The following is a 72,089-nucleotide window of genomic DNA, read 5'->3' on the forward strand; positions in this document are numbered from 1 at the left end:
GGATCTAACAAGTTACCCCTCAACACCGGGAGAAAAGGTGGTTCTGCAATATGTGGATGATCTTATACTAGCTGCAAAGGATTTTGATACCTGTAAAGAAGGGACAGAGGAACTGCTCCACTTGCTCTGGGAAGCTGGCTACCGAGTTTCCCAGAAAAAGGCACAGTTATGTTTAGAAAAGGTCAAATATTTGGGCTTTGACATCTCACACCAACAACGAGCATTGAGACCAGAGAGGAAAGAAGCTATTTGCCTTATCAAGGAACCTACCACAAGAAAACAACTTAGGGGATTCCTGGGAACAGCAGGGTTTTGTAGACTATGGATACCTGATTTCAGTAGTCTGGCCAAGCCCTTACATGAAAGCACTCGAGGTGCAGAAAAGGACCCATTCGTATGGGGACCTGAGCAGAAACAAGCCTTTTTAGTTATCAAACAACGACTTATGGAGGCACCAGCCCTTGGATTGCCTAATTCGGAAAAACCCTTTCAGCTGTATGTACATGAACAGAATGGGATTGCAGCGGCAGTCCTGACCCAGAGATTAGGAAGTTGGAACCGTCCAGTAGCTTATTTGTCTAAACAATTGGACTCAGTAGCAAAAGGATGGCCTCCATGCCTAAGGGCAGTAGCGGCCACTGCGAGCCTTGTCAAAGAAGCTGATAAATTTACCTTCGGCCAGACGATGTATGTGAATGTACCTCATGCTGTTCTGACACTCATGGAATATAAGGGTAGTTATTGGCTAACGAACCCAAGGATGGCTAGATACCAAGGCCTGTTGTGTGAAAATCCCAGGATTCATCTACGAGTAGTGAATATGCTCAATCCAGCGACTTTGCTGCCCCTACCAGAGGTAGATGATGAAGAATCACATGATTGTCTCCAAGTAATGGATGAAGTTTATTCCAGTAGACCTGATCTGAAAGATGAGCCATTGAAAAATCCAGATGTTGTATATTATACGGATGGTAGCAGTTACCTGCATGAAGGTGCCAGACGAGCAGGATATGCTGTGGTCACCAATGAGGAAGTTGTGGAAGCTGAGGCTTTGCCTGCTGGCACCTCAGCACAAAAGGCTGAACTTATAGGTTTAACTAGAGCTCTGCAATTGGCAGCCGGATGTAAGGCAAACATCTATACTGATTCAAAATATGCCTTCTTAACCCTGCATGCACATGGAGCTCTATGGAAAGAAAGAGGTCTAATCGGAGCCCATGGGAAGGCTTTGAAATATGGACCTGAAGTAGAAATCCTGTTAGAAGCAGTATGGGCTCCAGAACAGATTGCTGTAATGCACTGCAAAGGTCATGGACGAGGAAGGGATCCAATAACCAGAGGAAATCATGCTGCTGACAAAGCAGCCCGAGAGGCAGCCCAAAAGCCTGTGGGAGGATTTATAGCAGCCCTCATACCAGAGGTAGTTCCAGAAGATGTTAAACCTCACTATACCCCAGAAGAGAGGAAGTGGGCTGAACAGGAAGGAGCAGTTGTGAAGGACGGTTGGATGATCCTGCCGGACAATAGGATTTATGTACCTCATCATCTAGCAGGCACAATTGTAAGAAATTATCATGAATCTACTCACCTTGGCGGTACTGCAACTAGAGAGAGTCTCAGTCGGAAGTTGTATATTATTAATCTATCACAATTAGCAACTTGCATTTCACAGAAATGTGTTCTTTGTGCTAAAAACAATCCCAGGCAGGGACCGGTACAACCTCCTGGAATTCAGCATGTGGGATACGTCCCCATGGAAAGCCTAATTGTGGACTTCACAGAGCTGGTCCCTTCTAAGGGATTCAAGTATCTCCTTGTGTTTGTAGATACTCTTACCGGATGGGTTGAAGCTTTTCCCACCTGAACTGAAAAGGCACGAGAGGTAACTAAAAGACTCCTCACTGAATTGATCCCAAGGTTTGGATTACCTAGATGCATTGGAAGTGATAATGGGCCAGCGTTCATTGATCAAGTAGTACAAGAAGTATGTCGAGTCCTACAAGTAAAATGGAGACTGCATACAGCATATAGGCCTCAGAGTTCAGGGAAAACTGAAAGAATGAATCGGACTCTGAAAACCCAATTGGCAAAATTAACCCAGGAAACGGGATTGGGATGGGTAGATGTGTTACCCATAACACTGTTTCGTGTTCGGTGTGCACCCACAAAAAGACTTAAGTTGTCACCTTTTGAGCTCCTGTATGGGAGACCGCCCTCCTTTGTTCAGGATATTCCAGCTGACCTTAAACAAATAGGAGATCATGTGACACAGGGACAAGTGCAATCTCTCTCCCGTGTTTTTGTTTCTCTTAACAGGTGGGCCCTCGAGCGCACGCCGTGCAGCATTGCCGAGCCGATTCATCAGTTCCAGGCTGGCGATAGCGTATGGGTGAAAGAGTGGAAACGTGATCCACTTGCATCTAAGTGGCGTGGACCTTACACCGTCTTGCTCTCTACTCCAACAGCGGTGAAGGTAGCTGAGGTGACCCCCTGGATTCATCACTCTCGTTTGAAGAAGTCTGAAGGCAGTTGGACGTGCAAAGGTGACCCCTCTAATCCTTTAAAACTAACTCTCTCCAAAAACCCCTGTATCTAGCCCTACCGGGAACGGGCTAGGTCACGGGCAACATTTGACGACCGGCCTGCTGCAGCCACAACCTGGAAGCTGGCTGACCTGCGCACTCCTGAAGCTTGAGGAGCGTCTGAACCAGCGACTGTGAATGGAAAGATTCTCTAATACAATTGATTGACTGCCCCCCCTTGTGGAACAATTATCAGAGATATTACTCATTGGGGATCCTCGGGATATATGTTTTGGTCTTGGTGGTTCCCCATTTCTGTCACTGGGGGAATTATATTGGGGCTAATAATTATTTGCTATCACAATAAGGTAATCTTTTGTGGAAGGAATGCATATACTAGACATCAACATGATTTTATTATTAATCCTGATCCCTTGGGAAGGGGAAGGGTCCTTGGATCTGACCAAATTGGCTAAATATGGATTCAGCCATGACCACAATATGTGGGTAGGTTTAGCTGAAATGGTAGCTAATGTTGCAAATAGGACCAATTGCCTTGTTTGCTCTCTTGGGCCAGATGATTCAGAGGGAGGTATGCCCTTATTACCGATACCATTAGATGCTATTGGTATGGTAAGCGAAATGCCACACCAAACTGAAATACAGAATTTCCCCGGATGGAACTCAACTAAACCATTACGAGTTATACCTGTACAAGGGGAATTCTGTGTACATAAATCATCAGATGCAGCTGATTCTCCCATGATAGGCTCTTCTCATTGTCACTATACTTGGGATTATAAGAAGAATAGTCATACCTGGGCACACGGTACTACCTATCGAACTCGGAATACCTTGCCCTGTGCACCTCCTTTTATTCATGCATGGAAAGTGGTGTGGAACATAACTGTGACAGAGAAAGGCAATCTAACATACTGCACTGTAAACTCTCTACCCCTTTTGGTATTTCGCCTTCTGTATTCCCCGTACCAAAAACCTCAGACCCGATGGTTGTGGTGGATATGTGGAGAATGGGCGTACAAGAAACTCCCTTCCAAATGGAGTGGGACTTGTTTCTTGGGTTGGGTATTACCACCAATGTGGATTATGCCCACTAGTTCGGCCAGGCGAACACGAAGGAATGCTGATATTTCTCATATAGCAGGAGGAAGTACCCAAAGTTGGAGCGGTACTGATGATTGGCCACCAGAGCGCATTATAGCCTATTATGATCCTGCCTCCTGGAATCCTGGTGAGCTCATACAAGGGGCACGGGATCCTATTTATAATCTAAACAGAATAATTCGATTGCAAGCAGTAGTGGAACTTGTAACCAATGCAACGGCCCAGAGTTTGAGACTTATTGCACAACAGTTGGATGAAAGTAGAGCCGCCATTTTGCAGCTGAAAATGGGAATGGATTATGTACTTGCCAGGCAGGGAGGCCTATGTGGAGTCTTGAACTTGACAGGGAATGCCTGTTGCTTTAACATTTCTGATAATGGTGAGGCAATCCGTGTGTTGGCCACAAAGATGGAGAATATAGCACATGTCCCAGTACAAACATGGGAAGGATGGGATATGGGATGGCTCACCAATTGGTTACCTAATGTCACAGGACTCAAAGGGATACTATTGTCTTGCTTGTTTTTCTTGACAGTAGTAGTATTGGTTTTATGTATGATGCCATGTATCATTTCATGTTTTAGAAGTACAATTAGCAAGATGGTTTCAAATGAAACTCTACCTCATATCATGGCCCTATACAGAGCTTTACCTCAGGAATATGATGAAGGTCAAGCTATCAAGGACACTTGGGATGAAGGTCCTTGAGCTTGAAAGGGGGGAATGAGGCACCTAACCATAAGCCTGCATTTTTATCAAAGCTTCTATATATTTCAATCAAGGCTTGTATTTAAAAATGAGCTTAAAAAAGGATTTTCAAATGTTTCATGCCAGGCAGAGAAAACCTTGGCCATTCTCCTAAGACAAGAGGGCCCCATTGATTTATAGTAGAAAAACAATTCTCAAAGTCATAAAAAGGGAGAATTACATATGCTGCCCCAAGGCTGAAAAAACACCATTAGGAATGGGGAAAGATAATACTAATGTGCCTCCCAGTAAAATGAGCCAGATCTTCTTTCTAAGGTTGAAAGGCCAGGAGCAAATGGAAAAAAAAACATTTAGCTAGAAGAAAGAGAGCATTTTTGGGGAAGTCTTTTTCTAAAGCCATTCTTTCTTAAACTGAAGAGGCTTCTTTTAAAAGCTGTTTTACTGAGTTTCTTCCTTTTTACTTTGAAAAGCTTTATTCTTTTAAGAGGCTACCTATGATAAATGTATGAAATATATTAGCTTAAATATATTGGCTTAAATGTAATTATGCAAAGGATTTAAGGAATGCTAGATTCTTATTTCATAGAGTCATATTGCAATAGGAGACCAGAGGGGCAAATGAGCCTAGCCCCCCCCCTGCCAGACAGAAGACGCTATCCAAGCAGTCTTGATATATAGTTGTCAGGCATTTGTTTAGAAACATTAAATGAAGGAAATCTTTCAATGTTGATGTGAAACTCAAGATCCTTGACATCTGTTGAACATAAAAATGTAAGATTAAACATTTGTTTTAGAAGGCAATAGGGCAAGGAGGGCAAGAGGTGAGCTGGTAATTAAGATTCCATGTAAGATATATTATTACTTATATGTCATATATATAGCTCTTTGTCTCCCTTATAAGGGCAAGGAAGTGGGTGTATCTTTTGTGGGTGTATCTTTTGTGATTGGTTCTACCAAACAGCCAATAGGAATTTCAACCAGGCTGATTGGACAGAGGCAGCCACAGGAGGAGCAAAGGGGGCTGGATTAAGGGAATATAAGTGCTGGCCAGAATGGCAGGAGGCCAGGCCAGAGCTTGGTAACCACGTACCACTGAGCCTCTTATTTATTTGTCTGACAAATAAATTACTATTTTAATTTCTCTATTGCTGCGTTGAATATTTCATTCCAGCTAAGCGTTAACCACAAGCAGGGTGCTACACCTTTACCTTTTTAGAGCACTTTAGGGTGACAAATTTACTTTTGCATTTAGGGAAATGCACTAAAAATGTAGATTTTTTAAAATAAAAAAACCCTCTTACATTTTTCATATATAACAAAAACATGTAAGAAATTACAATATTTAGAAGTCATAGTTGGTTTGGTTTGTCTGATATACAATACTACCTTTTGGAAGGAGGTTAAGCTTGGGGTCTGGTTTCAGAAAAATATAGACAACTACAAAACTTAAAATCAAACACCTATCAGAGTTTAAAACTAAGCCCCACATCGATCCTTCCCTAACACTGGCATGGTTAAGTATATTTGTTGAGCAAAATTCAGTTGTGAAATATAAAGAGATGTTACCAATACTATTGGCTGCAGTGAGACAGGTAATAGCAAGAAATTGGAAAGCAGAAGATGGAGGAACATTTCAAGAATGGAACGTTTTCCTGGCACAATATGCTGCAATAGAAAGGTTGACAAAGCAAGTACAAACAGCAAGACAAACGTGGAAGTTGATTCTGTAGGACGGTAGGACAGGTTCACCCTATGGTCAAGAACTAGTGAAACTGGGACCTCAACACCACCTTCCCAAGAGCTTTCCTCTAGAGCAGTGGTTTTCAACCAGTGTGCCGTGGCACCTTGGGGTGCCTTGAATGATGGTCAGGGGTGCCTCAGGCAACACTGGCCTCTGTCCCTCTTTCCTTCCCTCCCTCCTCTGATGCCCTCTTCCGCCTCTGCCTCCCAAAGGCTTTCATGGCTGTTTGTTGCAATAGCCCTGACTACAAGCTCCCCTGGAGAATGGTGCCTTTGGGGCTGGCTATGAGAGAGGAGAAAGGGAGACTGAGGGAACACTCCACAAGGGAGGGTGTTCGAAAAGGGGCTGCCGGCTCTGCAGGCAAGGGGTGACATAACTGGGCTCCTGAGCCCCACAGGGGTGCAACAGAAAGAATGTAGTTGGTCAAGGGAGCTGTGGACTCAAAAAGGTTGAAAAACTCTGCTTGATGTATTGAACTAAAACAATGCGTTGCTCTTCACATTCTCCTTATGTATTATGAAAATAGGATAAAGCAAAGATTGATGTATATAACCTCTGAGCAGGCAAATCAGGATGGTTACTCAATGTCGTATAGCCTCCCTGCAAACAAATCAGAACAAATTGCAGTTCCACCACTTCCCACACCTGATGTGGCAGCTCTGTTGTCTGTTCCAAAATTTGCAATGCACTCAGCTTATCAATCAATCAATTACCTGCCCTTCACTCTGAGGTCCCAGAACGGGTCACAACATTAAAACACAATATTCAAAACAGTTTAAAACAATTTGCAATAACTACTTGTGATCCCTGATTTCATGAAGCAAACATGTATGTTCACTTATACCTTAGTAACTATGAAGCCAGACACCTTCAATTCTTGTAATCAAACCAGGTACAGAATACCAGTTTATGAAACACTAAAAATAAATAATTAGTAATATTAATATTTATAATTACTATTGTTGCTACTGTTACACCTAAAACTGCTAGTGGTTCATCATGACGCAATGCAAGTGAAACATTCATACATGAAAACAGGTATGTGAAAACTTTTCCAAAAGCTATGAATTGATAATATTGAGTAATTAATGTGCAACCCAAATGTTTGAACATTCAAACTGGAAGTGACTTTTGTGGGAATAAAATAAAAAAAAATCCTTCCAGTAGCACCTTGGAGACCAACTAAGTTTGTTATTGGCATGAGCTTTCGTGTGCATGCACACTTCTTCAGATACACTGAAACAGAAGTCACCAGACCCTTATATATAGTGAGAGGGTGGGGAGGGGTATTACTCAGAAGGGTGGTGGGAATGGGGGATTGGCTGATAGGTGTGGTAAAGCAGTTGACGACTGTTAATGACTGCAATTGGTCTTACAGGAAAAAGCAAGGGATGAGATGGCCAAAAATAGCTTTATCTTGTATAATGAGATAAGAATCCAGTGTCTCTATTCAGACCAGGTCTCTCCATGGTTTTAAGTTTGGTAATAAGTTGTAATTCAGCAACTTCTCTTTCCAGTCTATTTCTGAAATTATTTTGTGGGAATGTTCAGGGTGGCAGGAGGTGATATCTTGTTTATTAATATCCTTCCTAACTTGCACTACCAAGTGCCTTTACTTAGCAGAGTTTACATTCCCCTTCTCACACATGGCAGAAAACTAGTTGCAAACTCGTGTACACAATTCAATCTGGCTTGTCCAGATTGAAATGTGTTTTAATATTTTTTCTGGTAAAGACCCCTTGAATCCCTACTAAAAGAATAAAGACACCACAGTCTTATTCATAAGCAATAAAAAGAAATTTTACTCACGATCAGGCAGAGCACAGTGTGATCCCTGAAGGCAGGCTTAAGGCTTAAAATTACACGCATATACAAACAGGTTTACCCAATATGTGGGTTGACCTAATGACTGCAGTTAGCAGTCTGGGAAGTTCGCAGGATGAAAGGAAGATGGAAGAGAGAGTGGCAGCATGCCTTGTCCTTTTACCAGGTCTGGAAAAGTCACACCCACCCACTAGTCACATGCAAGGAAAGATGCGCCAGGCCAGGAGGAACAGGAAGTTTCGACTGGCTGGACCAAACATTCCCTTGCATGTCCACTCTAGGAAAACAAGGAATGTTGTATTTGACTGCTCCCAGTGGATTACATCCCACAACTTTGCCGCAGAAGACCAGTGATTGAGATAAGGAAACAGTATTGTAAAACAAATTTTTGCTCTAATGGGAATTGTGCTCGCCCCAAACCAAGCTCCCACACCACGAATGAATCTGCCCACTGCAACATGAATTTCAATGTACATTCTTTCTGTAGAAGCTTCCTCTAACCACTATAGTGCACATTTGTACACACTACGCTGCGTTCAACTTACAATCCCTGTGAGCAAAGCTACCTTTACCTGTTAGTGTCACTTAGTAATAGCTGAACACTTGGTCACGAAGTTTCTTTGTTGGAAGTGGTAAATTTTCAACCACTGATTTCCTGGGTTCACCACTAGCGTAGATGAAAGAGATAATGCTGATTTCTCAGAATCCTATTTCAGTAGCCATTTGTCTGATACTTGGAAGTAACTTAATTTTCAGGTAAGAGCTCCCCCCATCTTCTTCACCAAGTGCTTTAAAAACTGAAGGAGAAAGAAACAGGATTGAAATAAACCACTCAGTGGCATAGCGTGGGCGGCGGCGGCACAGAGGCAGTTGCCCCGGGTGCAAAATTGTTAAGGGGGTGTAAAATTTCAACGCCCAGTGTTGGGGGTGTAAAATTTCAACGCCCAGTGTTGCCTCAATACAGCTGTGAACTTCTGTTCCTGGGCTCTATTGAAAAGAGCTTCTCTGTGTGAATCAGGAAGTGACCTCTAAGGACAATGGAACAACTCTTCTTATTTCTGTGGCTGCCATCTCCTGAGTGACATGGATGCTGTTAGGCATTTCAAGGTGCATAAGTATTCCATCTGTTTCCCTCTGGCCCTCCCACCCCCTCCATGCAGCCCCGGGCACTGGCAACCCACGCTACATCACTGTATAAGCCACAGGGATGGCACTGGAATTCAACAACATCTGGATGGCTGAAGCTTCCTCATCCCTCCTCATCCCTTCCTCATCCCTCCATCAATGCAAATGTGTGCATTTCAGAAATATAATGGAAAGTTTGGGGGGAAGCACTGAATTCAGATAAGCTCAAGGATTCCCCTTTGGCTTTTCCAGACAAGCATGTTGTTGTGCAACAAATGTGATGTTCCAACTCATTTGTCATTGATGAGATGCCCCTTTCCACAACAAAGCATTTCTCACTGAGACCATACTTCTGTTGTAGAAAATCCACATTTCCACCACTACCCCTTCCAGCGCCGACGTATTGTAACATTTAGTTGCTGGGAAATTGTAGTAGTTTCCCCACCTCTCTCCCCCACCGCCAGGAGACATAGCTCTTGCCATAGGCAGCCTCCTGTAGATTTTCACAAGTGCCATGTGATTTCCACATCCATGAGTTGGCATTACTGGATGTATGCACGCAGATTGTCTCATACAGATGGCGAGCATCACGTCTGCATCTAGTCTGGATTTTTCAAGGTTGCTTAAGATGAATAAGAGAAATGACAGGAAAAACATGAAACGATGTTAAGATAGCCTTAGGGGGTTGAGTAACAGGTATAACGAAGCAATTAAGGATAAGAGTAAAAGCATCAGCACAGGAGAAGTGGGAAGTCAAAAAGGAAAATATAAGTGAATGATATATTGTATGTGAAGTAAATTTGTTAATTTTTTAAAGGAAAAAAATCCTAATAAAATTAATTTTAAAAAGACGAGTAAGCAAAACAGGGTGTTTTAAACAGGGTTTTTTGTATTGTTTAAAATATGTCAATATTCTGCAAGTGGCTGTGACAGCCTTTGTAAAATAAACACTGCAGTGTATATATATATATATATATATATACACACACACACACACACACACACACACACACATACACACACAATCTTCTCTGAATCGTTTTTATGCTACCTTATGTTCAATGAAGATTAAGGCAGTTCACCACCATATTAAAATGCACTTATAACAAAGACATAACACATTAAAAAGAGAAATAAATAATATGCAAAAATAGAACACGATGCCACAGTGTTCATTACGCAGGTTATGTCCCATGTATTTGAGGGTGTCTGTGAAATGACATTTGCCCCTTAGTGACCTTTGTCTTTCTCATACTTTCCTACCTTCTGTTGCAGGGGTGAAAGACCTTTTTCAGTCCATGGGCCACATTCCTTCATGGGTAACTTTCCAGGGGCCACATTCTAGCAGCAGGTGGGACCAGGTGAAAAATGCAAGTGGGGCAACTCTTACCTTTGTACAGTATGTTATCTTCATGTCATGAAAACGCCAGAGATTTCTACACCACCCACCCACCCAGGAAAGCAAGAAGAGTTACCACAGCTCAGGGACAAATGATTTGAGGTTGTCAAGCATGGCTGGTGAGGGGTGTGGCTTCTGGAAGGGGTGTGGCCTGCAGAGATCCTCCTAAGGACCAGATGGGAAGACCTAGAGGGCTATAGTCATCTCATAGGCCTGAAGTTACCCACAGTTTTTTTTAAGGAGTGTTGTTGTTGTTGTTTGAATTTAGAGTCCACCTTTTTGTTTTAGGAGCTCAAGGTGGGGTACCTGGTTGTCCCCTTCCTCATTTAATACAAACAACAACCCTGTGAGGTAGATTAGGCAGTGACTGGCCCAAGATCACCCAGGGAGCTTCATGGCTGAGTGGGGATTTGAAGCCCATTCTGCCAGGCCCTAGTACAGTACTCCAACCACTACACCACATGGGCTCTCACATGGGCAACAGTCAAAAAGTAGAATGTGCACTCCTAGAGGTGGGGACCTGTCTATCTCATATAGCAAAGTGCCTCTGGTGGGGGACACATGGTGCTCCTTCTGGGGTAGTTTGTCCACCATTGGTCCTCATCCTACACTCATATTTCACCTGTTGCTGCTAGCAGCTCTCAGCATGTGACAGCAGCCACACCCCAGGAACGGCTTCAACTGGCCAGCTAAACCAGGTGAGGGTAGCAGATGGGTGAGTTAGGGGCTTGTCTTGCATGAGAAGACAGACTCTGGCGGACTGAGCGAATGAGACCATTAGTGGGTCCAATGGTCAAGAAGGCGGTTTCTGCTTGTGCTGTAGAGGGATGTGAGGGGCAGATGGGGCTCATCAACCTGGGTAGGTAACACATCTAGGAAAGGGAAAGATCTGATCCTAAACCTCCAGTGCCTTGTGGGACATCTTCAGGAGAAGAATAGGCTAAGGAATATACCCTACACAAATTCAGAGTGGAGTCCGTAAGACGGTTGGACGGCGCATTATGTGCCTCTTTCCAGCAACTCCTGCAGCCAAGCTGGTGCCAAATATATTGCTCTGCTTTCCTTTGGACCACATCAGCGAGGCTGGGGGGGGTCTTGTCGTTTGAGCAGCCTAGGACCCCATACACACTGCCCAGGCTTGCGCCCCAAGGGAGGTCATTCAATGCTGCTAATGCACCAGTTTGACTTCACCCCCAGAGGCACACTCCATTGTCTCTCGAGGCAGACAGATGCCAACAACAATATATGCATATATAGCATCACTAGGTGGCCAAATAAAGAAACGAAGAGTCCAAATCATTATAGGGCTGTCTTTCCTAAGAACACAAATGGCTGCTAGTCTTTTACTGTGTGAAAGATGAAACCGGTAGGATTTCAGATAGGCAGCAACTGTGTCAGGGTACAACATATTTTGACTCACACTGTCCTCTAGTGGTATTTGCTCAGTCACATGCTAAATTGTGGACAGATGGGATGAACTTGAATAGATGAAGTGCCTGAGGGTCTGGAGAACAAGAACCATGTTTTTCCTTCAAATTTCTGCTTGGTGAGGCAGCAACAGACGACACACGTGTTTAGGCATGTGCACGCACATGTCCACATTGCCATGTGATCCTCTGTTTCTCCAAAGCGGTCCAGATTGTGGGGTTTGTTTGGATTCTGATTACCACTCTGGAAAAGGAGAGGGTTGCATTTTTCATCTGGTCAACTGGCATTCAGGGTGATCTTTTGCATGTCTGGCCACACAAAACTGCACCATACACACATCCCCACACTGGTCTGCAATGCAGAGAGCAGTGGGGGTATTGTGACACAATTGAGAGCTGACAGGAGCAGCTGTGGCAGGGAGGGACAGTGGACAAGGGACTTTTTGCAAGGGACCTTTATCGAGGTGGAGTAACAAAGGCCATTCAACTTATTTCTTGACCAGCAGAGGCAGGAAGTTTCAGAGTCAGAGGTGCCTCTGTCCCCTCTTGCATTGTAAATACTACAATAATAAATTAAGTAACTAACCATTTGTTGCCCATTCGTGACTTGCAAAATCAGCTGCCGTGTGAGGCAAGCTGATTCATCTTGCGTAACTGTAGAGATACACTCTGTTTAACTGAAATCGCTTTGCGTGTCGAGGTCCCCAAGACACCCCCCCCCAAAGAAAAACACAATTGACACTTAATTTTTGTTTAAGGTTTTTGGCATAATTTTGGCCACAACTTTATTCAAATTACAGCAATGTGAGCGGTTGCTTAGGCACTGGTAGCACTAACTGACCCCGCGAAGTCAGCAAGGGTAAGTCACCTGGGGAGAGAGATGGGACTGGGAACCATGCCTCACCTCTCCCCAGAATGCTCCCAGGGGCTTGTGTGGCCCTAGCCCCTTGCCAGGGGGTTTCGAACAAAAGCATGGGGAGCCCCTGGGTTCCTTTAACAGAAAACCCTTGAAGCAGCAGCAGCAGCATTTTGGAGGGGCAGGCACAGCCGAATCCATACTCCTCCACCAACCAATTCCAAGACCAATGCCTAACCACAAAGTTGTGACGATTTTCTACGCAGTAGGCAAAAACCAAGTGGCACACACTAATCAGCCAAATGGACAAAATTCCTACCAGGCCCCTGCCCCAAAGCAGACGACCCCATGACAGGCATAGCAAGGTCAAGCAAACAGCCTAAAATTAGGGAAGGGAGGGCAGGTGATCCGAACTAAGCAGCGAAAAGAGGAAGTTCCTCGCTGCGAGCATTGTATTTAACAAATAGGGCTGTCAATCAACAAATGGCAACATCTAGATTTCCCCAGTAACAGCCCGCCCCTGCTTAAAGGATGGCCAAACCATTTGCCTAGTAACAGTGAGGTGTCTTGTCAGCCCCGCCCGCAACCTGTGCTCTCCATGAGGGAGAACACACTTTGTCGGCCTGCCAGTTCTCCTGCTTCAGATGATGCAGTAGTACATAGGCAGTAGTGAAGAGGCTTGATTTAGATGCTTATTATATTGTGAATGTTTCCATGCCATTTCATGCTAGCTCTGTCTCTAGCTCCATCTCTGATGTCTCAGTGGCCAAAACACTTCCATTTCCTCTCCATACTGCTTAACTGTGAATATATATGTGGCGTCTTCTCTCTCATTCTGCAAAGAAGCCACTTCATCTTTTCTCCCAGAAGTCTGTCCAAATATTATAACTGCGTTTTCTCACATTCATCGTTCCATATTCCTTCCTCTTGCTCTCCTTCCTTATCTTCTCCTACACAGGTAGATGGGCAAACTGGCAGTTCCGCAGATAGTGTTGGTCTCGATCAGCCCCGGCTAGCATGCCCAATGGTCATGGATGATGGGATATGACATCCCAACAATCTCTGGGGGAGGCACAGGTTCACCACCCCCTACCCAAGTGTCTCCTTCAATAGCAACATTTTAATCAGAAGCTCCTTGCTTATGAAATTCTGTGAATCGCCCTGAGACCTACAGGTATAGGGTGGTATACGAACTTATTAAAACATCATCATCATCATCAAGGTATGTGTGTATATATGTGTACACACACACACACACACACACACACACACACACCATCAAAATTCTGTTTACTTTCTTAGCCTACACTGTAGGGCTAGAAGGCACACCACTTTCTTTCACTGTTTTCGTCTGAAAACCAATGGCTTCCAATGCTGGGGCGATTCTTCTGAAATGATCTAACATCTTGAATGGATAGTTCCTGCAGGTTTAGCACTCTTAAAAGTGTCATGTCTCTAGCAACAATTCTGTGTTAATTGCAAAGAACATTTGTCCCTTGAGAATTATGAATCAAAATTCATCCCTCCCCCCCTTTTTAATTTACAGATATTGAACTTTCATCTAACTTGACATCATTCGGACCACATGTCCTGTTTTATTCCACAGATGTGGGTTTTTATTAGTGTGAGTCAGAGAAACAGAATTACATTCTTCTCTCCCTCCCCCCATAAACTTATGGTAATCTATCTTCCTATATAGGATATTGCCATGGTAACCTTGGTGTTACTAGAATGACCTAATACAATTAACTGGGCCCTGTTCAGGCAAAATTTCCTTCTCACAGACCTTTGGTTTCCCCAGCACCCTTATTTCCTCTTCTCTTAACAGTAGCCAGAATACTTTGTGTTTAACCACTCAGGAATGATTCATACACCAACTACTTTGATGTGATTCTGCAGGCACAAATGAACTTACTTTAGTATAAATGGTCTGTCAGCTGCTCCTATAAATTCAAGATCTTCTAGAGACACAGCACCAACTGACAGGAAGTTAAGTATTACCAGGTTGGATGTACCAAAAATGAACTCAACGGGGCTTACTTCTATTGCATGCATGTATAGGATGCACTGTTAAGAGTCCAATCCTGCATCATGAGGGCTTCAGTGGGATTTTAGCAACCTAACTGGACTCAGGATTGGATCCTTAGAGCTGGTTCACAATATAGTCATCGTCATGTCTCATCATTGCTTACTCAGCCATGATGACTCAGCTGAATGTGAGAACCACCTATCTCCACAGAGGGGGGAAATGTCATGTTTCAGATGATAGGAATATGAAAAGTCTGTGGTGGCTGATACAGCCATGTAAATAGTAATAGTAGTAGTAATAATAATAATAATAATAATTTATACCCTGCCCATCTAACTGGGTTTCCCCAGCCATTCCTGGTGGCTCCCCACAGAATATTAAAACATGATAAAACATGAAACATTAAAAACTTCCCTAAACAGGGTTGCCTTCAGATGTCTTCTAAAAGTCAGATAGTTGTTCATCTGCTTGACAACTGATGGGAGGGCGTTCCACAGGGTGGGCGCCACTACCGAGAAGGCCTTCTGCCTGGTTCCCTGTTAACTTCACATCTTACAGTCAGGGAACCGCCAGAAGGCCCTCGGAGCTGGACCTCAATGTCTGGGCTGAACAATGGGGATGGAGACCCTCCTTCAGCTGTACTAGGCGAAGGTCAGTACAGTGGTACCTCAGGTTACGAACAGTCCTGCTTACAAACGCTTTGGGTTACGAACTCCACAAACCTAGAAGTAGGTGTTCCAGGTTGCAAACTTTGCCCTGGGATACGAACGCAATCCGCTTCCGGGGCCGTGGGAGACTTATGTAGGGAATGCACACCTTGGGTTAAGAACGCTTCAGGTAAAGAACAGACTTCTGGAACGAATTAAGTTTGTAACCTGAGGTACCGCTGTATGATGTTACGCTGAGCAAGCAAGTAGTTTTCATTCCCCAGGTCTACTGGTGTGTCAGCACAGTCTCATATTCCTTGAGAAGGACCCAGGAGATGAGGAGACTTAGGCAGCTGTGGGAAAGGCCTTCAGTCTCCACAACTGCCTCAGAGGGGCAAGACCTACCGAGAAGAGTTGTCTTGCTCATTAGGCCTGGCACTCCTGAGTAGACCTTGTTTATTCTAATCAGTAGTCAACTTCACTTACCCCATGTGATCTATTGTTGGCTTGCTCCTAACAGTGTTCTTCATGGATGTTGGCTGTTCTGTGCTTGTATGAATGAATAGGAGGTTTAAAATGTGATCAAGGCAAATATAGGGGGGGCATGAATGTGAACTGATGGATATTAATGAATAGATGAAATCGGTGGAAGCTGGCAGGCTAAAGTTAGTGGACGAAGTCACCAGGCTGAAGGCAGTCGAGGTGCTGGGTGATGCTGTCAAATGGTAGCCATTTACAGGCGTTTCTTGCTCCAGACGAACCTTTTAAAGATTGCAGGTGGCCCTCACAATGAGTGAGCGCCACTAGAAAGGGCCTTCCCAGGCTTCTTAAGCCTTCAGATATCTCTGGTCCTGTGCTAAGACAACATTTTCCAAAACTCAGCCAGCATGGCGTCGAGTTTCCCGCATTTGGGGGAAATCGCAAGGGTCAGCACACCTGGAGTGGTGTTTGAGACTCACCCTGAAAAAACCTCTCTCATGCTCAAGATATCTCCCCTGTCCTGGGTTTGATACTGGCCTTGTCTTGCCTGAAGAAGCTTTGGTATTGCTTATGATTTCTCCAGAGCGCCCCAATCCCCAGCAGAGCAGAACAAATTGTAAATGGATGCTAGGATTCTACAGACTTTGTATGTACAAACCCAGGGTAGTTGGGCAGATGGCTTGTTTGGTTCAGGTATAAGGAACACCTTGCAGCAATATGGCAGGTGAAAGCAACAGCAGATCAGGAAAGGGACAATTGCAGTAATTCAGAGGGAACTGATGGCATGATATTGGCATTTGCAATGGCATGGGGTTGAGGGTCATGCAGTGAATATGGAGACCAGGCAGCCTACTGTAGTTAGGACACATTTAAGAACACTACCTGGGGAGGTGTTTTTTTGGGGGGTGGGGGGTTGAGTGAGCATCAGTCCTTCAAATAAGGTGAAGTAAGTCACACAGGAACAAAAAACACACATGTATTAGTCTTTTTTTATTAAAGTATCAAAACATAAAACTTAATAGAAAACAAATTGCTTCTACTGCATTATTAAATGTTCAGAATAAAACAGATACATAAATCCATGCAGTTCTTTCATTCAACAATTCTCCCACTTGGCTTGGAAGCCAGCATCCAACCTGGCCTGGAAGGAGTTTGCCTGTGCCCTGAAGAACAGGAAGGAGCTCAGCTACTGCTGCTGGCTGCCACTGCAGACAGGCAACGTTTAGGCAGCTGAACTCCTTCCTGCCACAGTGCTGTCAGAGTGCCAGAGTCCCCCAGAAGTCCAGCAATGCAACTCTCAAGCAATGCAAACAGATATATAGGATGTATACTATTGATATAATATTGAGGTATGTGCACTGCACACTTACCCACATACGCAACCACACACACACAACAACACACGAGGAAGCAGCCACAGCTGAACCAAGATTATCTTTGAAAAAGTAGCAGTGCTGTTGTAAACATTTGGCATGCTCACTAAAGTCATTTGTGTTTCAACCGAAGCAGCAGCAGCAGCAGCAGCAGCAAGACGCCTGCGTCATTTTAAATAGGCTGTAGAACCGCAATATTAAAACACCTCTCAAAAGGGAAAACATTACAGGTAATTCTGCGTTGAGAGTTAACAAAGACTCTATGTATGAGAACATCATACATGCAACAGAGTCCATTCTTTTATTATCATTTTCTGAATTGCTTTTGGAAACACGTTAAATACATGCAGGGACCGTCCCTGGCTAATGTTGGCAGCTCCTCATACTAGCCTAGGGTGTAGATCCCAAGAAGCCCTTCCATGTACGAAAAGTGCATTTGTTCATGGAAGGTCTAGTTGCTACAGAAGCGTAGGGAACCTGTGTCTCCCTAGAGATTAATTCACAGCATCCCTGACCATTGGCTGAACTGGCCAGGGAGCTGGTAGGAATTGTGACAACATCTGGAGGGCCACAGGTTCCCCATCCCAGCACTAGAGCATACCATGAGAAAAGCAAAACCAGATCCAAATATGCTCTTTTGCTTGCAGAGCGGGAAAACAGCCTTACTGTTAGAGGGTGCATTCACATTCCTACCTAAGACTGCAGTGATGTCCCCACGACCACCCTACCCCCAGCTGTTCACATCAGCACGGCTTCATTGTTTCTGTTTGTGTAAATGCCAGAGGTTGATTGTGGTGGGGGTGCCTTTACCCCATGCAAAGGTGTTTCCCCTTTGGCCAGAGACAAATTCGGAAAGCCTTAAGGACTCCACTTGGTGTGAAGCTGGTTTGAGCAACAATGCATAAGACGGCAGCATTTCACAAAGAAGTGCAGGGGACATGTGCATTTGGGATAATACTGTGTGAACATGGATTAAAAACCCAGCACTAAGCACACACAGGAAATGGGAGTGTGAACGCAGCCATAGTTTTCTTCGTTCTTTGGCTCTGGCCTGCAACATCCCACAATCAACAGCACCGTATCACTTTTAGGGAGCGACAACATTAGATATTGAAGACGACCGAGTACTGTCTAGAATATATATTCAAAATTACAGGAACCCAATCAATTTCCCCCCCAATAAGGTTCTTGATAGCAGAATTGCACATAGTTAACATAGTAAATAAACTCTCTTCCCCCCTCCCTCCCTCTTCCCACGCATCCCTCCCCAACCCAGTACATTGCACGGTCAACGCAGAGGCCTTGGGGGGTCCTGCTGTCCAACATGAATTGAGGAACAGCTCACAAACAGCAACGTGAATTTACTCTGCAGGAAGAAAAATCACACTCTGATGAGACAGAATTTGGCCCGCTTCCTTCCATTTTTTGTTACATGAAATATACATTTGAAACACAGCATTGGACATTATAATATATCCAAATTGCTGAAAGTGTATTAAGTACTTCTGTTGCAGAATGTAAAAAACAGAGAGATAAAACAGGCAGCAGGCTCAAGTATACCAGCCACAGATTGACAGTAAAAACCTATGCATGTCTCTACTTGGAAGTCCCATTGCATTCAATGAGCCTTCCTCCCAGCTAAGTGTGTACTATATAGGATTATAGCCTTTGAAAACTATTGTTCTGAGGTACGATGTTTATGTGGGTGTGTTTTAACACTGGACAATGTGGATGAAGGATTTTATCCTGCAAACGCCTTTGTCTACTGCATTGATTACATAATTAAATTTAGATCCCAGCAGACTAAAACTAGAAATAATACTTCATAACAGAACTGCAGAGTGTTTGGGCAAAAATAAGGATTTTTCACCCAAATCTGCATACAGAAATCTGATTTGCAAAATTAAAATTCCTATTCTTGTGACTCAGGTTCCTAAATTCAGTGTTTGAATACTGAGTGGGGTTTGTCTCAGAGAGTGAATTGAGCTCTTTCCCCCCCTTTTTTTTTGGTAAGGTGTTTGTTATTATAGTAAAAAGTTAGAGTTTAACTAAAGCATCTACCTCACAATCTGTGCACTACTTAGGCATATCAGTGATAAATAAAAGGTGATTGAGGAGTCCAGAGATCCTCACAGAAGGAGGGGTGAGAAATGCCAACAGATGACAAATGGCTTATTGAATAGTAAGGGGCACCTGAAATTAACTCCCCCAGCTACCAAAACGATCTGCACTGTTGGAGTTAATAACATGAGTACAGGGTGCTTGAACATTGCTCACACTAGACTTGGGGTTTCTACCCCAGATACCCAGAGTACCATTCTGTGTAAATGGTATGACAACCAGATGAGTAATCTATGCAAAAAGCCTTACAGGGAACAAAGGATGGACCACAACTCAAGTTGCAGAGCCATGCTTTGAATGTATGCGAGTCCCACACCCAACTCATCCTTAAACAAGGATGACAAGTAGCAGAGTCTGGGGTCTTTGAAGAGGCTCTACCAGTCAGAAGAGATGGCATCAGACAAGATGAACCAAAGCTATGAAACTCTGTAGAGCAGCTTTGTCTGTTCCAACACCGGATTGCTCTGCTTGAGAACTTTAATGATCATACTTATATAGGTGCAAGTTCTTATCCATGCAAGGTGCTGCGGGGCTGAGAGACAGCAATGGGTTCAAGGTCACCCAGTAAGCTTCAGGTATCAGTGTGGACCAACACTCTAACCACAAGCTGTCTGCACGACGACAGGGGAAGCTGCACCTCCAAGCCTGCTATTCAGCTGTTGACAGACCTACTTGGCTACTTTTAAGTCTCTTTTCCTAGCACAGCTGTAATTGTCATGGGACAGTTTTGCAAATACATGCAGTTAATGCACCCACAATCATTCCTTTGTGCAACTTGAGAACCACCAGAATTTCTTGCTCTGAAAAAAAAAAGGTGGTGCCCAGGAAAGATTTGCAAGTTCTGGATTCATGAGGTGGTGGCCCACAAATCAAGAGAGGAGGATTAATTTAACATCTATGTCGATCGTGTCACTGTTTTGTATGTTATGAAGTCCTTCCGAGTACTGTACATGATGTGACTCATCAAGTGGGTTCTCAAAGGGGAATTCCCCTTTCTTCAAACAAGCCAAGGGAAGGGGTAATGTTCCAGCTTGATACATTCAGACTTTTTTCTATCTTTTTTACAGAAGCTGATGCCTGTCATATCACCCACAAATCACCCCCAATGTGAGTCATCAAAAAACCCACAGAAAGGCTTCCGTGAAAACAACAATACAAAGAGAGTGTAAAGCTCGGTTTAAAAAACATTGCACTAGGATATAGAAACACAGTAATTCCCGTTATATCACAATGCCTTTCGGAATTGAAAGCAGCATTCTGGAAGTTGCCAACCTCTTTCTTTTGAAAGTACAAAGCAAAAGAAACAAATGAAACGAACAGCCCACGCTATCTAACATTTCCTACTCCAATCGAGGACAGATGGGGAGGGTCCATTCAGCTTGGCTGTCCATAAGATGTGCATTACGGCGAGTCCTAGTGTTCTACTCAAGTGCAAGTACCACATGCCATCAGGGGTTTAGCAAGTCTGTAGCTGTACGGCTTCTAGGAACAGCAAGTATGGCAGATACTAAAACCTGAATCACAGCTAAGCTAGCGCAAGCCTTTTCTTCTTAGCAATGTCATCTCCTCTGCCTTCTCTCGACTATTGGGAGACCACAAATACCAAGATACCTTCTCTTATGGCTTCTGGCTTGGGGTGATGTGCTGGGGTGTAATTTTTTGGTGTCACAGGCATGCCCTAGGGGCACCTAGCATTGTCACTTAGCCTTGCAAGGTTCCTTCTTTTATCTGCTGAATGAAGAGGTTCCTTTCGTCCTCCGGCGTCCTCCCGTTCTGGGCCTGGACGATGCAGGTGGGCCTGTGCAGGTTAAGCATGTAGATCAAATGCTGCTTCTCGTTCTTCAGCTCCTCAATCTGAGCCTTCAGTTCTGCATTGATGGTTTCCAGCTTCTCCGATTCCTAGGCACAGGAAAAGAGGGTAAATATAAAAGCGGAAGTTCTGAACCATTCTTCTGTTAAACACACAAACGCACACCTCCTCTTTCGCATCTTCTGTGCCCAGATAGCATCCGACTTACCTTCTGCAGACATTCCGTCTTCTCCTTCTTTTTGTTTCGACACTTGGCTGCTGCAATCTTGTTCCTTTCCCTCCGTCGCCTTTTCCTTTCATCTTCAGGCGCACACTAGAGCAAGATTCAGAGAGAGAGGTAAATTGGTTGACTTTGGGCACATCCAGATGATGTATCAATATTGCAAGTGGGCCAAGTTTATACTTAATTAGTTATCAGTGTACCACAGAGCTATGACTCCTTCCCAAGAGCACATGATTCAGAAGTACATGCAGTGCACACCAAGGCTCCAGCTTGGCACTAACGCAGTTGAGGCCTTTCACAAAGCCCCTTTCATTCAAATACACACAGATCATTGTCTGTGATGGGGTGAGGAGGTATTAGTGCAGACTCCTGCCTTATGTATAATACAGTTTTCCTATTGGAAAGTTCATTGAACAATTATCTACTGGTTTTAGTTCCTCCCCACCCCCCTGCTTTCTGTTTTGTTCTTGTTTAAATAGAATGCCATTACTGAATGTGAAAGCAAAACAAACAATTAAAAGAAGGAGCACCTCTGCTTTCAAAACAGACATTTCCCCAGGTCTGTCCGAAACCATGACTGTGTCCAGCGTGGAGGACATCCTGTGCGACAGGCACTTGTTCTGGATGGCAAATCTCAATTCTTCTTTCACCAGTGGAGTTAGATTTGTGAAGTCTTCAAAACCCAGGGACACCGAAGGAGACAGGCACGGGACAATGGCAGTGGCGCTGACTTCCGAAGCAGACACCTGGCCAGGGTGTTGGAGCATCATTTTGCTGAAAAAGAAGAACAAGAATGACTCTTTCTGAATTTATCAGGACTCTCTCTCTCTCTCTCTCTCTCTCTCTCTCTCTCTCTCTGTGTGTGTGTGTGTGTGTGTCAGATGATCGTTTAACTCTCAACTAAGACCTGATTTAGAAAATATGACTTTTGGATGTGGAATAATTCCTCAAACTCTGGGCCGTGACCTGTAATTATATCTTGTTAGAATGGTTGCCCATGAATTGTATCCAAGTAAGTCCTACTCAGAGTAGGTCTGTTGAAATCAATGGGCTTAAGTCAGTCATGCCCATGTGATCATTTCAATGGATCTGCTCTAGGTACAACTTAGTTGGATATATATATATATATATTAGTTCAATATACAGTACACATTTATTTAATCCTGACATTTCTATCTTGCCCTTCCTGCAAGGAGCTCCAGGAAGCATACATGGCTCCCCCTCCCTGTCTTAACCTCACAACACGCCTGTGAAGTAGACTAGGCTGAGAGAAGGTAAGTGGTCCAATGTCACCCAGTAAGCTTCATGACCACAGTGGGTGGCGCTGTGGTCTAAACCACAGAGCCTTCGGCTTGCCGATCAGAAGGTCAGCGGTTCGAATCCCTGCAACGGGGTGAGCTCCCATTGCTCAGTCTCAGCTCCTGCCCTCCTAGCAGTTTGAAAGCACGTCAAAGTGCAAGTAGATAAATAGGTACCACTCTGGCGGGAAAGTAAACAGCGTTTCTGTGCGCTGCTCTGGTTCGCCAGAAGCGGCTTAGTCATGCCGGCCACATGACCTGGAAGCTGTACGCCGGCTCCCTCGGCCAATAAAGCAAGATGAGTGCCGCAACCCCAGAGTCGTCCGCAACAGGACCTAATGGTCAGGGGTCCCTTTACCTTTACCTTTAAGCTTCATGACTGAGTGGGGCTTTGAACCCTGGTCTCCCAGGCCCTAGGAGACTCTAACCAGTACACCACATTGGTGCTCTCTTTCCATACACACACTCTCACACACATTACACAAAGCACCCTTGATAAACAACTTAAATGCAACTATAAACCGACAATATAACTCAATAGGAAGCAATTCAAAACTAACATTGCCAGGTTTTTTGTACCATTTGGTATAATACTGCCACATACTGGCAGCTGGGTGAGCAACTTCTAACCAAACAGGAAATGTGAGAGGCAATATACAAGTTATATAAGTTACATGGGATTTTGTGCAATAATTGCACCACAAGTTGAACTGGGTCACTTGTGCTCATTAATTAATCTCCCAGTCTTATGTTTAGACTGGCAGGGATTCGCCCAGTGTTTGTGCAGTTTAGGTGTGTCAGATACACTAAATCAGTGCACCCAGTGCTCAAGAAATCTCTCGCCTACAATGTGGCTCATTCACACATGCAGCTGCACATATATCCAGCCATAGGAATCTATCACAGGAGTCATCCTGAGAAGCTCCATTTTATTAGAGGAAGCAATAAAACGCTGCAAAATCTTATTAACAGCAAAATCTATTACAATTAGCTTTGTAATACATAAGCCAATTACTGCCTCTGGGCATTTGTGTACATAAATGAAGCCATCATGCTGTCAAACTAGATTTGATCTATGCAGCATCCATTGTAATTATAGCTTCAGGGAATAGTTGGAGTTCATTATGGTCTCCCACGCCAGTGGAAGTTGCACCCTTTTGCACTGGCAGTAGATAAGTGTGCTTAAGGAAAAAAATAAGATTTGAAGGCACAGCCTCAAGTGGCGAAAGAGGACATACTGCCACTGCTGCTACCTACAAACACATTTCTTCATCCTGCACCCCAACAAGGCAGGAATATTGTCACAGTTCAATGACACGTTCCAATCAGGCAAGAGCACTTGAGGAGAGTGCAGCGCAGGGCTGATCTGGGGAGAAGCTCAAGGGCCAGACAGACTGCTCTGAAGCATCGCATTCAGACCTCAGGCCACAGGTTCTCCAGACCTGATACAGATAGTTAAGTTTGTTGGTCCCGCACATGTTTCCCACAGGCATCTGGTTGGCCACTGTGAGAACAGGATTCTGGACAAGATGGGCCATTGGCCACACGCAGGAGGCTCTTCTTACATTTTGCTACATGTATGTAGGCACTGTTTGCATGCATTGGAAATACTTGGCTCCCAACCATGGCAAAATGCATGCATTTCAGCCATCTACGTAAGGGTTTTATTTTTATTTCAACACAGAAGTAAGGCTTTTATGATGTGCAAACTGAATCCCAGGCATACCCCCTCCAAAAAAGCAACAGCAGTAGAAAACCAAAAGTTTCTTGACCTCCTGATTATGAGAGCGAAGATTTCCTGGAATTGTTTGTTATTTCCATAGACCTTGAGAAACTTATGTAATTCTGCAGAAATCCCCCTGGCCATGGTGAGTCACACCTCAAAAATGCTGATCTCCTTCAGTCCTCCATAGAGGTAGAAGATAACTCCAATCAAACCAAGACAGCAAAAGGGCCTTCAGTTTCCAGGTTATGCTCTTGATTCCAGCTCAGAAGAAGGTAATGAAAAGTCGATCAAAGCAGTAAATTAACAAAAGTGGTATGCCTTAACTGACGTCTTTAATTGATTATAGAGATTGCTTAATTCTTCACAGATTAATCTACCCATTTCCCAGTCATATCTTCATAAGCCAGGTCTATGAACTTGTTTTCCAAAAACAAAAACCAGAATGCCAAGATTTTTTTTACAATGCCAGTGTTCTGGGTAATTATATGCAGAGTGGGGGGTACAGAGAGTCCCCATTTATAGGCTATAAATTATAGCTATGTTTAATAGGCACCGCATGCCAATTCTTGGAGCCCCATTCATTATGTTGGCACTACTGTTGGCATCAACACAAAATTCTGAGGATTTGGGGAATGGCCAAGGTTTCGTTGCACCAGTCCCCTGGCAGAGAAACAGCTGAGAATGCTGGCAGTAACGTGGGACTCTGGAGAGAATTGCTACAGCTTTCCAAAAACCATACTGCTATTAATGTACATTCTCAGCTGTGTTTCAGACCGAGTCCTGCAAAGAGGTCTAGGCTGACGGACTCGTCCAAAGATAACACAACGAGTTCCATACCTGAGAAAGCAGGAACCAGAATCTGGGTTTCGCACATCCAAGCACAATTCCCTCCCATCCCAATGTCTCTCTACTAAATATTATTTACTGCTGTAGTTTCTGTTTGATGAGCCGTCACGTACAGTCCATCGAACACAGTAGTGCCTGGTGCCCATGTTGACCAGTAGGGCAGAAGGCAAGGAGAAAAACAGTAGGGGGAGCCAGGTTACAACAACAGGCAGAGCCAACTAATTCAATTGTCACCATCCTCTTCCTTGCTGAATTTTGCAAGAGCAATACTAAGACTTAAGGAGTAGAAGCTGACAGGTGCTGTACATAGGAAGTCAGGTAGGTGGGGTTTGCCTCCACCGATGTAACTATGTGGGCCCCAAGCTCAAGGAATGGAGGATGCCTTGTTTGTTAAAGTCACTTGAACACAAAGAACACCTCACATCCAGCAACTGGGCCTCTCTTAAGAGCTGATGCAAGACGATTGCAAGGTCTTTATGTATTCATCTTGTGATCATTCAGTGACACACAGAGGCAGACTGAAACATTCTACAGCCAGATGGAGCCAAATAAAAACATTTCACAGCCCATGTATGCAGTACTGAGCACTGCATTTCCAAATGATTAAAAAGGCAAGATCTGATGGCCTCTCCCCATGAGGTGTTCACATATCAAAGGCTCCCCATTTCTTTGTCAACAATTCTGCCTTTTAAACAGGGTGACAGCTAAGCACAAAACAAAATCAGCTCTATCACACAACTTAAATGTCAGGAGCTGCCTTATATCAAAGAAGAATAAGAACTGTAGAGTTGGAAGGGACACTATGGATCACCTAGCCCCCCCCACCCCAAAATGCATATATTTAGCATTTAAATAATGAGTGTTTTATCCTGAATTTCAAAAGACAAGTCATTGGTCCATTTTGTTCAGTATTATCTACTCTTCCTCGACAAGTGGAGGTCTTTGCTACCCCCACCCCAAGACCTACAACCAGAGATGTTTTCTTTTAATCTGAGGGCACTTCCACATGTAGACGAGATCCTGCACACAAGCTTTGTGGTGCAACAGCCACATAACGTCCTACTCATACAAAATGCCAGTGTATGTTATTTTCTCAATTAATCCAGATTTTCCTTTCCTTCAGAAAATACGATGAGTTTTTAAAAAAACACCACAGAAACAGTAAATGTAATTTAAAATAGGGCTGCTGGATATAGGATGGCATTTTGACGAGAATGCCATCACGTGGACTCAGCGGAAAATTTGTGTGCATTAGCAGCATCAAGTCCGCAATAAAGGCTACATGCACAGCATTCACTTAATGTACAATAATTATAGCCCATTGCCCACCCCAAGAATTCTGGGAAGTGTAGTTTTCCCCCACACTTTCCAGCACCCAGAACAAACTACCATTCCCAGAATTCTTTGTGGGTGCTTTAAATTGCTACCCTGGGCTCCTTCAGGAAAGTGAAATACAGATTCAATAAATACAATTTAAGTATATGATGTGTACACAATCCAAGCTACCCAGAGATACTAGAGATTGACTCCGAGACCTTTAACATATGAGGGATCTGCTCTACTGTATCACTGAGCAAAGGCCACCTGCCAGGGCCAGCCCACCCATGAGGCAAGGTGAGGCAACTGCCTCAGGCAGCAGGATCCACAAGGGCAGCAGATCCTGAGGTAGATCTTTATTCCCCGTCTTGTTCCTGAGGTAGATCTTCACTCACTCCTTCTTCCCTGAGAAGGAGGGGGTGCCATTTTGTAATTTGCCTCAGGGGCCAAAATGTATTGAGCAGGCCCTGCCACCCACACCCTATATTTCATGTGGTTCTTCTCTGCATGTTGATCCTTGCTGTGCAACCCTCCGCTGTTCATAGCTTTATTCTAAGCAGCAGGAGAGATTCCAAAAGCTTCCGAGTTCTTTCAACCTGTGCCAATTTGCCCACGCATTGTATAAAAGAAGGGTATTCCTGCCGAGTTCCTTCAGAGGCCCACCCACTTAAAAAAATGATCGCTGCACACACACAGGCATTCGTAGGCAAAATAAACACAAGCTATTGCACACCTCCCTGCTTTCTCAGGATTTGTGTTTTAGAACTACCATCAGATAATCCAAGGCTATGGGGCACCCTCTACCTTTAAGGCACATTCAAAACACATTCTTCCCTCAGAGAATTCTGGGCACTGTAGTTTACCCAGCACAGTTACAATTACCAGCAACCCTTAACAAACTACATTGCCCAGAGTTCTTTGAGGCAGTGTGTACGCAGCCTTATATATTAATAGCAGACTCCTTCTTCAAGTGTGAAATCTTATAGAAACCAAAATGGCACCATCCTCTCACATGGAGGAGGTAGCAGTAGCCTGAGGGGAACCCCAAGATTTGCGACAGAAGCACACACATTTTTTTTAGGAAGGGGGGAGGCAAACACCCCAACAAGGACTGGGCATGCTCAGTGGCTACAGAATGTTTGCTGGCTGTTGGAGTTGAGGTGGCAGGGAATGGAATAGAGTATCCTTGAGAAAGACAAGTCTGGATGGAAAATTGAATAGGACCGTTCTGTACAGCCAGGTTTTGTTGCAATTCTCTGTTGTGTCATATTTTCCTGTTCATAGCCAGATTTCTGATTCTAATCCCTGAAACCATTTACTCTTAAAGGCTTCTGCTGAAACAAGTGACACATCAAAGAGGGAAGATCCACACCGTACATTTAAAGTACATTTACCATGCCTGGTGTCCCCACAAAGAATCCTGGGAGCTGTAGTTTGTTAAGGGTGTGGTAAGTATGGCTCTGAGAGAAGGAAACTACATTTCCCAGTATTCTTTGGGTGAAGTTGTGTCCTTTAAATGTGCACTGAATATCTGTTACAAGTATGGTGTGGGTCTTTAAAAAACTGGGTCACTTTCAGCTAACTTGGTTGACATTAAAAGATTCGCCCTCACATTAATAATAGAACAAGGCACACTGACCTGATGCTTCACATGCCTTTCATTTCAGATATTCACAGAAACCAAAAGTCTTCATTTTATTTTTTGATTGATACATTTGCTTCCCCACACACCCTGAATATTTTCCCCATCTTGCTGATGCAGTAACCTGTTAACCATAGAAGTTAATCTCCCACAGCTTCAAAAGCAATTAAAGTCCACAAGCACCCTGAACTGAACTTGACCTTCTAAGATTTTTGGCATTGCAGTTTGGCCACATATATCTGCTGCTTTCGAAATGGCCAGCTGTTAATATGATGAAGAAAATCAATAAGGCACCAGAAACCGCTTGCAGTCACCACTTTTTGTGTGTGGTGTCCACAAAGCCCCAGCTTAGATGGCAAGTTGGACAGAAGTATTTGCCATTTTTGCTCACCATCAACCTTATTCGATGCAAAAAGTGTTTCAGAAATTCACATTGATACTCAGCACTCATAATCCCTTTGTGTGGTTTCTCAGCCATCATCAACATTTCACTTTTCAGTTGTTTTGGATCAGTGGTTCCCTAACTTTTCCCACAAAGGACTGACTGAAATCTTCTGGGGGTCTTGGTGGACCACTTAATGATTTTTTTCTCTCTATCGCTGGTAGCATTTGTAATGTGCTGTGGTAAACGCTGGACAGTTTTTAATTGTATTTTTATTGCTTCCATTATTTCTTATTATTAAATTTGTATACCGCACTATACCCACAGGTCTCCTACACATTGTATTGTATTGCAATTTGAGTTTCGCAGAATGAAAGCCATAGAAAATCAGTTAAAAATCAAGATGAATGTTTAATAGGATGTACTTTAGCCACTAATCCACAGACACACCACGGACCACCAGAATGAAGCTTATGGGCCACTGGTGGTCCACAGACTGCAATTTGGAAGCCTTTGCCTTGAACTACAACTCTTAGCAGCCCTAGTTGAGCAAGCTGGGGCTGGTGGGAATAGTAGTTCCAAATAGCTCAAGGGGACCAGGCTGGCAAAGGCTGCCCTATATCCTTATCACAGATAAACTCGTAAATGCTTTGAATAATCCTAGCTGCATGCTTACTTAAGAGTAGCCCACTTGAATCCAATGGGATTTGCTTCTGAGTAAAAGTGCTTAGGAGGCTATAGCATAGCGAATTTATGCTGTGGGAAATAAAAGTAAGCCTAGAAACCTAGGTACACTTAACTAGGAAATACACACTTATGAGGGAGTAAGTCACATTGAACACAGTGGAGTTCTGTTGCACTTCAAAGGGTGCACCTGTGCAAGCTTTCTTCTGAGTAAGTTAAGCTGAACTCAGTGGGACTTTCTCCATTTATTTGTTCATTAAATAATTTCTGTATTGCCGTATCGGGGCAGTGTACATGAAAACATAAAGCACTATTTAAAGAATAAAAATTCAGAAATTCCTTAAGGTGACTGGCTAATCAAAAATAAAAATTTAGCAGCTGCAAAGGCTCTTGTTGGCACACAAAAAAAGTCTTCAAGAGATGCATGAAAGTCAAAAGTGAGGGTGGGTGCCTGTCAAATCTCTACCAAGAGAGTATTCCACAGCACAAGACCAGCGAAGCTAAATGCCCGACTTCTAGCTGAGGCTGGTCAATCCTCTAACACTGGGGGCTTCCAAATTAAGCAGAAGTAGGACTGGGCTTCATGGTGCCAATGCTACAGACCTCCTTTGGGAGTAAACTCCATATAACTTGCTGAGACTTACTTCCAAGTAAACATGCACAGGCTGCAGCAAGTCCTGCATTCACCCAGCTTCATGCAAATAAACCACGAAAATGTTAACGTTCTGCCTCTATCTGCATGAAGATTACAGTACTTCATCTGGAACCAGCCATATTCATCTACACTTAAAGGAAAGGTAGCTGTATTGGCTTATAAGGGAAAAAATCTGTATTAGGACCATTTATTACATTACGCCAATCAAAAATGTCACAAAACACTGTGCAAACTTTAAAGTTCTCCAGAACTCCTCATCAGGCTAGATGGCAGAACCATCCCTGCTTTGCTTAATCTAGCCCAGTGAAGAGTTCTGGAGAACTCGAAAGCTTGCACATTATTTTGTGGCATTTTGTTTGGCCTAATAAAGATAGTTCCCTCCTATGGATTCTGGAATTAGCAGTTCCACTAAACAAACGTTTAACACTCCAAAGTCCCAAACATACTGAAGTTTTGAAACACTCCTATCGATCCCTGCAAGCCTGATCTGCATAAAACCGCCTGCATTCCTATTTTTACAGGTTCCTCTGATAACTCGACGCCGGAGAGTAAAAAACAAATCTGACAGATCGAGCAGGGAGCATCCTATACAAAGCGGCGGAGCGCTCTCGCTACCACGCCGTGCGCCACCGACTGGCGGCTGGAGGCATTGCCACATCGTAAAAAAAGTTAAGCTTTCGAATCTTTTCCGCCAACTCTCGCCATCCCACAACTTACCGTTAAGTGATCATCATTTGATTATTATCACTTATAAGTTGCTGTTTTTCTCCCGAAAGTGTTCTGGGAAATTAAAAAGCTGGCGATGACCTGGAAAAACCGCCGCAAAAACCTCTCCACGCGTAGTTTTTACGCAGTTGGAAATATACGATCTTGGGATTAAACAGAACTGCCCCCCCCCCACACTTTCCCTTGCCGTTTCTTTCCGTCAAAAGAAACAAACAGCAGCAGCATCAATGAAAACCACTGTGCGGTCGCCCAAACTTTTAAGATTGGAGCGCCCGAGGAGGAAACAGGCAAGTTTCTGTTGCTTACGCGAAAGAGAGCGCTCGAGAAAGATCGGTCAAACACTTTGTTCGGATGAATGAACTTTTACTTTCAGTTAGCCTCACTTTTAAAAAGAAAGAAAAAGAAACGTGAACGATTTCACTTCTGACTCCCTCACCTCACTAACTCAACTCAAGAAATCTCACCTACTCAACACTCGATTTGATTGAAAAAGTTCCGAGACCTGAAACGGGACGGATACGCACGTACCGAAAGACGCGCGTTCCCCTCGAGCCTACCACAGACCAACCCCCCCCCCAAAAAAAAACCCACAGTGAAGACAACACCTGAGTGAGCGGGTGAGAGATCCCAGATCTCCTCGTCCCGGTTTCTCTCCGCGATTGCCTTCCCCTTCCTCCGGTGTCTCGCTCCCTTACCTGTTCCTCACCTCTCCTCCTTCGAGTCGTCTTTTCCTTCCCAGTTTCGAAGAGTCGGAGGGTGGAAGAGAAGAGAGGGAAGACTCTCAGGTGAGAGTTTAAGGAATAAAATAAAAATCTCGGGCGGGGTGCGTGGAGTGGGGTTGTCCTTCGAGGCGGGACGGGTGGCGCTGGACAGCAGGAGCGGGAGTGGTAGTAGTGGCAGCCGCGGCTCCTTCGCTCCAAGCGCCTCTCCGCGTCTCTGGCTCCCCGCGAGGTTGCATCACCCCCTTTATATAGCCCGGCGGGCAGCGCTGGTATTTACTCTGGCCGCCGCTCGCGCGCTGATGTCATGCTATTAATAGATCCTTCAGCAAGATCTGGAGGAGGCAGGGGGCGGGGCCCAGGCTGGCGAGGGGGCGGGGCTCCCCGGTGATGCAAGGACTCCCCCCCCCCCCGCACACACACACACCAGGAGGGAGGAGGAGGAGGCGGGGCGCGGGGCGACGCTTTCCCGGGCGCGTTCCTTAAGAGGCAGGCGGAGCGCGCGCCTTGCCCGGGCGGCGGGCCAGGTGGGAACACCCTTCGCGGCGGCATGATCCCTCCATGAGCCAATGGTGCCCAAGCCAGCGCATGACTCCAGATCGCTGGCATCCCGCAGCAAAACGGGGCCGGGCAAAGGAGAGGCGATTAGGAAGGAGGGACAGGAGGGTACGATGGGGGGGCGCGTGTTTTTTTGTTTTCTCCACTTTCCTGTTTAGGGAAGTTTTTAAATTTTAATGCTGTACTGTTTGTAACACTTGATTGGGAGCCGCCCAGAGTGGCTGGGGAAACTCAGCCAGATGGGCGGGGTATAAATAATAAATTATTATTATTATTATTATTATTATTATTATTATCATCATCATCATCATCATCATCATCATTCCCTTCTCTTTCTAATGAGGATCTGATTGGAACTTTGCGGATGATGCCTTGCCATTTTGTGTAGCTAAAGGAGGGGGGGGGAGATCTGTCCCCTCCTTTGAGATTTGTGTCTAGACTGTGTGTGGTTTTTTTGTGTGGGATCGGGTGTATCCGCGCCTACCTCGCGAGATCCGCCGACAACGTCCCCAACCCCCCATTTCTGTGATTTTTCGGTTTTTTTTCCCTTTAATGAACAGCCGCGTGTGTCCCGTCGCGTCCCAATCCCCCGATTTCGCGCCCGCGCAATATATCTCTCGGGAGAGCGTGAAAACCTTAAATCCAGAATCCCCAGCGATCGTTGAAAACTTTTGGGCGACCCGGCCCCTCTCAAAAAAGAGCGTTCCTCTCCCTCTCTCAAATGGACCGAAACCGCACGAGAAAAGACAGCCGAGAAATTGGGGTCAGTGGGATAACTGAATCGAACATACCACATAGACATAAATCCCGCCTGCCCGCTTTACGGCAAAAAAAAGACTCTAAAGTCATCGAGGAACATCTCTCCTTCCCCGCCGCCCCCGCGCACACACTATTGCCGCCCTAAATTTTCTACTAGAGTTGTTTGTGCTTATCTTAGCATATTGTAGACATCCGTCATTCCCCCTCATTTTATTTTATTTTTTAAATGGTAATGTTCTGATCCTATCTTATTTGCGATTCCACTTTGGAAGGTTCTGTCGCGATCAACTGGATTTCTGTTCCGAATCCAAATAAACTTGCCTTTGGGGGATGCGGTGAAGGATAATCACGCAGCCTGATCCTATCGTTCGCGCCGAAGAAGTTCTAAGCGTGTGTGCTCAGGATTCATTGGAATCCTAGGATCCCGAGGGTTATCTATTCCAACAACCTGCAATGCAGGAAGGTCAATTATTTTGCAAAGGGGAAACCATTTTTCCACGCTTGTGATGGGAGAAGAAGAATAAAATAAAAGTTCCTCCTCGAACTCCGCTCCTCTGGGACTGTTTCAAATGACGCTTTGCTATTCTTTGAGCTGGGGGGGGGGGCGTCTCTCGACTCGGGGCAGATTCGTCTGAATGCAGGCGATGTGGTGATCCCCCCACCCCATCGCAAATAGCTTCCCACCCGAATTTCTAGGCAAAGGGCGATTGCAATCGAGGGCGAAGGAAGAAGGGCTGCTTTTGCATCCTCCTTCCGTCAAGGTTTCTTGCGTGTCCCCCACGCTTCCCCGTGCATAAGGAGAATAAAAAGGATGTAGACTGCCGGGAGGCGCCTGCTTTGACGCATTTCCGTCAGGATGCAAAAGAAAAAAGGCGCGCGCACGTGCAGGCGTCTAACGTGACTTGTGCCAAATGAAATAAACCCACGATGTCCACTCCGGAAAGGACTGTGGGCGCTGCGTGGCTGAGTATTGCGAGGCAGACATGCGCCAGTCTCTAGGCACTGACTGGCAAGCCTGATCTGTTGACTTCAGCGCAACTTCCGAGTAAGCCTGCTTAGGATCTCTCGAAACAGAAGATGATGGCTATTTTCTACTTATGAGAGGTTGGAAAACTCAAGTTAGACGGAGCACACATATACAGTATTCCCAACTTTAGGAGCATAACACTCTGCCCCTTAAAACTTAATGTAAAATGCTTCAAGCAGATGAAATCAGTGACACTTAAACTAACCTTACTCCCATTGAATTCATGGGCCTTCTCTAAGCATGGCTAAATCTGAACCCAACTCAACATGTCCAAGTAAATTCTATATCTAGTAGATTTCTGCATTGCAGGGATTGGAAAATCAATTATTTGATTTTATGAGAACCCCCTGGGGTTTGCTTGCTTATATAGATTTTTGCACCTGACCCAGAGAGCACTTGGGGACTGAGAACCTTTGTAAGGAGAATTTGAAATCTGCATGACTTAAAATCTACATGGAATTTAAAACAGTAAAAACTCCACTAGCAACATTTACAGGTGCATACACATAAAGGTAGACTCAAAGAGCTTGTTGTATCACATATATGGGGTAGAAAACCCTACTGAAATCTCAGAGATGCCTTGACAACTGATTCTAGAACTGTCTGGCGTGGCTGTGCCATATACAGCCTAATCCTCAAATCTAAGGCCATTTTTACAAATAGCACTTAAATCAGTTTTGCATTTTCCGTATTTTATTTTTAAAATATGCTGTGGAATGCATATTAGCTAGAACTGAAGGGGGCAAGGGAGGAAAATAAGCACCAGAATTTTATTTATTTACATGAGCTGCTAGTGTTTTTTTAGCTTTATGGCTGGTTACAGCTCCCATAAATCTAATAAGAGGGTTTGAGAATTTTGGTTTTATTTTTTACATGAACAACTTTTAGTTTGGACCAGTTATGCCTATTAAGAAGCTTAAAAGTGGCTTGGAATAACTGCTTGTTGCAAAGTTCCTCCTAGAAAATAAATAGTAAACAGGAAAGATGGCATATTTTGTGTGTCAAATTTTGTACTGACATCAGACAACTAGAACTTTCTTTGTCAGGCAGGTAAGACAGAAACATATTTTGTTGTTGTTGTTGCACTTCTCACACTTTTAGTATATTAACCAGCAGGGGTTTTAGCTACTATCAGAAGTGTTTTTTTAAAAAATTAGGTCGGTGGTTCGAATCCCCGCTTCGGGGTGAGCTCCCGTTGCTCGGTCCCTGCTCCTGCCCACCTGCAGTTCAAAAGCACGTCAGAGTGTAAGTAGATAAATAGGTACCGCTCCAGCAGGAAGGTAAACAGCGTTTCCGTGCGCTGCTCTGGTTCGCCAGAAGCGGCTTAGTCATGCTGGCCACATGACCTGGAAGCTGTATGCTGGCTCCCTTCGCCAGTAAAGTGAGATGAGCGCCGCAACCCCAGAGTCGTCTGCAACTGGACCTAATGGTGAGGGGACCTTTAGCTTTACCTTTTGCATTAGATAAAGCTGAGAAGTTGTCTTTCAATTCTGTGTGATCTGGGGAAATAAACAATCTGCACACTCATCTATTAACAGTAAATTAGCCAATGGAAGATAACCAAGATTTGTGTGCCAGTTCTCTTTTCTAATATCCCAAATGGAACCTGAACTCCACACTTGGACAATATATTTCAGCCGTGGAAAAATACTCACAGTTTTAAGCTGGATCTAGTTGGAAGTTTCCCATTGATTTTCACAGAATTTGCATGCAAGTAATTGTGCTGCCCAAGGCTGCAGCTCTGTGCATATCTTATCTAAAACCTATTTCCTACAAACTTCTGTGAGACTTCATTTCGGAATAAACCCATTTGTGGTCAACCTGCAAAAAAGTATGATGGTGCCAGAAGCTCAGTTGCACAAAGTTTCTGTCGTTCCGCTTGAGCCAGTATGATTTAAAAAAACCCTAAGCAAATATTATGTATAACGAAGATCTGCTTAAACAAAATAAACAGTAGATACCTATTTCTCAGACCACAAACCCAAACCGCTGGAGGGAATCAAGTACGGTATATCATGGGTAGAGAGAACATAAATGGACAGCAGAACTTAAGAAGACCTCAGTGCCTTCCATCTTGAAGAGCTGTTGCCAGTCAAAGTAGTAGATTCTCCATACTGGGCTAGACATCCTGAATATTGATATAAAACAGTTCTGCATGATGATATGATACTTTTTATTCCACTTCCTTCTGTTGATTAACGTATGTAAACTTTCCACCAAAGTATTACTTTCCTTGAAGAGCTCTATGTAGGAACATCCAAGCTGTTTTATAGTAGTGCCTACAGCAGAGGTTAGTTTGTGGATCACTGGTGATCCACAAGCTTCATTCAGGCGGTCTGTGGCACATCTGTTGTTTTGTGATGGAAGACAGGATATGAAACATCCATCACATTACATACTCATATTGGTTTTTAATTGCATTTTTATCGCTTTCATTTCTTGTACTGTGTTTAGCTGTGTTACAATTCGGATTCTACGGAATCCAAATTGCAATACAATATTTAAGGAACAAAATCAGCAATAAAAAGACAATTAAAAACCCATGCTGCATCTAAGCACAGCATATTACAATTACTACGGCAGGCAGGGAAATCATTAAGTGATCTACCAAGACCCCCAGCAGTTTTCAAGCAGTCCATGGGGAAAATAGGGAACTGCTAGTCTCTCTGGAATTCCAAGCAGGAGTCTTTTCCAACTGGGAAATGCTAGGGGTTTTGTGTATGTAGATGGTATTCTCTTCCCCTGAGCTATGGTTGTTTTACCCAAAATGAAGGTGGTTCCAAAAATAAGAACAAAGGCTTTGCTTTCTGTGGTTCTCTTTTCCCCTTTGGACTGACACAGTCCCAGTATTCAAAATGTGAATGACCACTGCAAATCTGCTGCTTCAAGGGACCTTTTAAGAAGCAGATTTATTCCATTGCCTCCCCCTGCAAATGAGTTCATTTGCTCCTTACCTGTGAAATTCTTGATGCCAATCTTATTAGGCAGACCCTAACTATCCATAAGGAGATCTGATTGCCGCAACTTCTGGACTCTTGGACTGCAGGAAATTGGCCATTCCTGCTGTAGATTAAATGAAAAGAAAACATATATAACAGGTACCTACCTAGAGGTAAATAGATACGAAGCATATGAAAATGCAGCACTCCAAACGTAAGAACAGCCCTGCTGCATCATGCCAGTAAAACCTGAATTTAGTGTGGGAACATTTGGTTGACGTTTACAATACTGAAGTGATAGATTGGGGCAACAGAGTGTGACACTAGCAGCTTTACAACAACTATCCATAGTTTCTATAAAAAAAATGGAAATACTTTCCAAATGAAACGTGATAGAACAGAAACGTACCACGAGAACACTGACTATTTTATTATTTTATTTATTCAATGAAAATTGCCCATCCATTTTTCAAGATAATTAGTAATTAACATACTGTCGGGATGTTTCCCCTAAAATTACATCAAAAGAACTCCTAAGGCAGCACTCCTAAAACTACTTATTGGGGAACAAGTCTCGCTGACTACAGCATACATTATATTAATATTATTATTAGATGTATCCTTCCTTTATTCCCAAAAGAGCCCAGGGTGGCAAACATGAAAATGTCAAAACAATAGAGCTTGAAGGAAAACATATTTAAAACAAGTAAAACCATCTAGAACATTTAAAAACAAAAACTATCTAAACATATTTTTTTAATAATAATAAAAAAACACCTCATGGTTGTTAATGTCAAGGTTGCCATGACCAATATCTATCAGCCATCAAATGTCTGGGTAATAAGGAATGTCTCTAAATTTCTCCTGAAAATCAGTAGTGTGGGAGACAGATCTCACCAGGTGGGCATTTGATAGATGGGGATCCACCAGGAAAGTCAACACCAAGCAGACAACAGCCACGTGTGGGACCACTAATAGGGTCTCCTCTGCTAATCACAGGGCCCAGTATAGTTTAGTCTGGGGAGCTGCATTATATGCATCAGTTTGCATTATAAATGTATAACCACAGAATGCTGTTCTAGGGATTCTGCTGTGGTTCTCATTGTATTGTTCTGTTTTCTTCCATTTCCCCTTTTTGATTTTGTGCTTTGTGTTTTCGAAGCTTCTTAAATCGCCCAGAGACTTTTCACATGGCAAGCCATGAATAAATTGAATAAATAATAACAATTACAACACCCAAATGATCAGCAGCTACATGCTACGAAATGCCACCGTTTAATCATACGGGTAAACCTCATGACATCCTCTCTCCTTTAAATATTGTTGCCTAAATGAGTAACAAGAAAACAGAAGCTGAAATTGAAACAGATGTCAAACAATCTAGTTCCTCCCCTTAAGATTAGAATTAGCCCATAAATGAAAACTGGGTTTAGAACTAACCCAGAAGTAATATTTCTAGTCAACTTCTTGGAGTGGCTATGGGTCTTAAGACTAACATGCCTATCAAGGTAAATGGGTAATGGATTTGAACAATCCTCTCTCAGATGGGCTCTGGAGTTGCCAAAAAGTATAGCTTTGCTTGATGAGATTCAGCGCCATTGGTGTATTATTCTGTAAAGGCTTCAATAAAATATATTTAATCAGTCCTGGGACAATTGCTGGTGGTACAGGAAACAAAGGTACGGCCTTCCCCTTGTTGATTCCAGGGAAATGTTCAAAAATGTCAAAATACTGGAAATTATTATTGGATCATTGATAGGATGATCCAATATAGGATCCCACTAGAATATCCTAGTTTTGTTTAGGTTTTTTGAAAAAAGATGTGGTAGAACCAAAAGACCTAGAAATTATTGTTGTGTTTTTATAGCTACAGAAACAGCAGCTGCACAGAAGTAGGGAAAACTATCCAGAGAGCTAGATGTGTTAGTCTTCTGCAGCAAAAACAAAGAGTTTTCTGGATTCTTAAATACTTAGGCTGAAATCCTAACCATGTCTATTCAGCAGTAGGTCCTGTTGAATTCAGTGTGGCTTAATCCCAGGTAATGGGTTAGGATTGCAGTCTATCACATTTATTTTGGCATAAACTGTTGTGCCCCATCAGAAGTGGAATCTAGTCTGTGAAAGTTTATGACCGTAATAAATGTGTATTTAAGGTGGCATAAGACTGTTGGTTTGTGGCAAAAAGAACTCACCATCGACAGTGAAATAGTTGCATGGGGTCTGGTAGATACAACTTTGACTTCCATAATACATAGCAAAGAAGGAAGACTAATTAGCCATTGTTTTCAAGGAAACAGGTTTTATTTGTGGTGCATGGGAACAGCAAAGTACAAGATAATGTCCAGGCACATGCTTTTGTTAAAACCGTACTGATTTATTCGTAGCCACAATTATATCCCAAAATACTGTTGTAAGATTTATCTATAATTTATACAATAATGTGAATTTTTTTCCTTTAAAAAATGCCAACTGTTTTAAGATAAGGCTATTGTGACATGTTCAGGAATGCAATTCCTGTAGACAATAGAAGCTGGGGTTGTTCTTGAAATGTTGAAACCACTTTAGCATGAAGCACTCAGACAGATTTGTGGAGGATGAAGCTATCAGTGCCTACTAGCTACAATAGCTATGTTCTACTGCCACCCTTGGTGTACTCCTGAATACTAGCTACTGGGAATTACACGTGGGGCAAGTGCCATTGCACCCAAGTCTTGCTTGTGGACCTCCCATAGGTTGGCCACTAGAGAATGCTGGACCTTTGGTTTGATCCAGCACACATTTTCTTACGTTCCTAATCTAGTTGTTGAGATTGGGAGACTTTGGCCAAGTACTGCTGTTGAACGCTCTCCGTTGATTTCACTGGGGCTTCTACTGTATCCTTTGACCTTCACCTTTCATTCACATATGCCCCTGCCTTATATTGAGTACAGCCCAGTATTCTCTGCTCTGGTAACAACTTCCCATAACCTCAAGTGGAGACCTGGGACTCAGCTAGATTGGTAAAGAAAAAGTGTTTTATATGTGTTGCATATGTGATATAACACTGTGTACGAGACTCCTGACGGCTTTGCTCACAAGGGTCATAGGACGTGCAAGCCCACTCACCACAACAAGGTGATGATCCAGTGAGTGAGCTATTGTACTACCAACCTTACTGTATGCTTGTGAAACATGGACCACTTCTAAACACCATCTCCAACTCCTCAAAAGATTCCATCAACAGTGTCTCCGAAAAAATTAACACATGACTTGGGAAGACAGGCGAACTAGCCAGTGTACTGAACGAAGCAAAGATCACCAGTGTTGAAGCAATGATTGTTTAATGTCAACTTTGTTGGACTGGTCATGTTGTGCAGATGCCCGATTATCGTCTTCCAAAGCAACAACTCTATTCCAAACTTTAAAATGGGAAGCGTAATGCTGGTGGTCAACAAAAAAGGTTCAAAGACTCTCTCAAGGCAAATCTAAAAAGATGTACCATAAACACAGACAACTGGAAAACACTGGTCTGCGACTGTTCCAATTGGAGAACAGCCTTTACCAAAGGTGTCATCCATAGGCGCCGACTCCATGGGGCCTGAGGGGGCCCGAGCCCCCTCAAAAATTCGTTTGGGGGGGCTCTGCCCCCCCAATAATTTAAGAAAATTATTAGTTATATTATGCTTTGTAAAATCACAAAATTATGTTGGTATTTTTTATTTTCCTTGTTTGACGATAGTTACCTTTTAAAATACATTCAGTAATGAGTTAAAACAAAGCCACTCCCGATCTAGAGAGGGGGTGGGGTTGCGGGCTCTCGACCCATCAACAATCTCGCGGGGCTGGTGTCAGCCCCGCGAGAAGCGGGGATTCCCCCTAGCTCATTAATATTCACCGCCCACGGCGGCAGCCAATCGGCTGCCGCAAAGGGCGGACCCTCACAGGTTCACTTAAGGTCGGGGCAGCCCGGGGCTCACCCCTTTCGTTCCCCCAGCAGCAGCGGTTTGGAAGTCTTGGGCCCCCCCCAATATTTTTTATAAGTCGGTATGGGCCCCCCCCAATATTTTTTATAAGTCGGCGCCCCTGGTGTCATCGACTTTGAAGATGCTCAAACTCAGGACGAAAGGGAGAAACGTGCTAAGAGGAAGGCACGCTTGGCAAATCCACACCGTGATCAACTCCCACCCGGAAACCTATGTCCTCACTGTGGAAGGACTTGTGGATCCAGAATTGGCCTCCACAGTCACTTACAGACTCACTGTTAAGACCATATTTATGGAAGACAATCTTACTCGGCTACGAGTGATCACCAAAGACGAGGAAGATAACATTGTGACACCAGATGGCGCTATGGAGTCCCATCTTTCCCTACCGGATTTCCCTGTATGGGTTTACAACACGTCTAACTGAATTGCTTCTTTGACATGTCTAGATCCAGCCCTGCTACCTTCAGTTCTTTTAACTAGAAATCTTCAATCTTATTATACATGTGAAGCAGAGGCTCTCAAACTCTGGTCCGTGAGCCGCATTCAGGTAATCTATAACAAGGTTGTAGAACATTCTAGAATAGCTGTAGTTGGGCCTGTACTTGATTGCGGTTCCCTACCCACCATGGAAATCGAGGCCATTTTAAACCAGGGCTAGATGATGAAACAAGCTAAGAAAGCTGCGGCCTCCATGATTTTCATAATACTGCAGTGGTTTTGAGAATTATGCCAGAACAGAAGGGGGAAAATATTCTATTTGTATTTGTATTTAATCCAAGAGCACGTCCACTGTATTAGAAATGCAACACTATGGTTATTAAAATTAGAGTTATTTGTCTCCTGAGACAGACAGATGTGAGCAACGATTTAGGTGCTTTATTTTGTAGAACAAAGGAAGTTTATTCAGTGATTCACTGAGACCCTCAGCAATTTCCAAGCAGTCCATGGAGTGGGAACCTCTCATGTAAAGATTATACTGTTTCACTGAGCTGTTGCTGCCTCTTCTTCTGGGATAATACAATATGGTGCAGTTAATATCTATTCACTGCTTTAAAAAAGTATATTAGCTTTGCTCTCAGGCACAGTGAACTTACATCTGAAGGAGGGCAGGCTAATCTGTGGCCCTCCTGATGTTGCCAAACTATACTCCCATGAACCCCACCCAGCATGGGAGTTGTAGTTCAGCAACAACTGGAGGGTGACAGAGGTTAGCCACCCTGATCTAAGGTTTGTTATTTTCAAAAGCAGTTTAAAGGTTATTGCAAAACTTAAGGACATAATGGGAAATGGTGTAGTTTGTCATTAACTAGGTACTATATAGCTCTGTGTCACAATTTATGTCCGTGTTCAATTCCTGGCATCTCGCATTAAAAGGATCAGGTAGCAACCAATGGGAAAGAGTTAAGCCTGAGACCCTGACCTGCCAATCACAGCAGACAGTGCTGGACTGGATAGGCCAATGTGTGTTCACATTACCACCTTAGGATGCAGTGAAGCTGATGTTTCTCAGTGAATTTTACATCTCTTTCCCCACTAGCTGTTCACATCAGCACAGCTTCATCAGTGTTAGATTCATTTATGTTTTTGTATCCTCCCCAGGTGTGCTGACAGGCCAGGGATGTCTTTTTCACACTGTGGCTAGAGACGAATATGGAGCAGCTTAAGGACTTCAGTCAGTGTGATTTGAGAAACAACACAATAGACGGTAGTATTTTATAAGAAAGTACAGGATATCATATGTATTTAGGATAATGTGTGCGCGCGTGAATTCGGATTAAAAATCCAGCACTGGAAATGCAATGAGTGCAGAGTGAATGTGTGAACTCAGTCTTGGTATTACAAGGCACCTTCATACATCCAAAGTTTTGGAGTAGAGCATGAGAAGCTTTGCAGGGATGGGGCACTAGCATCTCGGATTAAAGGATCAAGGGTTGGGGAAATTTCTTTCCTTGAGACACTACAAGCTGGGCTAGGTGGGATCAGTGTTGTGACTCAGTCAAAGGCATCTTCCTATACACTTTGTACAAAATGTTAGCATTATAATAATCATTACCATTAATGTGTTTTCTGTGGGAATCATCACATTTTCCCAGCTACAAGATCATTCAGTTTCAGTGCAATAACCCTGCAATAAAACCTTGCAGAATGAGATTTGGACCAAAATGTATTTAATGGGAAACAAATGTGCATTTGTTTATTTTTTCATACAAACAAAAGTGATTGAATGGGAAGTAACTTTCTTGTTTTGTCATCTTCTGGGTTACAATAAATTTCTGTCCCTGGCACACTTTCCTAAAAGCAAGCAAGGCCCATCAGACACAGTGGGATTTACTTTTATGTGTCTGGGCACGTAAGATTGTTGTTAACCAAGAAATTATTACAGAAACCTGAAATTTATATAGAAATGTTTGAACTGTTATTATCCTCTGGGTTTGTGGAAGAGGTTTTCTGGTTTTCAAGAGGAAGGCGGCAAACTGAACAGCCTTGTTCTTTCCCTGAAACTTTCCAGAGACTTTTTATCACATGGACTTTGGATATCTACATAGCAGTAGGATTAGTAAAATGGACTGCGATTACAACTTCAGAGCAGTTGTACGCTATTGGGTGATCCAGTCAACAACTGGCTAAAAAGTACTAATGCAATCAGAAGTTTCAGGGTGTGATATGTAAGAAGGTAATATTCTGAAATTCAACACATTTATCTGGGAGTAAACCCTGCTGAGCTGAGTGGGACTTTCTTCTGAGTAGGCATGCATAGGATTGCACTATAAGGGAAGCAAACTGTTTTGTTTTGTTTTTTAAAAAGAAACATTATGAATGAACATAAAAGATGCTATCCTTAAGTATGTGGAGAAAAAAATATTAATGGGCTTGTGAAAGAGGTAGAGTCATATATTTGTGTAACGCAGATTATACTGATATTAATTATACCTGCTAAAGAGATCCAACAAAGAAGCCTATCCAGGAAATAAATAGCATTTAACCTGTTGGGAAATGTAAATGCTAAGCACAGCTTTAAATGATGAATCAAATTGCAAATGCAGATTGAGGACACTTTTTGGGTGGGGAACGTTTAAGGCTAGTTTGATTCTGGTATGTGATTATAACAGGATGTGAAACAAAATACTAAAAATTACTTTTGCTTCTGAGAATGACTACCGCTTATGAAATTGTGAGTTATCATCTACATCAGGCATGGCCAAACATGGCCCTCCAGCTGTTTTGGGACTACAACTCCCATCATCCCTAGCTAACAGGACCAGTGGTCAGGGATGATGGGAATTGTAGTCCCAAAACAGCTGGAGGGCCAAGTTTGGCCATGCCTGATCTACATTGATCAGGATCTCAGAAAATCTGCTATATTTTGGTAATATGCAGATTTATTTGAAAAACTAGTTGAAAAATTAATTGGTTTAATGGAAGGTGATCAGTTCAGGCAGTTGACAGCCCTAATAAATATGCTTAAGTATCTTGTATATGTATAAATATACATCAGTTTGACATCTCTGCCATAGATGCTTTCGATAAAGGGTATTCCTGTCCTAGGAGAGGGTGCAACTTGCCCAGTTTGCAGGATGCAAAAAGATTCTGCAGGACAGTTCTAGTTAGCTCTTGGAGAATTCAAAGATAATTTGCTAAAGAAGAGCAGTTTTTAAGAGCATTTGTTACGATTATTTTCTTTCACCATATCCTTCATAAATAACTATAGCAATATTATCAACACAGTGCGGGTGTCTTTCAATAGTGGTTACGTGATAATCTGACACAGAACATAAAAGATGGCAGGAAATTGAGGATCAAGAGTGTCCTGAAATTTCACTTAGCTAAGACTCTTGCCTTTTCCTCCAGTTTCAAAGGCTGGGAGAGGGAAATGGACTGCCTTAACTTTCAGTTTCCTGGGTGTTTTATAGCTTTGCCATGAACATGTCCAGATAGGAATGAAAGAAGTGTGTGTGGAAAATAAAGCAAACATGAGTTGGGTTCTACATCTGAAGATCAAAGATTGAATTGCAAGCTCTTTTCTCCTCTCCCCCCCCCCATGTTTTCTACACAGCCCTTTTTTGAGGGGCATGGGTAGGGCTATTCCTTCATTTAAATAAATGTGACTTCCATCCCAAAAATACAACAGAGCTAAACGCTTAAGAATGAGGTAATAACACAGATTATCCCCCCCCCATTAGATTATTAAACAGTTCCCTTTGCTTGTGATGAGACACATATAGAGAGAGGTAGAAAGAAGGGAATGTGTCAGCAGTCGCCACATGACATGTTGGCCTGCATGGCATCACAGCTTCTACAGTTTAATCGGGGAGTAGGAGACATTTGACAGCGGACACAACGTAATAAATTCAAACACGAGAATTCATCAAGGGCAATTCATTGTCATGTTTCAAAGATCTTCTCTCAGTTAATTATGTTAATGACTGGGGGGGGATCATCCACCACAAGGGACGCTACTTTTGTGCATATCTATAAATCCTCAACTGCCCTAGAGCTTCTGTGCCCTGGGTTGGGCCGGCCTTCTCATCAGGCAGAGGGAGGCATCTGCCTCAGGTAGAGCATGTTGAGGATGGGGATGGAGACTTGATAGTCATCCTCCTGAGTGACCCCACCCATTCCCTTCTGTCGGAGGACCGCCATGTGGTCTGCTCTGAGCACCCCATGGGAGGACATTGTCCCATTACCAACCTTAAAGCAACCTGGTCCACTTCAATACGCTGTGAGGGAAGGGATTTTGTCCTTCCGCAAGCGCAACATCTTGTGCCATCCCTACAGGAGCCTTGCGCTGGTCAGCCTGGAGACATCTCTTGCTTCATTAACAGCCTTGAAACCATGGGGGTGCCTCCAAAGAGCAAAAGCTGGGGGTGATTTTAATCAGGGAAATTGTGTTGGAAAAGGGATAAGCTGAACCTCCTTCTCATAGCACCATGATCTTAACTAGGGATGGGGGGAGAAATTCAGTTTGGTTTGCATTTAAAGGCAAATATTAAATCTAAACTTTCCGAACCAACCTGAGAACCAAACTAAAACCTGCCATCCTTCGAAGCTTGCACTTCCCCGAATTTTGTGACATGTTTTCTTGTCTCAAGCAAATGTCTGAATGACAGAAGCAGCGCTCTTGTTTCTTTTAAAAGTTCTCTGCCAGGGTCTAAAGAAGCTGGTTCTTTGTTTTCAAGGGCGTTTACGGCTCCTGTTACTCAGACAGTTGTTTCCCCCCTTGCTTCGAAAACGGGCTTTGAAATTGAAAGGAATTTTGAAAGCAGTTTGTGTTGTGATCATGGCATTGAGGGGGAGCATCCTTTGTTTAAGAGAAAATAGTATTAAAACCCCACTTGGCACAAACGAATTCTCCTTTTGACTCTACTAGCAGCGCAATCCTACGCATGTTTTACTACAAAGTCAGCTCCACTATGTACAATAGGGCTTGCTCCCTCCTGGGGGTGCATTTAGGGTTGCAGTATTAACCCCCATCACTTTGACCCATATATTTTTAAAGGCAGCTTGGTTGCCCTCCTGCTTACTGCCGTCTTTTATGTATTTCTCAGCTGCTGTCATCATCATCATTATTCATTATGAATAATAGTGATTTTTCTAGCACCTGTAATTTGCAGGGAGCCTTTCGACCTTTCTTATCTTCGGCTCGGTTTAATTGTTGCTGCGCATTATTGTATGTGGTGTTTTTGCTTCGTGTGGGAGCAATTAAACCAAAATGAACAAGGTAAAGAAATGCCATAAAATCATTTGCAAATTAAAAGTGTGACAAATGTTTTCCAGTTTATGATAGCATAATAAGCAGAATGGTCCCAGCCACTGGTACATATTTGAAAGATGATAACCAGTCTTGCTTCTGTTAGCTTAAATCACGGAACCAGGCAGAGGGCCTTCTCGGTAGTGGTGCCCGCCCTGTGGAATGCCCTCCCACCAGATGTCAAAGAAATAAACAACTATCTGACTTTTAGAAGACATCTGAAGGCAGACCTGTTTAGGGAAATTTTTAATGTTTGATCTTTTACTGTGTTTTTAATATCCTGTTGGAAGCCACCCAGGGTGGCTGGGGAAACCCAGCCAGATGGGCGGGGTATTAATAATAATTACAAAGATGAAACTGGAGAAAAGGATATTAAAATGCATCTGCACATGTGGTACCTTCAGCCTATAATTTTCCATAGCTATGCAAAGCAGGATGTGTTGTTTTCAGGATCCCACATTTTAGTACTTCCTCGAGTGCCCCAGAATTGTCTCCCATCTGAGAGCTGGGGAGCAGTGGTGGCAGCAGTTAGTGGATAACTTAGGGGGATGCAGCTGTCCTACTTTGTAGGGCAGTTGTGCAACAGCTGTACAAGGAAGAGTGTAAGCATGTTCTTGTAGCCTTCCCGCTTCACATGGGTGACTTTTCTCATATGTGAAACAAAATAAAAAATTGCACACAAAAGCTCATACCAATAACAAACTTGGTTAGTCTCTAAGGTACCTACGGCAGACCAACACAGCTACCTACCTGTAACTGTTCTCATTTGCGTGAGAGAGGGTTACAGAAGTGCTTCCTCACCCCAAGATCTTGTGGATTAGGAGAGGAGTAAAATATGAGGCCCAAGGCTATAATTACTATGACTACACCAGGATTCTGGTTCTTGCCCTCTAGATTTCAATTCTGTCCATAAGTTTTGAACACAGATAGTTTTACTATACATCAAGGCTTCCATTCTCCAGCTGCTAAACCAGCAGCTGGTGTTTACTTCGGGCAGCTGATATGTACTTGTCTCTGATACATACACACACACTCTCTCTCTCTTAGTTTGCGCATTACTCATAGTTTGAAAATCACTTTTGACTCCTGTAACGTAATTATGTTAATGTCAACTGAGTCACACAGAAACAGAAAGCTCTGTATATCAAGACTTGGTGTCGGTTTCTGAATACAGTGCACTCCTGTACACAGGAGGAGGGGACAAAATTGCCGGATTGTGAAAGTCATGCTAAATTACAAGCCGTGGCTCAGAAGGAAGGTTAATTTTAATTCAGGTTCACTGCAATTACCATTTTGAAAGGAAGCTCAAGCAACTTTTTCCCATTGGAGGTAGATCGATTAAACAGCAGGGAAAGTTGGGACGCCTCCACCTTCTTGCCAAGCGATATTTGCAGAATAGGGTTCACAAACTGGCAAAGATAGGTACTGTATGCTTAAGCCCACGGATTTCAACAAGCAGAAGCCTGTCCAACTCTAGACTGCAATGTGGCTACACAGGCAGGACTATTCTTCATAATCAGCTATTGGTGCTGAGCAACACATTTCAATCCTAGGCACACTTACCTGGGAGGAAGTCCCAAGTAATGGAGCTTATTTCTGAGTAGACGTGTAGGATTTCACTGCACAGCAATGTATTAATTTAAACTAAACCTATTAATGTCACGTAGCTGGCTTTGGAAGATCTCTGAAATGTGCTAGACTGATACGTTTTTTGGTTCTGTAGTACAGTAAGCCTGCAACTTACGCAGGGTTCTGGGGATCGTGCCTGAAGGCAAAACCGCCTAAAGTAAACACACACTGGGTACAGTGGTGGGTGGAATTGTCAAATTATTTTTTTCCTGGACACCCAACCCCTTTTCCATTTTTGTTTTTTTTTATTTTGGGCAAGTGTGGAAAGCTGAAATCATCCATTACAGGGGCACAAGTTGTGGGCTTACTGCACGTTCTCCTCAGAAGGAAAATGAACGTGTAAGGGTTGGTGTGTCTGGAGAAGTGGTGCGAATGAAACCCCATTATTTAAACTACAGTATCCTGTGGAATAGGTTGCTTCAATAAATTGACCTATTTCTGAGTCACACGGTGTCAGTACTTGCTTTTTCTTTTAAATTGGTTTTTATTAAAGATTTTCTGTGACACAAAGAAAACAAATAAACAAGGAAAATTGCATACAGCGTCTCCACTTTCAATTCCTAGAGTCATACAAATAAAGCATACTGCAACAAAGCTCTGGACCCTCAAATCTCTCACAATATAGGGCTGCCATATGTCAGAAACAGTGTCTGGGTGAAAATCGCTAAAATGTCCAGGAAAATCCAGGCATGTAGATTTTGGTGAATTTCCTTAAATTTCCTTTTATGAGATTTTGGGGAAAACACTCAACAACTTTGGTTTCTGGATTTTCACTTTTTGAAATACAGCAACCCTCTCACAATACCAATAAAAATAAATAACTATATAAATAAAGGACCTATGCATGAGACGCTGACACAAAAACCCTGCACAGACACTATGCAACAGAATGAAAATATCATTATCCCATTTCCTGCAACCCTTTCCCTCCCTCTCTCTCTCCCCTCTTCCCCCCAATGTCCATGGCAATACCGAACATAAATGCAGTGTCCATATTTTTAAGGCAAAGACCTTTTCAGACCAATAGTTCCCTTCACAAACACACAGATAAACATGTCATGTTGTTGTTGTTGTTGGCGGTGGTAAGCAAGTACATATTTTCTACATACAGAGATGGGTGTGTGAGTACAGTGGTACCTCGGATTACAGACACTTCAGGTTACAGACTCCGCTAACCCAGAAACAGTACCTCAGGTTAAGAACTTTGCTTCAGGATGAGAACAGAAATCGCGTGGCGGTAGCGGGACGCCCCATTAGCTAAAGTGGTACCTCAGGTTAAGAACAGTTTTAGGTTAAGAACAGACCTCCGGAAAAAAATTAAGTTCTTAACCCGAGGTACCACTGTACATGTAGGAACTAGCCTCCTGCACAAAAGTAGGATTTACATTCACTGCTCCGCCTACTTTTGTTTCCAGCCCTAATCACTACTGGCATGTGGCCCCCAGAAGGCTGACAAGAAAGGAATGCGGCCCTTCAGCTGAAAAAAAAAGTTCCTCTCTAAATGTAATAGCCATGAGGGTTGCCAGGCAGGATCAAAGCAGCAGAATCAGATTTCTACCTGGCCCTACCACTCTGATCCCAACTAAAAATCTCTTCCCCTCCCAATCTACTGTTTGCACATCAGGAAGGTGTCCTCCATTGGCACCAAGGGGTGTGTCCTTCCCTATGCAAACAGCAGTTGGGGGGGAGGGATTTTAAATAGCGCATTGGGAAGGAAAGAGCTAAGCTCCCCCTCTGCACACACCCAGCTGTGCTTCAATTTCACTTGTCCATATACGTCAGATCTAAAACAACAGACTGTAACATGTTGAATGAGTAGCATTCTCCCTTATTGACAAATTCAGAAGAATACTCATGTCTGCCAAACGTAAAATACTTAAGGTATGTTCGTTATTAGTGGCCCGGGGGCCAGATCCGGCCCAATCGCCTTCTAAATCTGGCCCACAGATGTTCCTGGAACCAGCATGTTTTTACATGAGTAGAATGTGCCCTTTTATTTAAAATGCATCTCTGGGTTATTTGTGGGGCATAGGAACTCATTCATTCTCCCCCCTTCAAAATATAGTCCGGCCCCCTACAAGGTCTGAGGAACAGTGGACCAGCCCCCTGCTGTAAAAGTTTGCTCACCCCTGCCATAGATCATGGCCACACATCTCAAACTGGTCACAATTAGACCATGCCAAGTCACAAAACGCACCTGGAGCCCCGGGAATTTTCAACACTGCAGAGAGGGCGAGGATGCTTTCACTGAAAGCTAGGGACATTTTGGGTTTCCTTGCCCCTGCAACACGCAAACCCCAAACACTTATTCGTTAAGCTGCCACCTGACTTGCATGCTCATCTGTACCTATGTGATGGCCATTACAGTTTTCTCATTTATTTTTATCCCACCTTTCTCCAAGGAGCGCAACATGTTGTATATGGCTCTCTCCCTCCTCGTTTAATTCCCACAACAACCCTGCGAAGGAGGTTAGGCTGAGAGGCAGTGATTGCTCCAAGATCACCCAGTGAGCTTCTTGGCCAAGTGGGGATTTGAACCCTGGTCTTCTACATCCTTGCCTGGCACTTTAACCACTGTACCACACTGCCTCTGTCCACAGTCCTGCTGATTCTTCCACATTGTTTTCTAATCAGATTGAAGCTGGTTTGAAGAAGGAACACGTCCAGCAGCACTATTTGTCATGGAACCATTGGATCAATATGGATTGTGGCTGTTGTGCAATGACCGCGTTGAAAATTAGCAGTGGGAGCACAGTAGATGTGGAGTAATTGGAAAGGTGAGCATACCCATACAGAGATTTAACAATGTGCTTCACTCGCTGCCACCAAAATCGGTGGTCCTTTTTACAAATTTCCTTAGGCTGCAATCCTATACACACTTATTGGAGGCTACACACCATACATTTGAAGCACAGGACTTGCTCCAAAGAATCCTGGGAACTGTAGTTTGCCAAGGGTGCTCGGAATTGTAGCTCTGTGAAGTGTATGCTACAGTTCCCAGGTTTCTCTGGGGAAGCCATGTGCTTCAAATGAATGATGCATACACAGCCTGAGCTCCATTAGACATAAGACTGCACACTAGAAATCTCAGTTCTCAACTTTTGACACAGCTCAAATACAGAATATGTCTATTTGGTATTGGTGAAATAGCGGCATGCATATGTTCAGTGATATTTAGTTACCCCAAAAAAGCTCATCGATTTGGAAACTCCCTCCAGAGCAAAAATTCCCTCCCACCTACAGCAAAATGATTGATGCCCTGACACAAAGAAACATTGAACAAAAGCAAATTAAGCCACTTCAAACAGATATGTGGAAACCCCTTCACAGGTCCTGGGTGACACCCCCAGCTGAATCTTGTGAATGCCCCTCCAAAACTCACGAGATTTAACCCTTGTGAATATAGCTTTACAATCTGACCATCAGTGTTCATTTACTAATTTCAGGAAAGGGTGTGTGTGTATATTTTCAGGTATTTGCAAAACTTATCTGCGATGGTCAACATTCAGTGTTCACCGTTAACGGTCCCAAGCACTATTCACACACACATACAAGTTTACATGGATGCATATAGTATTACCTGGGAAAGTTGAGAGATGAGCCAGTTCCAGACCTGAAGCAGCCCTCGGTCTCTGGGAAAGCTGAGCTTCTCTCTTTTAGCCTGACTCCTCATCTCTCTTTCAAACCTCTCCATCTGCTCCCTTAGCCAGAACCTCAGTTAATGACCTAAATCTCCTTTGCCCCCCAGGCACCCCCCAAGTAACCAACTGTTGTTACTAAATTAGGTGGGAATATGAAATCATAGCATAGGTGACTAATATGCGCCCTATAATTCTCCACTACCCATGATCTAAATATGAAGCAACCGCATCATCTCGACCTTAGAGTGCGTGAGGGGCTGTATTTCACAGCAATGCCCTTTGCTCAAAAGATAACCTACTAGGGACAACATGTCGTTCGAAACCGGTGAGACTGACATGAGTTCTAAATATTTTTGTGTGATCCCCTGCTCCTCTAACTACTTGTCATTTTCTGATTTTTAGTGTGTGGAAATTTACAGCCAGCGGCTCTTCCTTTACAATACAAAGACATGTCAAAAACAGCATTTTTTTAAAAAGGGAAAAAAAGAATCACAATGTTTAGAAAAGAAAAAGTCATGTTCAATTACAAAACTAGTGATAAGGAAGTTATTCTTAATTAAGTTAGTTATGAAAGAGGCAGTGTGGTGTAGTGGTTAGAATGTTGAATCCGTAGGAACAGGAAGGCAAGAGTTTAAAGCCCCACAATCATGAGGTTCTCTGTGATTTTGGACAAGCCCAACTTACTCTGCCTAACCTACCTCTCAGGGTTGTTGTTGTTGTTGTTGTTGTTGTTGTTGTTGTTGTGATGATGATGGAAGGGTGGGTGGGGAGGGAGAACCATATATGCCTCTCTGAACTCCCTGAAGGAAGGATGGGATAGAAACAGTAATAAATCATAGAATCATGGAATCGTAGAGTTGGAAGGGGCCTCTGAGGGTTATCTAGTCCAACCCCCCTGCAATGCAGCAATCTCAGCTAAAGAATCTCTGACAGATGGATGCAATACAAACAATTTTGATTGTATTTTTAATACTTAAGTTTCCAGAATCGGGAATGTCAATATTACATGTGGTTGTTGTTGTGTCTTCTTCTTCTGTTGCTCATCAGCATCTGGTATTCAGTGACCTACTGTCTGAACATGTTGCACAGAGTCATCACAACTAGAATTGTCCCTGAATTCGTCTAGCCAGTTTGAAAAGTCCTCTAAGCTTATGACCAGTACAACAGGTCTCACCTGGCAGTGGAACGGTCATTGCACACCTTCAGGCACCAGGCAAAAGCATTCTTTGTTAATCAGGCCTTTGGCTTTTAACTACCTATGACCTTTTTTGCCCCAGTGGGATATTTCAACCTATTTTGTGTGTATGTGTGTGCCTGGTTTTAATGAATGTGTTTGTTTTTTTGCTTAAAATATTGTAAGTCACTTTGAGTTGTCATGGCAAAACAGTGACTTATTATTCTTATTCTTAATGTGGCAGCCAATCCCATAAAACAGGGATGGGAAACCTGTGGCTCTTGAGAGGTCGGATTCCAATTCCCATCATCCCCAGCCAGCATGACCAATGGTCAGGGATTATGGGAGCTCTAGCTCAAAAACATCTGGAAGGTCACAGTTAATTAATTATATGCTGTGTGAAACAAAGTTTTCTCCTTTTTTAACAGCAGCATATAAACAGAAAAGCATCAGTTTGGGCTGGTCAAGAGGCCTTTGGGTTTTCTACTCATATGCGGCAAAGCCATGGCATGCTTATTTATTATGGTTATATCCTACCTTTATTCCAAGGATTTTAGGGAGTATTTTCCCTCATGCTCAGTCCTCATAACAACCACCCTATGAGGTAGATTAGGCTGAGCAATATGGAGTGGCTGGCCCAAGGCTGACCAGTAAGCTTCATGGCTGAATAGGGAGTTGATCCCATGTCTTCCTGGTCCATGTCCACCACACTAACCACTGCACAAGAGTTACAATGGACTTAGGCGCCCCATGGGATTCTCTACTGCAAACGTCTGTGACACATTTGATTTCAACCATATTATATAAGCAAGCCCTTGAGTGGTTACACACACAATCCAGCATGACCAATGTATTCTTGGCATCATTCCCAATGTCAGTGGAGTTTTTGAGTTATTACGGAATGACGGTTACAATTTCATCTACGTTGGACAATATTGCTTTCCTCTCACACACCACAATATTACAGTGTGGGATAGGTACACAAATTCCTTTTTAATTCAAATGGCCCTTTTTAATTCAATGGACCTTACTCCCAAGTAAGTGGATATAGGATTCTAGCCTTAGACTACAAACAACAATTTGTGTTCCAGACAAACTATGGTTCCTATCATTTCCCCTTTCTTCTGCCTTCCCTGAGAACTCCCATATACTATCACATTAACAATTATTTATATGCTGTCAGACTATTGGTGAATGTGGTTCAGTACGAACTACTTTGATTGGCAAGGTTTCAGGTACAAGCTTTTCCGAGTCCTACCTGAAGACACCAAGGACTGAATCTGAGACCTTCTGTATGCTAGACAGATGTTGGGCCACTGAGCTACAGTCCTTCCCCTCTAAGGGTGGCAAGGCAACACCCCAAGCCATGGTTTGTTGGTTTGGGTTTCACATCAAACCATAGTATGCCCAAAGGGTAGAGTGGGAGTACAAAACAGTTTCAAACCATGGTTTCAGATCCTAGTTTGATTGCTGCATTTGCAACCTTATGGTGGAAGGTGCTTAAGAGCTTCTAAGTAGAGCACAGGCCTGGGAGGGTGGGGATCTGTGGACTTCCAGAAGTTTTTGGACTCCACAACTCTCTCCGCATGCCCAATGGTCAGGGAACTGTAGCCTAGGAACATCTGGAGGGCCACAGGTTCCCACACCAGGCACACAAGGACAGTGTATCCCTGTATTTTTTATCCAACTACCAAACAATGGGGGCAGATAAAAGAGGAAGGCTGTTCACCTCAGGCTTGTATGTTTCCTAGAAGCATATATCTGCAACCATTGGAAAGAGAATGTGCACTTAAACTGGGGCCTTTGGTCAGATGCACAAGCCACTTGTGTCCATTTTAACCAGGCTCAGATTAGGCCAATAATCTGCTGTAGATTAAGGCTTTATTGTATGATTACATTTCTATCCCACCGTTTCCCCAAGGAACTCAAGGTGGTGCCCAGTATTATCCCCACTCCCCTTTTCATCCTCATAACACCCCTGTGATGTGGGTTAGAAATGAGGGGCAGTGGCTGACCCAAGGTCAACCGCCGGTTTCACGGCTTAGTAAGAATTTGAACTCTGCTCTCTCTCAGCTCCTAGGCCACCACTCTAACCACTACACCACACTGTCTCCCAGGAGGTCTCTCATCCTGGGACTGGACAGACCCAAGACCTGTAGTCATATCCTGTGGCTGTTTTTAAACAAATTTTAACAAGGCTGCTTTCGTTTTTCGCTTTAAAAAAGAAACTCTTCATTGGGCACGTCGTCTCCTTTAAAGGCTCCTGACTGCCGCTTCCTTCTGCATTCGGAACCCAGAGCGGAAGGGAAAAGGTCACTGTCCCTTTAAGGGCGCCGCACGCCAGCGAACATTCCAAGCTTTCCCCGTCCCTCTTTAGCGCGTCACCGGCATTCCGGGAAGAGGTCGGCGTCGGCCCCTCTCCGTCCTTGACAAGAGGGGCGGGCGGCGACTCGAAACAAAGAAACATTCGCGTCGCGGAACAAGAGGAAAGAGGATTCAGAGCGCCGTCGCTTGCGCCCGAGTGCTTTCTGAGCGCTACGGCAAGCGACGAGCCCCCTTGCCCATCCGCACTCCTCAGAACTGGCAGGCCCGCCGCCGGGTGATGACTCACGAGGGGGCGTGGCTGCAAAGCCCTGTTTCCTTCTCTCGTGCTATGACTCATCGTTGACCGCGGAAGCCCCCCGCGCACGCGCAGCAGTGCCGTCTATTTATAAACCGGCCCAAGGAGGTGAGTGATGTCATGCAGGCGGCAGTTGGGCAGCGACCGAGATTCGGTCTCGCCCCGCCTGTTGCCTAGCGCCCTAGCGGTGTTTACTCTGCTGGGGGCCGCAGGTTGCCTGGCAACCGCGCCAGGCCGCAAGAGAGCGGGAGGGCTGTGGAGGGGGGGGGACACCCCTTAAGCAAAGGCCGCTCAAGAGGGGGACGAAAAGAAATAGGCCCTTAAAACCCTTTAGGGTTTCTGCTCATGCCCAGGAACACGTCCCTCATATTGTTGGTTTTATTTAGAGGGGTTTTTTGTCCTGCTTTTCAGCCCATAAAAAGTCCAGGGTGGCTTACATATGTCAATAATAAGGCATCGTCATGCGTATTATATAACACATATATAGCTATGACAACTTTAAAGTTTCTTTTTAAATAGTCCCAGGGAGGAATAGTAAAGCAGGTTCATATAGTTGGGTTGGGATGGGGCACTGCCTTCTAATTTATTGAAAGGTATGAAGCAAAGTTATTTATGCTGGGTCAAAGAGTTTCACTTCTTTTTGCCTAAAATACAGTGGAATGTTGGATTAACGTGTTTTTTAGTATATTTTAGTATACTATGTTTCTTAAAAAATGTTAATATGAATGAGTTTTGGTATTATGTGTTAGGTTTATTTGTAACGGATGATTATGTGTGATTAAAAACCAGTACAAAAATCAAAAAGTTCTGGGCCGATATCATGCCTTTAAACATATATGTGCTGTGACCGCATTTGGAAGACACTGTATAATTCTGGTTGCCTCACCTTCCAAAGGATAAGGTAGAATTGGAAAGGGTTCAGAGAAGGTTAATCAAAATAATCAAGGGAATGGAGTGACTCTCTTAGCCATCATGGTGGCTATGATCAGCCTCCATGGTTAGAGACAGCAACGCTACTGAATATTGCTGGAAACCACATGTTCGGATGCTGCTTTTGGGTTTTTTAAAGGCAGTTGGATGGCCACTGAGAGAGCAGGATGCTGGACTAGTTGGGCCATTGGCCTGATCAAGCAGGTTCCTCTTATGTTCTTATGACTGATTTGCCTTGAATTAAGCCCTGGCAGCATTCTCTATGGGTGGAAAAACATGGTTATTGCGGCACACACTCAAAAATTATAATAGGTTTGGTTGTACCACGTGATGAATGTTTAAGATGCAATCCCAGTAGAATATTAAAATTTATTATTTATTACAACATTTTAAATCAGTATACATCTGTAAAAAGACATGAGAAATGGACCTTTAGGAAGGCAGGAAATGAAATGAAAGCTGAGGAACATGGGACCTGGGCTCAGATGAAGCAAAATTAGGAAAGAGGGATGATGAAACTGCAGGAAAAGGGAAAGAGCAGTGGTTTTAGGAAAGGAAGAGTGGAAGAAAAGTTGATAGAGGAAAGAGCTAGGATGAATCTTATGAGAGGGAATCTCAGTTCTGTTACTATCTCTGTCATTCAGAAAAGCAGCTGTAAAATATAAGTGGCCTGTGGCTCACACAGATGTGTGAAATTCAAGAAAGAAATGGAGCTATTCATAGATACTGAAGGCATGGACTATATAAATAAACAAATTCAATTTGTCTGTTATTTTTCACTGTCAGCTTCCCCAGTGTTCTGTTCATGCTCAGCCCTCAAGCATTTTCATCATTGTTTGGAGCCAACAGAATGGCTTGGTGTCTTGGTGGTGAGCCTTGCTGTTGATTTCACAAGGAGCATTTTTGTGTGTATTTGATGTGCCACCTATAGTGACTTGAGACAATTGAATCTGGGCAGCCTCGCCACGCCCTCAAGGAATGGGTAGGACATGGGATTTGTATGTAAGTGTTTCGGATAGTGCAGGTCCGTTTGTGTAAAAGACAACAAAGAAGTAATAATAAAGGTTCCTAGATTTACATTTTTTATGGCTGTGTCCTGCTCTGTTGATGTCTTAGAGCCAGTTAGATCCTTCAGTATGGGGTTGGTTAATCAATTGTGCAAAACATGGAGCTCCGATGTCTTACTTTTATTCCCAGGATAGACTATAAAAGTTAACAAATTATTTCTAACCAGATTGAAAAGATTGATTTTTTTAAGAATTAGAAGTAGGGGGGGAAATAGTGCTGTCAGTTTTTCCAATTGCTTTCTTTGGATGTGGTTGTTAATTTTGCTTGATATATTGAGCTCTATAAATCTATGTTTGTCGCCATGTCTTTAAATAATACATATTAATCACAGATGAATTGAAAACTGCATCAGAACAGCAAGGCTTCTTGGTCAAGGGCTGTTCATTTTGCTTCTGACACTTTGTGGGGGCCTTTATTTGTCAATAAAAACCGCTAATGCTATGTAATAACATGTAAAATAGGTATATAAGAGATTTGTAATTCAGTAATAAAAAAAGAGAAGTGCCCCATATTAAGGACATAGGATGAAATCCAGTGTGGTAGCTCCACTAATGGAATGGCTTTTGATCCAATAGAAGTGTCTGGTAACAGAAAAGGAGAGGAGGTGATTCTCATGGATTTCAGCTATCTACATCATTTGGAGGATCCCCAAACTGTCTGGAACAGGTTTTGTAAAGGGTTTGCAGTGGGAAGGGGGAAATGGAGAAAATTGCCTTCCCGCTTAACATTAGTGAATGGCTCAGTTAGATCAAAAGTTGTTCTGTGAGTGGGACAGCAGCCTTGGATTTCATCCAACAGAGGCTGCTTTATACCCAGACAGACTGTTGATTCATGTAGGCAAAGAATTAAGGCTTCACTCCTTAACGTATGTCCTAGGGCGTGAGTACCATTGGACTTAATACTAAGTAAGAAATGCATAGAATTGCACTGCCAGTGTTACCAAATTAGTGATGAGGCCCCTACAAAGTGTGTGACACTATTTAGCCCCTATGATACTGTGTAGCAAATCCCTCTTAAGACACCTGTTCAACCTTCATTCTTTTCTGTTGTCAAGAGCTGAAGTAGGGTTTGGTCATCCATGAAGAAATAATGTTTTGGGTACATTTTCTTTTGGTTCCTTTATTTATGTGCCTGTGGGCAGGGGCTTGGAAGAGGAGAAGGAAAGCTTCATTTTTTCCACATGTAATATTCTGGGATTGCCAAGGCCTAGGAGCTATTATGTTGATGTAATTGCCTCCTTCCTGTTCCTGGCTACATAAATAGAATGGACATTGGATTACCCGTGATTCTTCTAATGTTAGTCCCTTTTTCTCAATTTTGTGACAAAAGACAGTGCTGATAAGATCTCTGAGAGTTTTCACGTGAGTCTCTCATTTCTTAGTTTCCAAAAGTAGAAAACTGGAGATCCACATGCTCATATCAGGAGCTGAAGTTGAACATTAACTTGAATCTTGCAGGCCAGCTCTTTTCCACTCCAGACAAAATGTGAGTCTACTGAAATCTACTGAGAATGTTTTTATTCCAGTAGCTATTCACGTGACAGAAGGTGAAGGACAGTGCAACAGTGGCCGAAACCAAACTGCAATCACTCAGAATGTAGAAATCTTGGGGTCTTATTAGCAGTTTTCTTTTTTAAAAAATCTGAATGTGTTGTTGTACTTTCACAAAATCATTCTTATCGATTTCACCAGTATGAGTTTTCCTCTAACTTTAAAAGGGCATGCATTTGTATCTGCACTGGAGCTGTTAAAAAGAAGAAAAGGAAACACTGCTAAAATTGATGCTTCACCACAGTCTAAGCAGCGAAAAGAAGGAAGAATTGAATTGGTGAAATTAACAAGGCTTCCCAATTTTCCCAAAGGGAAATGGGAGGGGCTGACCATCAGTACAGACCATCAGTACAGAAAGGCATTAATGTAACCAGCCATGTCATGATGGGACTATATCCAAGTACACTCATAGGGCAGCATGGGCAAATATCCAGTGTAGGCAATGAGGGCAGGGGAGGACAATGGCTTCTGCAGTAGCTGGAGGAGTGTCATGACCTTTAAAGAGGGGAAAGCTGAAGTTTTTAAAGGCCACATGAACTGAAGTGAGGAAAGATTCTCCAACTATCATCAAAGTACTTCAAAATGTACATGTGATTTCAGTTTAAACTACAGTACTGCCTCTTTAACTCATTGCAACTTCACCTAAGGGCCAGACAATGGCTGCTATTGAATCTGACTGGGAATATAAGGGTTTAGTTGAGCTTTGCACTTTGGCAGAGGAGTGCTGGCAATCCTTCTGAGTTCTCCCAAGTCCTACAGAACTCTACGCTAGCCTGCTTATTCAGAAAGCTTCTGTATTGGATTCCTGCTCCTTGTTTCATGCATCCAGCTACCTGCTGCCCGTCACCCTGTGCTCCAGGCTGTTTCCTTTGAGCATTAAGTAGGCTCATGTAGGATTACAGTTTATAATATCTACTTCAACGTAAGCCCCATTGACTTCAATGGGACTTACTCTGGTGTGTGTGAATAGAATTGCACTTTAAATTTGCATAAGCCACAGCACAAATGCATCAGGAAATGATCACGTATCATTGAAGGCAATGCTGTAAAACGGATGGGGAACCTGTCACCCTCCAGATATTGCTGGACCACAATTCCCACCATCCCTGATCATTGGACATACTGACCGGGCTGGTGGGAGTTGAAGTCTAATATTTGGAGAGCCGCAGGTTCACCACCTTGCTATAAAACACTGTATGCACTAGTTTGCCTCTCTTTTACCTACTGCTAATCTTAGTGCATTTGTTTTACAGTCCATGCTTCTTCCTCTAAACTCTTATATTAAGTTTTACTTTTTAAAAACAAAAAACCAAAACAGTTTCCATTGCTCGATACACATGCACATTTGGTAAGGCTTGCCCAATAGGCAATATGACAAGATACTAGGATGTGTTCAAAGATAGTTTTGTGTGGATCAATTGTGGATAAATGTACGATCTCTCACATGCTGGGAAGCTGAGTTGTAACTAGGCACATATCACTGGATGTGGTGTGCAGTGTACATTCTCATGCTGTACTTGGTGTAAGATGAAGTGAAAAACACCCATCTGGACAAGCCCTTTGGATCTGATGTTAATGGGCTGGCTAAAGTCAGCCCCAGGCAAGAACAAGCCAGCGACAGGTTAATACAGGCTGGCCTTTGAGAGAGTGGAAAAACTAGACTTTGAGAGGGGGTGGGTGGGTTTGACGCCTCCTGGTCATTCTGGTTCACAGTCTTAAGGTTCTGCTTGCATCTATTGCTGAACTCAAATCTTTACACCAGGGAAGAAGATTCTGTGGTCTGGATGATTCAGGATTCCACCCCCAGTCTACCCTAGTCAACATGGCCAATGCTCAGGGATGATGGGAACTGTAGTCCAACAATATCTGGAAAGCCACAGGTTTTCCATCTCTGCTTCAGATTGAGGAAATGGCTATCAGCTTTTCCATCAATCATCAGTGAGAAGAATGCAAATCACTTTAAGAAAGGTTTTATGAGTTTTAATATTTTTAGGGACACATAGTGTGCCCTGCAGTAATGTGCTAAAGGCTCTGTGGGTTGGATCCAAAGATAAGTGCATGGAAGGAAAGTTTCCCAGTTCCTCCTGCTATTACCTGCACCCCTTGAAAAAACCCTGGAAAGGATCTCTATGAAATGGGTGGAGGTGAGGGAAGTGTAGAAAATCATGAAGAGGCTTTCTGATTTTGATAACCCCCCTCCCATTCCTCAGTAGCCCTCTGTGCTACAAACTTCAACATATTATAAAATCCAAGGCTATGACTTGAATCTTAAGTTGATTGAATTTGGCTTGTGTTTATTACATTGCACCCATCAGGTTACCCCCTGTGAACCATACACAAAAAAAGCATGGTTACTCATTTTTTGCCACTATTAGTCAGCTTCCAACAAATCTTCTCTAATTTTGCCCCTTCCAAAGAAACATTCATGTCTCTTTTACAGAAAAGAAGATAGCCTTTATTATAGCCCAAGATGATTGGTAGAAACAATGTTTTCCACACTTAGAACTTTCCCTCCAATCATGACCATGAATCCATGTGACTTGTGGTACAAGAGAGATGCTGAGGTCATCAAATTGTCTGTCTTTTGAGCATGACTCTTGACATGTTGACTTCTGAAGTTTCCTGCTTCTGTAGGTAGGGAAACACAAAGAGCAGTGTGTGACATAGCGAAAAGAAGCAGTGACTAAGCATTTGTGCAAAAAGAAACACTCCATTATTTTTGTTCTGCTCCCTCTTGGTTATCAACAACCGAAACTATAATTAACAAGCATTAACACTGGACCCTTTATGGGAACTTGCTAAAAATAGTGAGTCATAGAAAATACTCTCTTTTCTCTGTAAATTGCATGCATGATATGAATTTTGTATTTTTGTCTGCTCGGGCTATGAATACATATTCCAAGTAAATGTGGAGCAAACATACTGGAATGATGCTTTGCAGAATATGATGTGGCTTCCTGGGGAAGCACCAGCAGCTGTGTGGGTTCATTGGAGAAGATGGAAGCTAAATAGACCATTTGGTATTGCATTTATCATTGCATTATTGACTGACCACCAAAGAGGTATTAGCTGAACACTGGCTTGCCTCTTCAACAGAGAGAGCTGCCATCTGTGGAGCAAAAGGTCATAGAATCATAGACTTGTAGAGTTGGTCTTAACCCCTGTTGTGAAGAAAGTGAGACACTGCAAGTCAGAATACACAGTGCTGAGCTAGGTAGACCAATGACAAGTCAGAATACACAGTGCTGAGCTAGGTAGACCAATGAAACCTGGTGGGATAAGTCCCACGACTGGAATGTAATAATGGAGGGATACAATCTATTTCAGAGAAACAGACCAGACAAGAAAGGAGGAGGAGTGGCATTATATGTCAGGGATGTGTATACCTGTGAAGAGATCCAAGATTTAGAACCTCAAAGCCAAAGTGAGAGCATTTGGGTCAAAATTAAGGGAGAGAAGAATAATAGGGACCTCATTGTGGGAGTTTACTATAGATCCCCAAGCCAAACGGAGGACATAGATGATGCCTTCCTGGAACAGATGGCCAAGCATGCAAAAGGAAGGGAGATAGTAGTAATGGGGGACTTCAATTACCCGGATATTTGCTGGATGTCAAACTCAGCCAAGAGCATAAGGTCAAACAGATTCCTCACTGGCCTTGCAGACAACTTCATTGTCCAGAAAGTGGGAGAAGCAACAAGAGGAACAGCCATTTTAGATCTGGTCCTAACCAATGTTGATGACCTGGTTAGTGGGGTAGAAGTGGAAGGATCATTAGGCGCGAGTGATCATGCTCTTCTGAAGTTTACTATACAGCGGAAAGGAGCAGCCAAGCATACTAGGACTCAATTTCTTGACTTTAAGAAAGCCGACTTCATAAAGCTTAGGGAAGTGCTGGCTGAAATCCCATGGACAGTAATACTAAAAGGAAAGGGAGTTCATGATGGCTGGGAGTTTGTTAAGAGGGAGATAGTAAAAGCACAGCTTCAGGCAATACCAATGAGACGGAAACATGGAAGGTGCCTAAAGAAGCCAGGGTGGCTATCTAAAGAACTTTTAACTGAGTTAACATTAAAAAAGGATGTGTACAAAAAATGGAAAAGGGGGGAAACCACCAAAGAGGAATTCAAACAAATAGCCAGCACGTATAGAAACAAAGTCAGAAAAGCTAAAGCACAGAATGAACTCAGGCTTGCTAGAGAGGTTAAAAGCAACAAAAAAGGCTTTTATGGGTATGCTCGTAGCAAAAGGAAGAACAAAGAAACAGTGGGGTCACTCAGAGGAGAAGATGGTGAAATGCAAACAGGGGACACAGAAAGGGCTGAACTCCTCAATGCCTTCTTTGCCTCAGTCTTCTCCAATAAAGAAAACAATGCCCGACCTGAAGAATTTGGAGCAAATGATTCAGCAGAGGAAACACAGCCCAGAATAACTAAGGAGATAGTACAAGAATACTTGGCTAGTTTAGATGTATTCAAGTCTCCAGGGCCAGATGAACTGCATCCAAGAGTATTAAAAGAACTGGCAGATGTGATCTCAGAACCACTGGCAGTCATCTTTGAGAATTCCTGGAGAACAGGCGAAGTTCCGGCAGACTGGAGGAGGGCAAATGTTGTCCCTATTTTCAAAAAGGGAAAAAGGGAGGACCCAAACAATTACCGCCCAGTCAGTCTGACATCAATACCAGGGAAGATTCTGGAGCAGATCATTAAGCAAACAGTCTGTGAGCACCTAGAAAGGAATGCTGTGATCACCAATAGTCAGCATGGATTTCTGAAAAATAAGTCATGTCAGACTAACCTGATCTCGTTTTTTGACAGAATTACAAGCCTGGTAGATGAAGGGAACGCAGTGGATGTAGCCTACCTTGATTTCAGCAAGGCATTTGACAAGGTGCCCCATGATATTCTTGTAAAGAAGCTGATAAAATGTGGACTTGACTATGCTACCACTCAGTGGATTTGTAACTGGCTGACTGACCGAACCCAAAGGGTGCTCATCAATGGTTCCTCTTCATCCTGGAGAAGAGTGACTAGTGGGGTGCCACAGGGTTCCGTCTTGGGCCCGGTCTTATTCAACATCTTTATCAACGACTTGGATGATGGACTCAAGGGCATCCTGATCAAATTTGCAGATGACACCAAACTGGGAGGGGTGGCTAACACCCCAGAGGACAGGATCACACTTCAAAACGACCTTGACAGATTAGAGAACTGGGCCAAAACAAACAAGATGAATTTTAACAGGGAGAAATGTAAAGTATTGCACTTGGGCAAAAAAAATGAGAGGCACAAATACAAGATGGGGGACACCTGGCTTGAAAGCAGTACATGTGAAAAGGATCTAGGAGTCTTGGTTGACCACAAACTTGACATGAGCCAACAGTGTGACGCGGCAGCTAAAAAAGCCAATGCAATTCTGGGCTGCATCAATAGGAGTATAGCATCTAGATCAAGGGAAGTAATAGTGCCACTGTATTCTGCTCTGGTCAGACCTCACCTGGAGTACTGTGTCCAGTTCTGGGCACCACAGTTCAAGAAGGACACTGACAAACTGGAACGTGTCCAGAGGAGGGCAACCAAAATGGTCAAAGGCCTGGGAAACGATGCCTTATGAGGAACGGCTAAGGGAGCTGGGCATGTTTAGCCTGGAGAAGAGGAGGTTAAGGGGTGATATGATAGCCATGTTCAAATATATAAAAGGATGTCACATAGAGGAGGGAGAAAGGTTGTTTTCTGCTGCTCCAGAGAAGCGGACACGGAGCAATGGTTCCACACTACAAGAAAAAAGATTCCACCTAAACATTAGGAAGAACTTCCTGACAGTAAGAGCTGTTCGACAGTGGAATTTGCTGCCAAGGAGTGTGGTGGAGTCTCCTTCTTTGGAGGTCTTTAAGCAGAGGCTTGACAACCATATGTCAGGAGTGCTCTGATGGTGTTTCCTGCTTGGCAGGGGGTTGGACTCGATGGCCCTTGTGGTCTCTTCCAACTCTATGATTCTATGATTCTATGATTCTATGACATGTCTAAGTACAGGGCAGCTTCATATGTGTGCCCATATGTACATCTTTTTTGGAAGATACCATTAGGCAACTACATATTAGCAATGAAAACAGAAACCTGATACACTGAATGTTAATTATAAAATGTAATTTCTATAGCAGAACATAAGAAGGGCTTTGTCGTATCAGGCCAAAGCCCTAACTATCCCAAGTCTGTTCTCACAGTAGCCAGGCAGATGGTTATGGGAAACCCAGAAGTAGAACATGAATGCAGCAGCAGCAGTCTCCCACCCATGATCTCCAGCAACTTGTACTCAGAGGTAAAGTTATATAGGCATTCATTAATTTATTTCATTTTATTTCATTTTCTATGCTGCTTTCCCAGCAAAGTTGTCCTTAAAAGGGTTTATCATCCTATTGAAACAGCAGAGGTTGCCTTGTCCTCCGTGAATTTGTTGAACCCTTTAAAGCCATCCAAGTTGGTCTTGTGGCAGCAAATCCCATAGTTTTAACTATGTTGTGTAAAAAAATATGTACCTCCTCGATCCTTTCTCCATCTCCCAATGTTCAGCTTAATGGGATAAAACCCAGTTGTATTATTATGGGAGATGGAGAAAACCTTCCTACCAAATTTCTCCATATATATCCTCCCTTCTTTATTAGTCTTTTTTCTAAACTAAAAAGACCCAAACACTATAACCATTATTCATAGGAGTGTTGCTCCAGCTCTTTCATCATTTTGGTTGCCAATTTCTGAACCTTTTCCAGCTCCTTTTGAGGTGAGGCAACCAAGTTTCCATGTAAAACAGAGCAAGTATTTGACCTTTATAAAATCTGACATGGCCTCTTGGCAATTCGCCCTTTCCTGACCAAGGCAAATAAAAGCTGGTTTTTAAGCATTCCCCCCATTTACAACTTCCTTTATGTTTTATATTTTTTGTGGGGAGGGGGGAAGAAGGACACTTTATGACATGCTAGACAAGTTCTATTAAGATTTGGACTCACGTACTCATGGACTTACGTTCTCAGGAAGTATATAATCAGTTTCCTAGGAATCAGAATAATAGAATTGTAGAGTTGGAAGGGAATCCCAAGAGCCATCTATTCCGACCCCCTGTGTTGCAGGAATCTCGGCCAAAACATCCACGACATCAACCTCTGCTTGAAAACCTCCAATGAAGTAGAGTCCACAACCTCCCGAGGGAGTCTGTTCTGCATAAATTCCCTGGCTTGGTAAAAGCATATATGATTTGCTGAACAACCAGTTTCCAGCCAGGGATGCAAATGACTGGTTCTAATGTGTTTGCTAATCTACTGAGTCAGACCACTGGTCAATCCAGCCCAGGAATGTCCACACTGGCTGGCAGCTGCTCTCCAGGCTTTCAGGCAGGGAATATTTTCCTGGGGAACCTTGGGTACAGGGTATCTGTGGGTCCCTTGTCCTGTCCCTTCCTTTTTCACCTCAGATCTAACCCCTTCTCCCTCTTGGTCCCATCCCTTTAAAGAAAACAACGAGAACCCTGAAAAACTCCCTATTGATGGTGGTGGGGAAGCCAATACAAACTTGAATTTCATGGGTTGCCTTAAAAAAAAAAAGATATTGCAAACAGTATAAGTTTGACTTATAACTTAGGGTGCAAGCCAGATTCTGGCAACAAGGCATGAATGGAGCCACCACCTTATTTGGAGGTCTCTTGTTCCTGCTGTCTGGGGGCAGAAGGCTATTGAGGCTGGGCAGCCAACTTTCCCATGCAGCCTTTGGCTTAATAGCTTGACTTCTGCTCTCAGCTGAACATCACTGCTTGACACCATCTGTCTCAACATTTTCTTCTAAGACCAGCAGAAACGGTCTCAGGTAGAGGTCTTTCGCATCACCTATGCTTTAATCCTTTTATCTACAATTAGAGGTGTTGGGGGTTGAGCTTGTATCTTCTGCAGATAAAGCAAACTCCCCATATCCTATTTCTTTTGCACCCATCTTTCCAAACAAACCTCCCTTCACGCAATGCCTGTCTCACTCCACTGGCATGGGATTTCTCCCCAAACCTATCCTCCTCCTCTTCCGATTTTTCCCCACCATAAAGGCAGCAGGTGGAGGGCAGGGATTCAGGAAAACATTCAGGCCTGCTTGATGACAACAGGTGTGTCTGTATAGTAAGGAGCCTAGATCCCCCTTGAGTAAGTAAACATGATTTCTTATCATTGTTCCATCTTGAAACAGCCATATCCTAATACTTATTACCATGATATTAATAGATATATTAATTAGGGTTGCTGGACTCTACACGACCATCGTCCATGACCAGCAGCTGTGCCAGCTGGGGATGATGGGAATTGTAGTCCAAAATTTATGGAGGGCACCAAGTTAGCAAAGTCTGCATCAACAGGTGTAAGATATGCATGGCAATCTGTTAAATGCCTCTGTTGTTTCCTAAACATCTTGTGATAAGGGCTGTTTCCTGCCTAGGGATATAATATCTGGTGTTTCAAACAAGGCATAAGAAAATTTGAGAAATGCAGGGTGGTAATTTGATCCTTGCTGGAAACTCATTTACACCACCAGCCCATAAACAGGGTTTAACACCCTCCAGCTATTTGCTGTGGAAAGATGAGAAGGCCCATTAGGCCTAACAGGCTGTGTTTCATCCACCAGGCTGCCCTAAAGCCAGTGTTTGCCTGTAATATTTTGACCTGGATTGGGAGATAGCAAGTCAATCACTTTGTAAACTGAAAGCAGCACCGTGTTATTCCTGCTTTCCTAAACAAAAACCAATTCCCCTTTCTCACGCCACCCACACACCAGTGATTAACTTATTAATAAACCAGTGGAAGTGAAACCACTGGTTTCAACAAAGGCCTTTTATAACACCTCTCTGTCGCCCTTGTCCCACAATGCCCTGCTGTGCTGTAGGTAATCAGGCTCCAATCAGCCGACAATGACCAGCAATAGAAACTCAGGAGTGACAGAAAACCACAGTTGCTTTGCAGGCTTCATGGGACAGGAATGCTGGCCTTAACTTTTAAGGCAGTTATAAAGCACTGCCTTTTACCAAGCTTTTACCAAGCCTTTACGAGTGGCTGAGCTTTTAGTGTAGCCAAGCCCTGCCCTGTGGAACGCCCTGCCACTGGAAGCTTGGAAGTAATCGTCCCTGCTGGCTTTTTAGATGACTCCTGGAAAATGTGTTACTCAGGCAAGCCTTTGAAACGTGAACTTCATTTTCCCAACCGTTATTTTAATGAAAATGTGGTTTAGAAATATTAGGGCAGAAAGTCATCCAGTCTGGCATCCTGTTCTCACAGCGGCCAGTCAGATTACAAGCAGGCAGATGGGCACAGAAGCACTCTCCCATCTGTGTTTCCCAAGACAGGCATGAAGTAAAACCATTGCATTAGCAGCATCAAAGTGACCTCACTGGGGCGCAAGCCTGGGCAGTGTGTATGGAGGTCCTGGGCTGTGCAGATGACAAGACCTTTCTCTTGGCCCCACTGATGTGGTCCAAAGGAAAGCAGATCAATATGTTTGGCACTAGCTTCACTGTAGAAATTGCTGGAAGGAGCTGAACAAGGCACCATCCAACCATCTTAGGGACTCCCCTCTGGATTTGTGTAGGGTTTACTCCTTAGTGTTTTCTTTTCCCAGAGATATCTCTCAAGACAGCAGAAGGTTAGGATCAGAGTTTTCCTTCTCCTAGATGGGTTGTCTTCCCAGGTTGATGAGCCCCATCTGCCCCTCAAGTCCCTCTACAGCATGTGCAGAAAACACCTTCTTTGACCACTGATGGTCTCATCCACCGGAGCCTATCTTCACATTCAGGGGAAGTCTGTCACTCACCAAGGGTTTGAGACCCGTTGGCTACCCACACCTGGTTTAGCCAGCCAGTCGAAGCCAGTCCCAGGGTGAAAGACCATATAAATTGAGTTTCATAAGGAAAACACTGCAGCATTGTTTGCAATCCAGCTCTCTGGATTTTTACCTTGGTATTCTCTTCCCCCTTCCCACTTCTGATAAATCCTACTTTATATTTTACTTGGGAATTAACTGGAAATGTTAATTCTTAGAACCTCCTTGTTTTTCTGTGCCTAGCCTTTCTGTAAAAGGGTTAGCATGCCGTAAGCGGGGATGACAGTGTTTCATCTTGGAATTGCAAGTCATGTGCCTAATTGGAAATGATTTCAGTTTACTACACTGGAGAGTAATGCCGCGATGTCCTCACCAAAGGAGCACATGACTCTTGTGTAAGCCGGCTGTACCTGGGAGGAGGGAATTTGATAAGGCTCTCCGGGTGTGTATTGTTGTAAGCAGATTAATAGCTCTGATCCAATAAAGGAGGTCTCTGCAGTGGCATCATCGCAGAGAGCCAGTGTGGAGTGATGGCTGCTGCCGGCTTCTCGGATCACGCTAGCCAATGAAAGATTCATGAGGAGATGGTGTTTTATAAGCCAATCTCTCATATTGCCGAAGAGTCAGAGGTGTGACGTGAGCCAATCAATATAACTCGCCCTCCCGAAAGGTGGTAATGGGAGCGTGTTTATGAGAGGAGAAATGCTCCACAACAGGCGTGGGAAATCTCAGGTTCAGAGACCAAAATCCAGCCTCCTTTACTCTCCTCAGGCCAAACTCTGAAGGTTGCAATGTGTACTTCACCTCTCGTAATACCTCTCTCTTGTCTGGATGAGGGATAGCTATTGTGGAGTGGCAGTTTTGTATTTTTGTGTTGCTGGGTTTTGCTTTTTCTTTTGTAACGTATACAGCTTTGGATGAGCATTTGCCCAGAAGAGTGTCCTAAAACCACTTTAACTAAATAAAAATCTTGTCTAAATAAAACAAATATTGTTTGCCAGGGAGAAGGGGAGGGGAGCAATTCCCTGAGTTGCGTTAGCAGTGGGATTTGGGGCTGGTTGATGGGAAAACGGGGGCGGGGGGGGGGATTTGCAGTATCATGCCACATCAACACATGGTTACAGTAACTGGACACAGCCTTCCTTTTTTGGGTGAGAAGAGCTCTGTCTCCTAGTCCAGAATGATTGGTAGACGTCTGTCTATGTGTGTAAAACTGAAAGCGAGAGAGCAGCTGTTTGCAAAGGATAGCTCAGCACCCTGTGAAGTGCAGTGCTGTTGAGATCTCAGCTAAAACATCTTGATTTCCCAGAGGCACCTACATATACATATAGGTAAACCTGTGTCAGAGGCCTACACCTTGACCTAGCAACACCTTCGCCAAGAAGACAGCCTGAAGGTTTTTCTGTCAGATTGCAGAGGGCAGGAAAACCTTTCCAGCCTCAAAGCCGCATTGCTTTCTGGGTAGGCACGCCAACTCCATGGGGCTGAGGCCTCTACAGCCCCCCCCCCCAAGTCTGCTGGGCTGGGGCTCAGCCTCCCCCCAATCTTTTTTTTAAAAAAAATATTTTATTGACTATTTTCACATAAAAAATTATTCCAACAATTGTATTTTCCCCCATTTCCCCCCTCCCACCCCCACATACCCCCCTCCCTCCCCACTACGACTTCCCTCAGTTCCTCTTTCTGATTTATTAACACACATTGTTCTCTGCATATTATAAAAACGTAAAAATCTCTAAGTTATCTATCTATTATGTTAACAAATAAATTTGTGTCTGTTTATTCGAAACCTGCCAAGGAGTCCAACTCATTTTGTTGTTTCTTTAAATACTTTGTAAGAGGTTACCATTCTTTTTTAAAGTCACAGTTTTCCTTATCACGAAGTTTATGCATCAATTTTGCCAGATCCGCATAGTCCATCAATTTCTCTTGACACTGTTCTTTTGTCGGGTTTTCTTCATTCTTCCATCCTTGTGCTATTAAGACTCTTGCCTCCCTTGTTGCATACATAAATTCGTTCTTCATTTTCCTTGGCAGGTCTTTTCCTACAATCCCTAACGAAAATGTTTCAGGCTTTTTTACAAATGTTAATTTGAAAATTTTCTTCAACTCATTAGATATAATTTCCCCCCAAAATTTAAGCCTTCCCCCCCCCAATCTTGAAGGGGCAGAGGAGGCCTGGTGGGATGTTGTCCCGGACTGCACAGCATCACACGCAGACCAGCACACCTGGCAGGAGAATGTAGCATCGGGAGGAGGCCTGGTCGGCCTATCCCAATGTGACAGTTGTCATGCATGATACTCATGACATCATGCACATGACATCTGCCACCATCACCCCAAATGTCGGACGCAACTCGGAGCCTGTGTTTCTGGGCAACCGTCCAAAGGTCACCTGTTGGCAAGGCCAGAGTGAAGTAAGGCTAGGGTGAGAGGCAGTGACTGGCCCAAAGTCACCCCAAAGTCTTGGGGTCAATTGCCACATACCAGGCTTCATGGCTTTAAAGGGAACCAGTAATAATTAGAGATTTGTGGTTGGATCTCTTGAGATATTTAGTAGTAAATGCAGTGGGGTTGGGGGTGGATCTCAGTTGGAATCTGGCTGCTGGGAGTTCGTCCAACTTCCCAGCAAAACCTCCCCTGTGAAGCTGCTATTTGCCCCACAAGTGAAAATTTCCCCTTACAAGGCAAATAGCAACTTGGGAGGTGGCGGAGAGATGCAGTGGAAAAATAACATGAGTGAAAGGATTAATTGCCCCTCCCTGATTGGATTTGTGGGTCTTGAGTACTGCAGTAATCAGGTTGCAGTCTTGTGTGCATTTACCTGGAAGTCTCGTTAAACTCAATGGGACTTACTTCTGAGTCGGTATGGTTAGGAGTCAGATGTTCTTGTAGTCACATCCACATAATACATGCTTGGAAATTGTCATTTACCCATCACAGGCTGTGCAACCCACTCTACCTTTAAAGCACATTCCCCACCCCAAAGAATTCTGGGCCCTGTAGTTCATTAAGGGTTGCTGGAAACTGTAACTTTGTGAGGGGGAAACTACAATGCCCAGAATTCTTTTGAGGGCAGGAAAGTGGTTTGAATGCCCTTTACAGGTACAGTGTAGCAATAGAGCTACAGTTCCCAGTAGCCTTTAAAAACTATAGTTCCCGGAATTCTTTTGGGGAGGGGAGCCATGTGTTTTAAATGCAGAAGCCTTTTGCTCCGATTGCAAGGGCTTTTT

At 43.6% G+C, this 72,089-nt stretch overlaps 1 protein-coding gene and 1 long non-coding RNA gene across 5 annotated transcripts; one reads left to right on the plus strand and one right to left on the minus strand.

The window, feature by feature from the left end:
• Positions 1-16,854: 16,854 nt before the first annotated feature.
• ATF3 (activating transcription factor 3) lies at positions 16,855-51,887 on the minus strand. Of its 4 annotated transcripts, XR_014154567.1 has the most exons (5): positions 31,382-31,528; positions 21,941-22,184; positions 21,396-21,500; positions 20,023-21,276; positions 16,855-19,988 (listed from the first exon to the last, which is right to left on the minus strand). XR_014154567.1 is itself a non-coding variant. In XM_081855074.1 (4 exons), exons 2-4 carry the CDS (start codon positions 22,178-22,180, stop codon positions 21,079-21,081), a joined length of 543 nt encoding a protein of 180 aa, XP_081711200.1. In that variant the 5' UTR covers positions 22,181-22,184; positions 51,612-51,887; the 3' UTR covers positions 16,855-21,078. The 4 variants fall into 4 exon arrangements, 3 of the variants coding, with proteins under 3 accessions (XP_081711200.1, XP_081711201.1, XP_081711199.1); XM_081855074.1 differs by lacking the exon at positions 31,382-31,528 and adding an exon at positions 51,612-51,887 and having other exon boundaries at positions 16,855-21,276; XM_081855075.1 differs by having other exon boundaries at positions 16,855-21,276; positions 31,393-31,615.
• LOC309338169 lies at positions 30,345-43,641 on the plus strand. Its single transcript, XR_014154781.1, has 2 exons — positions 30,345-30,678; positions 42,253-43,641. It is a non-coding gene; the product is annotated as an uncharacterized lncRNA (long non-coding RNA).
• Positions 51,888-72,089: the final 20,202 nt, after the last annotated feature.

This window comes from Podarcis erhardii (genome assembly GCF_964252035.2).
Source record: "Podarcis erhardii genome assembly, chromosome: 3".
Lineage (NCBI taxonomy): Eukaryota > Metazoa > Chordata > Lepidosauria > Squamata > Lacertidae > Podarcis > Podarcis erhardii.

What these genes read in the sequence shown, in the direction of transcription:
- ATF3 (XM_081855074.1), bottom strand. Translation starts at nt 22,180, where the DNA reads ATGATGCTCCAACACCCTGGCCAGGTGTCTGCTTCGGAAGTCAGCGCC. An exon ending in TGTCTGTTTTGAAAGCAGAG is followed by an intron (nt 21,501 to 21,940) that starts GTGCTCCTTCTT and finishes ATCTTGCTCTAG; the next exon opens with TGTGCGCCTGAAGATGAAAG. An exon ending in AGACGGAATGTCTGCAGAAG is followed by an intron (nt 21,277 to 21,395) that starts GTAAGTCGGATG and finishes TCCTGTGCCTAG; the next exon opens with GAATCGGAGAAGCTGGAAAC.